Source organism: Protopterus annectens, chromosome 1.part1, assembly GCF_019279795.1.
Source record: "Protopterus annectens isolate FY-2018-M chromosome 1.part1, PAN1.0, whole genome shotgun sequence".
In the NCBI taxonomy this organism is placed as follows: Eukaryota; Metazoa; Chordata; order Ceratodontiformes; family Protopteridae; genus Protopterus; species Protopterus annectens.
Window position 1 is genome coordinate 1,349,111,892 of NC_056726.1, and position 72,089 is coordinate 1,349,183,980.

The following is a 72,089-nucleotide window of genomic DNA, read 5'->3' on the forward strand; positions in this document are numbered from 1 at the left end:
CCAGAAGCTTAAAAAAGGTTTAGGTAGACCCCCTGTGTTAGCCAGTCCAGATTACAGCAAAGAATTTGTTGTGCAGGTGGATTCTTCAATCCATGGAGTGGGGGCTGTACTTAGCCAGATTTCTTCAGAGGGAGAAGAGCACCCAGTGGTTTATCTCAGTCGTAGGCTACAAACCAGGAAGGAATGCTATGCAGCTGTAGAAAAGGAATGTCTAGCCATAGTGTGGGCACTGCAGAAACTTCAGCCTTATCTGTATGGCAGAAAATTCACTGTAGTGACAGATCACAACCATCTACATGGTTACACAGAGCCAGCCAGCAAAATGCCAAGTTGCTAAGATGGAACCTAGGCTTGCAAGCATATGATATGTCAGTGCAGCACTGCAGTGGTATTAGCAATGCCAATACAGATGGGCTCTCAAGACAGGGAATGGGGTAAGGTATACGTAGATAGACCTAACCCTCTCAAGCAATGTTTCTCAAAAGTCACTTGAAAAACTAGCTTGAGTTCTCCAGGGGGGAGATGTGTGAAGATAGGTAAAGGCTGCCAGCCTAGCCAGATAGAATTTTGTAGATAATTCTGTCATTTGTAAATATTAATGTAAGCCACAGGCTTTTTCTCTTAAATGTGAAAAGACTGCATTGGATATTGAACTGCAAAAATGTAACAACAGTGCAATCTGCTGTAAGAAAGCTAAGTCAAGCATTTTATGACTGTCTTTGATGTCAAAATTTGGAGCCGATATGTCTGGATGAAAGAATTCTGTCTATTGCTTTAAGACCAGCATTAATGGCTAGAATTTGTATGTATAAATGTCCTTTATTGCTCTGGTTTCTGACCAGGTGTAAAGAATGTAAATGTAGTTTCTGATAGCCTGGGAACATCAGAGTAGTGTGAAGCATGATGTCATGTGAAGCATCTCTGTGTTATCAATTTAAAGAGACAGAATCAGAGAGCGCTGAGCATTTGTCTTGAGAACATCTAACTCAGCACTGCCTGTTCTAGATGTAAGTTATTTAGAACTGTGTTTTCCCCTAGAAAAAGCTAGGAATTAGGAAGATTAGACTAAGTGTTTTTCTGTGTTGATGTCAGAACTTTTCTACAGTATTATTTTAAGTATTTCTCTGTGATCTCTGAACTTTTGACTAGCACTGTGTAGTAAGAAGTATTGCCTTGTGTTTTTATTATTTAATAAAAAAATTGTAAACCTTTCAACTGTGGCTGTTTTGTGTAGAGATAATTTAAGATCTAAGAGTAAATTGCATGTATATAGTGATACTGTACCACGTCACTCCAAATAAGTCTTGATTGTTTGGTTACACTTAACATTTGGATAATAATATTGCACAGTAATAACTGGACACCATTCATAAGGGCCTTTGAGTAGCTGATAAGTATTAGCTGGGTGGTGGCAGTGATTTCCACCGTATAGTCTGGCTAAAAGGGGCACAACTGGAGAACCCTTGCCAGCCTTCCCCAGGAGTGTCTGTGTGGTTGTATATAACTCTTATCTCAAAGTGTGTGTGTGTCAGCTACTCGGGCAAGGACACTAAGCACTGGTTGGACAGAGAGGGTACTGGAGGTTTTAGCTTGCCCACTAGGCTGAGATCTGGACCCTATAGCTGTGCCAGTGGGGAGTCTTATTAGGGACCTGGACAGAAAGGGAGAAACCAGCCCGTGACTGACTGTGATCTCTGTGTGCTCTTGAGGGAAATTGTACTTTACTGTGTGTGTATTTATTATACTTTCCCTTATATGGACACCCTCAGTGGTGTTAGTGATGAGAATTGAGGCTCCTTGATTGCTGAGCCAGTGCCTGGATGTCACAAGGGCATTTCTTAAGCGGTGTTTTTTTTTTCTCTCCATGGCAACAGTGAGATTGGACCCCTACCTGTTTCTCATCTTTCTAAAGGGAAAAGCAGACTACTGAGAAGAGAGATACAAAAAGAGACATTACATATAGTAAAGCTGTAGTAGTGGGGGCAGAACACAACTTTGCTAGATACTTCACCTCTGTGAGAAAACCTCATATCTCTGTAGAAGTCATACAGACAAATGACTGCAATAACACATATCCCTGTAAATGTGAAATTAGATATGACCAGAGCCGGGGGCATAAAAAGTCCTCAGGCTCTACCCATGGCTCCAGATAAGGCTTGGACCATAGTGAATTCAGAGGCCTACCTGCACAGTGTTCATGTGCCTGAATCTGAGCCAGGGGCATCAAAAGATAATGAGCATCCATCTCAAAGAAAGCAAGAAGAGTCGGCAATGAACAACTTAGGCAGACATATCTCTAAAGGAGCTAAATAATACGTGTACCAGGAAAAAAGGTTGTTGCACCAAGAATGAACTCTTATCAATGTTAAATTGCATCCAGCAAATGATAATCTGAATGCCTTACTATAAAGCATATAAAGCACAACAGGAAGTGGTGCATGCAGAATTAGTATTAGCCTCACTTGCAAAGGATATAGCAAAGTACTATAAAACCTGTAAAAAGTGCAAACAGGTAGGCAAGGCAGGAAATAAAGCTTACAGCCAATTTGATGCCTTTTACTGCCACTGAGAAACCATTTCAAAAGGTGGCCATAGACACAGTAGTGGCCACTCAGCACCCCATGGACCACAGGTAAGAAACATATATTGGTAGTGGAGAAGTATGCCATTAGGCATTCCAAGGTGGTTGCTATGTCCTCCACTTAAGCAGGGAGGATAGCAAAAGCTTTGCTGGTGATTTTCAGCAGTTGTATTTTACCCATGAATTTCTCACAGACTGAAATGAACATTTCTTGTCAGAAATAATGAACTGTCTGTGGAAGCACTGGGGAGTTAAACAAATGAGAATAATTCCATGCCATCCATAATTATCCATACAAGTAGCTCACCCAGACAAACAGTAGGTGAGGATTAAGCAAATGAGCATTATAATCCCATTATGTCCCAGGAAACCCATACTTCCTAACTCAATGTACTAGAGTCCCTCACCATTCAACCCAATATGATATTCATAGGGGACCTCAACTACCCCTCTATAGATTGGGAATCCTACACCACTTCTAATGCACAAGCCCACCGATTCCTAAAGTTTAATACCAACACCCTGGAACAGGTGGTCTATTCTCCTACCAAGGGTAAAAATATCCTTGACCTTGTACTCATTGTGAGATCCCCACTCTAGGCAAGTAATGAAGTAGCCTGAATCCTGACCACTGGCACTGGAGAGGGGCATTCACTTGGAACAAAAAGGGATACAACCAGTATTTCTAGATGCAACTCTCTGCAACAAGCATACAGGGAACACACTCAGCCCAGAGTCTGGGTTTCTCTCTCTCTTTCTCTCCCTGTCTCTCCCCAGGTCCCCAGTAAGGCTCCCCACTGGTATAGCTGTTGATTTAAGTCCTCAGCCGAGTGTCTAAGCCAAGTCCTCCAGCACCCTCCCTCTGTGAAACCAGTGTTTCATGCCGCTGCCCCAAGCAAACACACTCTTTGAGATTTGATTGTACATACACACACACACACACACACACACACACACACACACACACACACACACACACACACACACACATGCACACACACACACCTGGGAAAGGCTGGCACAGGTTTTAATAGTTATGCCCCCTTCTGCCCAGACTATAAGGTAGTTACTGCCGCCAGACACTCCCAAGCCAGCTATTCTAAGCCTTTTACAGGGGTACCATATTATACTGAGGGAAATTAATATTATATGAATGGTAGTTTGATCAATGCAGTAAGGCTTTCAGGAGTGGCCTCAGAGTCACCAAACAGATATGAATACTCTCAAAGTCTAAAATATTCTCTAAAGGACCAGCCACAATGAAAAGTTTAAATATATTTAAACTTAAATATAAAAAAAAAACATGAAAATACTAAATATCTATTTACAATAAACACAGGAGTTTCAACCACAGGAAATATTAAAATAACACAGATGAATAGATTCATACAGAATCTATAGATATAGAAAAACAATACTTAACTAATCTCACTATATTTTCCTGACTAATCTAAAGAGTTACTATTCCCTGGTCACTTACTAGCACAAGGCAAGATGAAGTAGGTGAGTGATCCTTCTATGTCAGGTTTCCAAAACAGAGTGCCATGAGACTTCAGTCTCAACTAGTATTAAACATTATTTTAGTGATGGATTCCAGAATCACATACATCTGGTCATCTGACTCCTGGTTCCCATGCAACTCCCCATTGCTAGAAACTGCCAGGATTTAGCACCTATGTATCAATAATACACACACACAGAGTCTTGCTAAGATCTGCTGCAGCTCCTGGAAGTCATAAAACCATAAAACACTCCAACTCTTCCTACAGAAGATAATAAACCATGCTTCTTACAGACATTGTGTCTCTGGCTTCATTCAAAACTGTGAGATAATATTTTATGGCCTAAGTTCAGTAATTTAATTTTTTACTATTTTTAAAGTTTGAAATTTACCGTTTCTCTTCCAGTATCCTCTGTTAAAATATATCCATTTAAACACTTACAATAATACATGTATATTTCTTCTTCTGAACAACAGGGCATGCTGTTAGTACATTTTAATACAAGCAGCTTTGCAAATACATTTTTCAACACAAGCATCTGTACAAATCAGTTTGATATACAAATGACATATAATTCTTTACAAAATTCCAGCTAGCTGTACTGGCATATGTTACACATCCACTGCCCTACTTCTCTTGGCATAGCTGGCAATACCTCACATCATCACATTCATGAACATGGGGGGGGGGCAATGTTCCTCACCCAATGTAATATCTTCGCTCATCAGATCTGACCATAAGGCAGTATTACTTGAAATAAAAATTAAATCTGGGGATCAAGCGCAACCAAAAACCTTTAGGATCTATTCCAAAGCTAACCTCTCTCTACTAAGCAACACCTTGGCTAAATTCCAAGCACCCTCAAACCCAGTAAACACCATAGAATACACTGAGCTATTTACAAAATCTCTGTAAAGCCATATTGATAGCTATATAGAGGGAGCTGTGCCACTCATATTAAGAATAAGACAAACTCAAAAGACAAGACACCCTGGTGGAATCACAATATCAACTGGTTGTACAACTAAAGAAAAAAGTCTTGGCCAAGCATAGGAGGAACAAAGTCATACATACTAAAAGGCCACTGACCAATCTAAACAGGCAGCTAAGAGGGTTAATTAATACTTCAAAGGCTAACTTTGAAGAAAAAAATAGCTTCTCAGGTAAAACACAACCACAAAGCATCCTACAGCTATGTCCAAAATACACAACAATGTGCAGAACTTATTGTAAATGGCATCACCAACACTGAACCAGAGGCCATTGCCAACCTTTTGTCTGATAGGTTCAGCTCAAATTTCTCAACACAATCCCCCCAACCATTACTAGGGAACAAGTCATCAATGCAGTTTCCAATGCAAAAAACACTGCATCAATGGGCCCACATAACATCCTGGGATATTTAATAAATATCATGAAACATGACCTTTCTGGTTTGTGCCCAAGGAATGGGAAATGGCTACAGTCATACCCCTGCACAAAGGAGGTCCAACCACTGATCCAGGTAACTATAGGTCCATAAGTCTTAACAGCCTCATATGTAAGGCCATGCTAAGAATCATCATGGACATGATAAATGAGGAAATAGGTAACCTGCAAATACTGGATCCATCATGGTTCAGTTTTGTTGAAGGAAGATCTTGCCTATTTAATCTGGCAGACTTTTTTGAGAGGGTCACCAAATCATTGGATGAAGGTAAGACTGTGCACACAGCTTGCCTCAACATGGCCAAAGCTTTTGATAAATACCCCACTCAGGCATTATACACAAACTCATTAATTTGGTATAAATCCTTTTATCACACACTGGATAGCCAACTGGCCCACTGATAGGACCTAGAAGGTCAAAATAGGTAAGGCCACCTCCACCAAGAGGCCAGTCACTAGCAGAGTCTCCCAGGGCTCTGTACTGGGTCTGCTCCTTTTTGGCATCTATTTTTCTGAAATGGAAGCAAATGTTAAAGGTTTATGGCTGACTAAATTTGGAGATGATTGCAGGCTGGGGGTTATCATCAACTCCTCTGCAGACACTAGCATTCTTCAAGAAGGTATATCTCTGACTAACAAATGGTGCCAAAGCCATGGTCTTAAACTCAATGCTAAGAAATGTATAATTGCACCTTGTGAGAAGTCAACCATCCCATTTAATTACCGTGATGATAATGCACCCCTAAGAGTAGACCCAGTGGTCTAGGATCTGGGTAGGCACATAGGCAGTAGCCTTACCTTCAACTCATCTTATAAGTAAAGGCATGGCATCTAGGTTCACTGTACAACACCCTTATCAGGCCAATGCTCCCTTTGGTATGTACCTGGCCAGGCATTTGCAGCAACTAGAGTGACCCCAAAGGTTCCTTACAAAAAGAATAGAAGGCGTAACAAACCCGCCTTATGCAGAGCTCTTTAAAGCCCTTTCTCTCTACTCAGTCTCCTATAGATTTCTGAGGGGTGATCTTTGCCTGGCTTACAAGGCATCCACAAACCTGACACTTAAGAATCCCCTACATATGCATAAGTCAAAGAGTACCAGAAATACAAGGTCTAGGGACCTGAATTTTGTCTGTGACTTAAACAGAAGATGTTGGAGAGACAGATATGTGTCCCAGAGACTGCCACTCCTATGGAACAGGCTTTTCACCCATGTGAAGGTGAGTTTGTCTATTACCCAGCTTAAGTACAACCTAGACAAGTGAATGGGGAATAAGAAATTTACACCGGGCCTGGCACATATGTCCTTTATAGAGAGAGGTAGCTTATGAATGCCTGGCCCTCAATGTCCTATTTGGATACAGGACATCATTATTCTTTCTGGAAAATTTGGCTAGGCGTAGAAAGGCACTCGGGTTGTTAGCCTAGTAACAATCTATGAATCTATGAATCTATAAATCTTGTTTTATAGAAACAAGTTCTCAAATCAGCATCTTATAATCCAAAATGCATTCAGCCCTGTTACAAGTAAACAAACAAAATGGCATTCAATTGGCTACATCAGAAGAAAACTGTAGTGTAATGATGCTACTGTGAAATTATGATGTTTAAGGAGAAAGAATACTGGGATCCTCACTGTTCTGCAGTATAACCAGCTTACAGAAAAGTGTTCTGTACATGCCATTTAACCTAAACAGCATACAGATACTAACAATCTGCACAGCAGGTTAGCTAAGATGAAGATGGCTAAACAGCAACACAATGGATCAATCAAGCCACTGATCTAGGATGACAAATGATGATAGACTGCAGCACAAATTCCAGTTTATTTTTGTCAAACAGATTAGTTCCACTAGGCACTTGCCTATTTGGGGGGAGATCCAAGAGAGCATTTATACAGAAAAGAGAAATTTGTCCCCTAATATTTTCAGTAATCACAATGGGATATTTTACACCTACCTGAGCAATCCCCCTTCATAGGCAGATGGTACCTCACTTTAACATTTGATGTGACAGATAGAGCCTTTCTCCGAATCTATTCAGTGCTGGAACAAACTTCTGAGAATTTGATTAAGGGCAAGAACCCACAGCCTTATCATCATTTCATTAGAAACACTAAGTGGCCTAACTGCTGAATGACTGACACTACAGATTCACACTCCTACAGGAAAGGCCCAAAAAAACAGTAACAAGGGAGTAACATAAGACTAACATAACACTGCAGAGTCTAAGGGAAGTCAAGGAAGTACATAAGGTGTAGCAACACACACTCAGTGCAGAGGCTAGCAAGAAGGGAGCTATATAAGTGAAGCTGACCCATTTTTTAAAATGAGCACTAAAGTATTGGAATGCAATTTAAATCTCTAGGTATGTGTATCAACAGCTAGAAAATAAACATTGATGGTGAAATCTAGTAACAATCATACACAACAAGTTGGGTAAGTATGAGTATTAACAACTGGAAACATTGATTGTGAAATTTAGCAACAATCATATTATTTTTGTAACAAGTTAAGAAAGTATGTGTACTAACAGCTAGAAACACTGATGGTGAAATCTAGTAACAATCATACACAACAAGTTGGATAAGTATGAATATGTGATGGGGAAAAAAGAAAGAAAAGGGGCACGTGGTTTTCTCTTGTAAGTCACTGTTACAGGTATTACCAGTAGAATCAAAGGAACCATTTGGGAGTGGCTATGAATAATACTAACTTGTAAAATCCAGTCTTAACAGAAGCATATAAAATCACCCATGGCCATACCTCTCAACCTGGAAACATCAAAAATCTGGACAAGGCCCGTGAAAAATAGGTACAAATCTGTAGGCTGATTAACATAAAATTTGCATACATAATTACACAGCCCTGCCCACTCCAATGGAATTGTGGGATACCAACTTTTAAACGCAAACTGAAGAACAGAACCAAAATATAGTACTAGAGTCCCCCTGCAGCCATTCCAATGTTCCATTACCTGGCTATTTCACCCCATTTACCATAGACACTAATGTGTGCATACTGCTTTACTTCTACAATGATTATTTGGATTTTATTTTTTTACATTTTATAGCACAATGCAGAAACACTAATAGATATCTGCTAAAACAAAGCAATACTGTCTCACAATGAAAATAGACTTGGCATTAAAACTTCTCTGCCCTTGAAACTCATTCATTGAAACAGCACTGAAACCGACACTACATCCAAAGAAAATGCATCTGGCCAGTGGTGGATAAAGATTACCTTTGGGCTGTTTTCAAATCAGAGGCCCCTTGCACACAAAACAAGAAACATACTTGCGTTCTCTCATACACCTTCCTAACTTTATTAAATTATATTCCTTGTATAACACAGCACACTTGTTAGACTTAAGTTAGCCATGGCTGATAAACGAGTCATTAATAAACTGGTCCCAAAAAGACTAATTAAAAGGGGGTAACATCATAGACAATCTAAGAATTGCAATGTGTAAGTTACACATACAGGCTATTTGCAGAAATGAAACAGACATTTTTAATTCTTTCCTGTGTGACTAGAGGCAGTCAGGCAGGCCACAGTGGCTGCAGGTATAACATAGATAGAATCCCTTCTGTATTTCGCCCTGCAATAACAGGCTGATGAGTACAATTGCCAACACACAGCAAAACTAGCAGAAACAACAGATGGCAGAAGGAAATATTTATGGGATACAGAAAACAAGGAAAACAAGTTATAGTAAAGAGGCTTAAATATGTAGAGCATGGGTATTTGGTTGCTAACACAAAAGCTGTTACACCTTGTGATATTATATGTAAAATAAATAAATAATGTTTTAGAGACAGATATTGTGTCTCAGAGGATCCCCATGTTTTTGAGCAGGTTCCCCATCCACATAAAGCAGAGTCCATCCCTAAAAGGAATTTAAGTGTAACCTTGTCTAATGGATGGGAAACCAGAAATTCACCCTGGGTCTAGCCCCCATGTTTCTGATAGGCAGAAGCAGACAGTAATGCCCAAATTAACATAACACCCCACATAACATTTAGTAACTTCCAAAATGACGTACCCCCTCATAATAAACACCAATGATACATAAGGAAACAATTGGTGGATTGCACAACTAGGCTTATAAAAACCCTGGTGGCCGTTAGTCTAGTAACTATGGACCTATGAACCTAAGAGGAATTAAACAAAAACTGAGATTGCTCCTTATCAGTGTACTCAAACTCTCCTATGATAAACAGGCCTCAATTCTGAGCATTTGCAAACCCAGAGCAGGCAGCAGAAGGTAACACTGTTACATCTCTAGGTGAGGCTCAGGATGATAATACTCTAGGTTCTGTAATAGTTTCACACCACTTATCACCCACTAACATACAGGAAATTATTTCACCAAATACCATGTGAATTAAAGAATCAAGATCTTCACATGCTCCCTGAAAAGGTAAAGCTGAGTGTGAAGCATGTGCTACAGGAGATGATGAATATGTGAATTATTCAGGAATCTCTCAGCCCCTGGTCCTAAGCAGTGATATTAATTTCTAAGAGATGCCAGTCTCATGTCTGGCATAGACTACAGAAAGCTCATTTAATGCACAGTCAAGATGCTTTCCCTATGATAAATGTAAATGAGTTTCTAGATTGCCTTGAAGGAGTATAATACCTGTTAACTACTTACCTAACTAAATGTTAACAGCAGGATCCTTTGACCCCTATATGCAAATAAAATGTCAGCCTTTTTTTACTAAATATGGTTTGTGCTGAGTTTACTGTGACGCCGTTTGTAATGAGAAATGCTACAACACCCTTTTAAAGATGGTTGATAACACTGTATGAGGGGTAATAGACTCTCCTCTTGTCTACATGAATGGTATCACCACCTGTAACCAGATATAGTACCAGGCGGACAGTGGCAGCATATGGCCAGAACCAGCCAAGGTAGATGCTATCCAGACTTGACCTACTCATAAAACAAAATAGCATGTGACAGCATTTCTGAGAATAATAGTGCACTACAAAACATTTGTTCCTCATTACAGCTTAGTAACCACTTTTCTCACAGACCTAACATGAAACAGCTAGCCGTACAAAATTGTTTGGACTCCAGCTGATTAGCAGGCTTTTCAGAAAATGTAAGTTATGGTAGTGGAGTTTAAGACTCCGGACCTATTTAAAACAATGTAGCAAAGAAGAAGTGTGAAAGAGAATGGCTAGGATTGTACGCTACACTTACCAGCTTGCCTACATAGGCCTGGCTTAGTTTCTTGGTGAGGGTGCAAAGAAATGTGGAGCAGTCTAAGTGAAATTGTAAAATGTAAGTGCACTGAGATCATGCCTCTGCCATTTCCCTCCTTGTAAATATATTTCCTCCTATATTTAATCACAATAGTGCAAACTTGGGAAAGCAATATTTGCTATATCATTAACTAGAAAAAAGGACGGTATTAACAACATTGCAAAAGTAATTGAATGGGGATATATTCAATTAGATCACTGCTGCAGTATTCCTAACTACTGGGACTTCAGCCACAAAAGCCTGGGCAATACGCCTAATTCCAGAGCTTAGCACCTCTCCCTTCCAGGCAGGGCAGATTCCCACCACTATGAGATAACATAGCATCTTCTGCATAAAAGTGATGTCAGCTCTTGCTGTGTTGATCTTTATTTCTGCAGTTCACAGTGTATTAATCACAGTCTTGACATCCATAGTCCGACATGATTTGGCTCACTCTAGAACTCACGACAGCTAAGTACTGTGCTGGGGATTCTCCTTACCTTTTCGACTCTTTGTATTTTAGTGTCACACCTCTGTTTAGAGTATAAGTTTTGCCCAGCTAGTTTGGTGTCAGACATGTGTTAGGGTACATCATGACCTAAGAAAAATAGATGCTCTTGCAGTAAGTGGATTTCCCACAAAGACATATACAATGGCTATGTTTTCTGTTTAGGCCCAGAGCATGACATTGAAGACTGTATGGTCTGCTAGGGATTTACCACAAAAACTTTTCAGAAGTAGGCAGCTTTCCTTACAGAACTGCTCGTACAGAAAGAGGCTGGAGGCCTTCATCCAGTCCTCAGTGACATCTACAAACTCAACTTCAGTCTCTGTAGACTCCCAAAAGAAGCATTTTGAAGAGAGGAATACAGATACAAAAGTGATGTGACTTCAGCCTCTGAGATCTTTGAAAAAAAAGCATTTCAAGGAGAGGCAGAGAGAAATGCAAATGATGTGACTTCAACATCAGAGGTTATTCACAGCTTGAAGGTACACGTAGGATCCAGTGAGGTACTTTTGTGGCCATTGGCCCACACATCTGATATTCCTTAAACCTCTGACAAAGCCATTTTCAAGGCCATCTTGCTAAAAGATCAAAGCATGTTCCAACAAGATTATGGCCAGAGTTTAGCTTCTGTTTCAAATATCATATCCCAGGCATCCATTGCCAAACCATGCTTTATTATTTTGGAAGGGGAGGAAAGTCCCTGTACTACTCTCATAGGTTCATAAGTTCATAGGTGTTTACTAGGCTAATGATCACAATGGTCTTTTTAAGCCTAGCCATGCATCTCAAATCTCTGACAAGTTCTAATGCCCTTGATAAGTGTAAGCAGGGGCCTGGGAGCTGAACCATTTACAGGTTACATGTGTCCATTAGAGACATAGATGCCAAACCAGGGATAAATTTCCAGTTTTCCATCCAATTGTCCAAGTTGCACTTGAATTGGGTTAGGGAGGAACTCTGCTTCACATGGATGGGGAGCCTGTCCCATAGATGGGGTAGTCTCTGGGATACATACCTATCTCTCCAGCAGTTCCTATTTATATCACAGGCAATGTTTAAGTCTTTAGAATGGGTAATTGTGGTAATGTTTGTTTTGTGGATATGCAGGGGGTCCATCAGAGTGGGGTCTGACAATGCTCTGTATGCCAGGCATAGATCTACACCCTCAAAAGCCTGTAGGAGAAAGAATACAGGGATATGGCCTTGAGATGGTATGCATAGGACATATTACTTATGCCCTGTATTCATTTAGTGAGGAACCTCTGTGGACATTCCAGTTGTTGGATATGCCTGGTTAGGTACATACCAAAGGGGACATTGTACTCAATGATAGGTCTGATGAATACCAAATACAGTGAAACAATAACTTCCTTGGACTTAGATGCCATACCTTTCTTTATAAGTTGCGCAACATAGAATGACTTCCTCACCACTGTAGAATCGTGATGATCAAAGGCTAGATTACTATCTATATGTGTCCCTAAGTCCCTGACTACTGGGTCAACTCTAAGGGGTGCATTGTAAATATATTTACCAGGGATGGATGACTTCCCAAAGGATACTATTATGCATTTCTTGGCATTTAGTTTTAGTCAATGGCTCTGTCACCAGTTGTTTGTCTGTGTCAGCCCCTTCTGGAGAACATTTGTGTCAGTGTAGGATTCAGTGACAGCTCCTAATTTGCAATCATCAACAAATTTAGTCAACCAGAGACCACTGACATTTGCCTTGACTTCTGAGAAGTAAATGCCAAAAAGAAGCGGTATAAGTACTAATCCCTGAAGGACTCCACTTGTGACTGGCCTCTTTGTAGAGGTGGACTCCCCAATTCTAACTTACTGGGACCTGTCTGTGAGCCAGTTGGCTATCCACTGGATGACATACAGGTTTGTACCTAACCTACTGAGTTTGTCAACAATGCTCGAGTGGGGTATTGTGTCAAATGCCTTGGCCAGGTCAAGGTAGGCAGTGTGAATGATTATGCCCTCATCCATTGCTTTGGTAACCTTCTCAAAGAAGTCCACCAGTTTGAGTAGGCATGATCTACCCTTGACGAAACAAACTGGATTGGGTCTAGTATATCTCTATTGATCATCTCCATGATAATTCTTTCCATAGCTTTAAATAGTCTTAAGTCCAAGAAGCCAGCAAGTGTGTGTGATGGGGGTGGTAAGTTTGGGGGGGGCTCAGTTGAGGAGCCCCACCAAAATGGTCCCATCAAAATGGTCCAAACGGGGCCTCACAGTTTCAAACACTGGCCCTGCTTGTGGCCTAACAGACATATGTTACTTTGTGTCCCATCCAAACTTCAGACATGCAACCCTTAATCAGAATCTCTTATCTGGTCTGGTATCTATCTCCTTGATCACTTGTTTATGGTCTCTATCCACCTTATTTTCTCTGTCTCAACTGCTGTCTGTTCTTGTGTTTCTCAGTACTCAGAGCTAGTTCCTGTTCTCTTTTTTCTTTATTAACTAACTCCAGACCACCTTGTCTTTTCACCATTTCTGTTACACAAATGAGTCTGTGACCTATAGATTAACTCCTCAGACACTGCTATTTTGCTGCTAACTTTTGACACTAAAGTTGCCTTCATCTGGTTAAACAAAATGAATCTGTACTTCAGCTATTGGAAAACAAAGGCCATGAGCTTTGGCACAACTCTCATAATTACACCAATTGGCATGTCACAACTTCAGTACTCTACTCCACTGCAGTGTTCCCACTCTCGGATTATGTAGCCCACGTGGGTACGACCCTAGCCCTGTGCAGCATCCTACCATCACCCAGAATGATACCACAGTACAAGCAGAAAATGATTGATTTCAACACCTGGCTAAGTTTCTGGTGTCATTCGAAGGGGATCCAGTATCTGTCTGCCTGGGATGACATGATAGACCTCAATGCTTTGCCAGAGATGGCCTGCATCTATCACCCCTGGGCTTCCGGATACTGGCCAAGGCTCTTGCCACCCCTATAGTGCCTTTTTTTAGCTAGTGTTCCAAAGACCAAATTACCACCATAACAGATAAAAACAAATGCAATCTGAGGGTCACGCTGCTCAAAGCTAGAAGTCTAAATCTCAAAATACAATTGCTCGAAGCAGTCCATTTGTGCTGTAACAGAGACCTGGTTCAAGGCAGCAGAAAGCACCCCTGCACTACCAGGCTATAACTCATTCCACACCTTTCGGCCCCAGAACTTGTACTGAAACTCCAAAGGTGGTGGTGTTTCCATATTCATAAAGGATACGCACACCTCCAGACTGGTAGCCCAACATAATGCATCAGAGATACTTCAGCTGCAGCTAACACTGGGTAAGACAGCAATTCAGGTCATAGCCTGTTATAGGTCCCCAACCATGTCCCAAGATACTCACTCCACATTTCTAAGCACCCTGGAGAATGTTAGGGTTCAAGCTAACACACTCAAACTGGGCAACTTCAACTACCCCTCCAATAACTGGAAAAACTACTCATGTACCAATACAGTTGCCCAACGTTTCCTGAAATTCATTAATTCCAATGCCCTGGACCAGCTCATTCTTGCCCCCACTAGAGGTAGCAACATCCTTGTCCTGGTCATTATTAACATAGGAGACTGTTGCTCTACACCAATAGTCAACTACTCCCTGGTTAGATCCGACCACAAACTAATCACCTTGGAAATCCACATCCCTCCCACCCCCACCCCCCACAAAGGTAACCACCACGAAAAACTTCTCCAAAGCCAACTTTGGGCTCCTAAGAACAGAGGTGGCTAACTTCACCGCACCCATGCAAATGGAGAATAGTTGCATGACCGCCGAATCATACACCAATGCACTGTACAAACACGTACATAAAATGCATGGATCTCGCCATACCCAATAGAACCAAGACGCTGTCCTCCAAAAAAACAGAAGCCAATCTGGTGGTCCCCTACCATAAACAAATTCTACAACAGAAGGATGAAACTGATGCGGAATAAGGTGAAGCCCCAAGAGTGGAAAAACTCCCTTATCAACCTCAACAAAAATTTGAGATCCCTCATCAAATCCTCTAAAGCTAGCTATGAAAACAGAATTGCAGCAGATAGTAAAGACAACCACAAGGCCTTCTATAGTTATGTAAAGAACCTCCACGGCAATAACCAGATTTGCTACTGCACAATGGTACCTTCTATACCAAGCCAACAGATATTGCCAATATACTGGGCAACAGATTCAGTGCCAACTTTTCCCCTCTCACTCCCTCCAAGGACCAATCACAATACCAGTAGATTTCCAGGCACCCAGTATTAAAACAGCACTGTCCAAGGCCAATAATACAGCTTCTATGGCACCTGACAATATCCCTGGCTGTGTTCTACATGAACTACAGAGTGAACTGGCACCTCATCTGTGTGCCCTGTTCAATCACAGCCTCATCTCAGGCTTTGTCCCTACCAAATGGCTTACTGCTATAGTCATCCCTCTCCACAAAGGAGGAGCAACTACAGACTCTGGGAACTATTGCCCAATTAGCCTGACAAGTCTGATATGCAAAGCTATGGAACGCATCATCATGGACCAAATAAACAAGGATATAGGGAATCTCCAAACTCTGAATCCCACACAGTTTGGTTTTGTGAAGGGTAAATCATGCCTGCTCAACTTCGTCAACTTCTTTGAGTCAGTCACCAGAGCTGTGGATGAAGGCAAGGTGGTTCATACAGCTAACCTTGATCTGGCCAAGGCCTTTGATACCATTTCCCACTCAGGAATCATAGAAAAACTCACTGAACTAGGCATCAACCCCTATATCACTAGGTGGGTTGCAAACTGGTTCACAGATAGAACCCACAATGTGAAAGTAGCTGACTCCAAGTCAGACTGCCAACCAGTCATAAGTGGAGTCCCACAGGGATCAGTCCTGGGTCTTCTCCTGTTTGGTATCTACTTCTCAGAAGTCCAGTCCAACACAAAGGGACTCTGGCTGACAAAGTTTGCAGACAACTGCAAGTTGGGAGCCATTATTAACTCCCCAAGTGATGCTGACATCCTACAGAAAGGGCTCAGTGAGACCAATGACCGGTGTCAGAACAATGGCCTTAAGCTCAATGCCAAAAAAAATGTCTCATCATCCCCCTTTGGGAAAACCCAGTTCCCATGAACTACCACATCAATGGTAATCCACTGAACACAGAAGGCAAGCATTATAAGAGATTTGGGAACACAGGTTGACAGCAGCCTCTCTTTTAACCATCACACTGCCACTGCGGTCAGAAAATCCTTTTATGTGGCACATCTCATTACTAAGGGTTTTGCATCAAGGAAGAAAGAGGTCATTGTCTCCCTCTGGATTTGGATGGGAAATAGAAAATTCACCCCGCTGGGGATCACTCCAGTGGCTCCACTCAACAAAGGCACTGAAAACTAAGGTCGGGTGGCACGATGCCAGGGTAATCCTATGAACTAGGCTTGTAAAGGCTCCAGGGCCATTAGTCTAGTACACACCTATGAATCTATGAATCTATGAACTTCAAATATCTGGGCTTTCATTGCATACTTTCCCTAATTTGATTAGTATAATGTTTCTGTACATATCAAAGTCACTTCTCGGACTATAGCAGCTTATATTCTCTGTAACATGTACTGTCTACCCTGGTAGGTACTTTTATCCTTAATGCAGAATATGCCAAAACCAGCAGAGTAATTGCTTCTGAATCCACTTGAATGAAATTACAAATGTTATTAATAAGTCATGTAGTTTTTACAGTAATCACAGCACACAGCATAGGCACACCACTACAGTATACTGAAGGACACAAAATTGCATCGCTGTTTCTAAGCTCCATGCCCTATATGTTCACCTGTAAAGTATATATATATATATATATATATATATATATATATATATATATATATATATATATATATATATATATATATATATATATATATATATATATATATATATATGGGTTCACTACATAATCTCTAAAATTTTGAAATATCAAATTTCAAAATATTGAGACTATGTAGTCAAAACCCCTAAATACCAAAAGACTAGAAGCGCAAAATTTAAAATACTGAATGTACGACACACATACAGCACACACATATGCACAACTTCCCCCCCACAATCAAACATATCATCCTACACTACAGATAAGCAGGGGGGCAAGAACACCTGCAACCCCCACACCACCCCTACTTAAATATACTAACTCCGAGATCGCACAAGCAGACACACAAGGGAAACTCATACCCACACATTATACCGTCCCTCTCTCACACACACACACACACACACACACACACACACACACACACACACACACACACACATCACAGTCACAGCACACACTGACACACACTAAAGCCCCTAATCAACACACTTACACATATATATTTACCTGAACTTCCACCTATCCATCAACAAACAGCAACACCAAAAGCGCTACTTCAATATCTCCAAAACATCAGGATTTTGAATTTCGCTCTTTTTGGTCTTTCGGTATTTAGGGGTTTCAGCTACATAGTCTCAAGATTTTGAAATTCGATATTTCAAAATTTCGAGATTATGTAGTGAACCCATACATATATATATATATATATATATATATATATATATATATATGTGTGTGTGTGTGTGTGTGTGTGTGTGTGTGTGTCTGTGTGTATATAAAAACCATGAAAAAGAAAGAAAGTACCCAACTCACCACAGCAGTAAACATAATCAAAATACTTTATTAAAATAATACGCTGTAGATATGAGACAAGTGCTTTGTGGTAGAACCCTTCTTCAGATCTAAAAGTTTAAAATTCCATAATTACTTAAAAACTGTCTTCCAACCAATCACACAAAGCATGTAAATCAGTTGCATCATTCATTAAAACAATATTTGTCAAGATAAAAGATCTGTATCCAATCAAAGCATCTTCATATTCATATATAATTCTACCCCTATTGGTCGAAATGAAACATCAGCTAACCAATAACCAACATACACAAATTCAAAGAGCTCCGTGCTACATAAAAGCATGAACCAATCTAAGGTCAAAGTATACCAAATGTATAGCCAACATAGACTACCCATCCATTTGGCACATCAGACATTCGAGGCAATTTACTATTGAAATTTCAAATCAGCTGCAGTCGACTGTTTAAAATGTCGACCCAAAATGCTGAATTCAAAATTCTGAATAGTAAACCAAAGCAAAAATGAATACATCAACCACCGTGGTTCAATGTATTCGACATAGCAGGAGGTGACGTCACTCACCTCCTGCTATGCACATTAATGTACCGTTGAACTCTACAGTCAACGGTACCTTAATTTTACTATTTTGCTGTGCTGCCCACACCCCCTGCACATTAAATATACCAACTCCAAGATTGCACTACAGTGAAGAAAAGGGCTAATTCCCTGTTCCTCACTGAAGGGCGGCCTCCGTGCACGTCAAACCCCAATTATCAACCTACACTACCTGTTCACTGTAGTGTAGTTGATTGATTTTGGATCGACATTCTGCCAGCTTGGAAACTGCAAGTCGACTACGCCAGTCAACCGATGCAATTTCCAGGATTTGATAGTAAACCCATTGAGGCAGCATTGCTCAGGCCAAAAACCCATGAACAATTAAATCTGCTTCCTGAACATATATACCTCTCTTCTTATTGGTCAAAATGAAACATCTAATGGCCAGCTGGTAAAACACAAAAGCTGAGAGATAATTGGTGTTTCACAAAAACACAGACCACACATGGATCTGAGCATATTCTGAATTCGTTAAACATGGAATGCATATTCACTGAACGTACCAGCCAAGCTTATAGTGATGACATTTCAAATCATTGCACATAAACCACTACAAGCATCAAACGATTAAATATAATCATGCAACATCTATCAATAGCAAAAACATTTCAATCATATATCATAGGGGTTGGATAACGGTCCATAATGGTACAGGACTGATCATTTAAAAAATGTATATATTATAAAGGACTTCATACAATATTTCATTAAAGCCATATATGAGGTCAATTAATAGCAAGGCAGCTATACATATGCAACTATAGTGAGCAATAAATATCACCAGATGGCTGATAGCACATGGGAAAAACTACTCATGCTCCCATTAGCTGCAGAATATTATTCCATCCAATCACCTTTCAACATACGGCTTTGCTGCTCTTTAATCATGGATAACAAAACAAATCACATCAATCGGTTCCCATGAGCCAAAAAATGTATCAATAAACATACCGTGAGGCTTTAAGTATTAGTCCCAAATACATTAACATATAGATATTAAGAATCACACAAATTATTTGCCAATAAAGGGTTTATGAGTAAGACAGTGTTTGACTCATAAGACCTAAGAATGTCATACTTTAGCGGTCAGTCCCTTCAAGCCATAAACCATACTGTGGATATCTCCTACTTGCTTATCTCACAACAAAAGATAAAATACTGGTGCCAATCCACACCAGCATACACTAACAATCAAACCTAAAGTTCAAGTTTGCTAGGGGATAGTACATTAAATGGGACCCATTCCACCTACTCCAGCGGGAAGAGGAAAGGCACATTTATTACTTCTAAATATAGGACCATATCAAGCTACCATGCAAAACTAGATTTAAACACACTTATATAAAGTCAGCAATACTATGAGTGAGATCATTCCTCATATTAGCATTAAAAGAGCACATTTAAGTTATCACTAAGGGAGAACAATCATATCGCCATCTGCTGGAGTGGTTCAAATTCCAGGACTTATGCAGCATATCCTATTGAACATAATAACAAAAGAATCAAACAGTAAATAAGTAATAAACGTATGAACTAATAACAAATGCATGGATCATAAATAAACTATTCCACCAATCAAAGTGGCACTGAGGTCAAGATTCCAGGGCACAGTCTTTCCATACAGGTCACATAATGGATGAAAGTATATAATATAATGTATCAGGATAAACCTGACCATAAATGAGACTAAGAGGACTGGCCCAAGTTCCTGTTGTCAGATAAAACAAAAATGTAGCGTATGTATGAAAAGCATGTTTATAAATATACATGCCCAAATCATCATCTTCTTTCGGCTGTTCCCGTTAGGGGTCGCCACAGCGGATCATATGTTTCCATTTCTTCCTGTCCTCTGCATCTTGCTCTGTCACACCTACCACCTGCATGTCATCTCTCACTACACCAATAAACCTTATCTTAGGCCTTCCTCTTTTCCTTTTACCTGGTAGCTTCATCCTTAGTATCTTTTTCCCAATATACTCAGCATCTCTTTTCAGCACATGTCCAAACCAACGTAATCTTGCCTCTCTGGCTTTGTCTCCAAACCTTCCAACTTGGGCTGACCCTCTAATACACTTGTTCCTAATCCTGTCCACCCTCATCACACCCAGTGCAAATCTTAACATCTTTAACTCTGCCACATCCAACTCAAACTCCTGCCTTTTTGTTAATGCCACTGTCTCCAAACCATATAACATAGCTGGTCTCACTACCCTGTTGTAGACCTTCCCTTTCACTCTTACTTGTACTCGTCTGTCACAAATCACTCCTGACACACTTCTCCACCCACTCCATCCTGCCTGTACTCTCTTCTTCACCTCTCTTCCACACTCACCATTACTCTGAACTATTGACCCCAAGTATTTAAACTCATCCACCTTCGCCACCTCTACTCTTTGCATCCTCACCATTCCTCTATCCTCCCTCTCATTCACACACACATATATTCTGTCTTAGTCCTGCTGACCTTCATTCCTCTTCTGTCTAGAGCATATCTCCATCTCTCCAGGGTCTCCTCCACCTGTTCCCTACTCTCACTACAGATCACAATGTCATCTGCAAACATCATAGTCCACGGGGACTCCTGTCTGATCTCGTCTGTCAAACTGTCCATCACCACATGCCCAAATAATGAATCAAAATCCAACCACTAAGGCCCAACATGCCCTTTTCAACACTGCAGTGTGATCCCAGAGTTGATATAGACTTTGGGGTGTGATTGGCATAGCCCCCCACCTAGGTGGGTTTTATTTACTACGGTGTGAGTTTTGTTTAAGTTTGGGCAAGTGTTTACTTACCCTGGGAAAAATTTGTCATTTAAGTATTCAAGGTTTCGCGATGTTCGTCTGATGAAAATGAAATTCAATTATACGGGATTTCGAGGTTTACAAGTATATATATATATATACATATATATATATAAATATATATATATATATACATATATATATGTGTGTGTATGTATATATATATATATATATATATATATATATATACATATATATATATATATATATATATATATATATATATACATATATATATATATATATATATATATATATGTATATATATATATATATATATATATATATATATATATATATATATATATATATATATATATATATATATATATATATATATACATATATATATATAAATATATGTGTGTGTGTGTGTGTGTAGTCCGATTTGACCATAAGCTTATCACCCTTGATAATCACATCCCGCCCCTACCCCCCATTAAGGAAGCCACAGTAAAAAATCTCTCCAAAGCCAACTTCATGGTTCTTAAGAAAGAAGTGGTGAACTTCATGACACCCATGCAGATGGACAATACAGTTACAACTGCTGAATCCTACACAAATGCACTCTATAAGCACTTACACAAGTGCATGGATCATGCTATCCCAAACAGAACCAAGATGCTACCTCCAAAAAAAGGAAGCCAATCTGGTGGTCCCCTGCCATAAACAAACTGTACAACAGAAGGAAGAAACTGATGTAAAAGAGAGTAAAATCCCATGAGTGGAGGAGCTCCCTGGTCAGCCTCAGTAAGAAGCTGAGATCCCTTATAAGATCCTCCAAAGCTAGCTACAAAAACAAAATCATCACGAAATCTAAGGACAACCACAAAGCATTCTATAGCTATGTCAAGAATCTAGATGGCAACACCCAGATCTGCTCTGAGTTACAGCACAAAGGCACGAAAATTACAGAACCAATTGATATTGCCAACATCCTGGCAGATTGGTTCAGTGCTAACTTTACCCCCACTCACCCCCTAAAGGGCCCATATCTATACAGGAAGAATGCAGAGTCCCTGTAATCAAAACTACGCAGGTAAAAGCTGCACTCTCTAAAGCCAAAAACACAGCATCCATGAGACCGGACAACATCCCAGGCTGCATTTTACGTGAACTTCAGAATGAACTGGCTCCCATCTTAAGCACCATGTTCAATAATAGCCTTGCAACAGGCTTTGTGCCCACTGAATGGCACACAGCAACAGTTATCCCACTCCACAAAGGGGAGCCACCACTGAGCCTGGGAACTATCGACCTATTAGCCTGACGAGCCTGGTCTGCAAGGCCATGGAACGTATTATCATGGAACTCATAAACAAAGATATTGGTATCCTCCAAACTCTGGATCCCACCCAGTTCGGGTTTGTGAAAGGCAGATCATGCCTCTTGAACCTGATCGACTTCTTTGAGGCAGTCACCAAAGCCGTGGATGAGGGTAAGGTGGTTCACACAGCCTATCTTGACCTCGCCAAGGCTTGCGACACCATCCCCCATTCTGGAATTATAGCTAAACTCACTAAACTAGGTATGAATCCCTACGTCACAAGATGGGTTGAAAACTGGCTCACTGACTCCACACTGTAAAAGTTGCAGACTCCAAATCTGACCTCAAGGCAGTGACAAGTGAAGTGCCACAGGGTTCCATCCTGGGACCTCTCCTGTTTGGTATCTACTTCTCTGAAGTACAGGCTAACACAGAAGGCCTCTGGCTGACGAAGTTCACAGATAAATGCAAACTGGGAGCCATAGTCAAGTCCCCAAATGATGTGGACATCCTACAGAAGGGCCTCACTGAGACAGATGCCTGGTGTCAGAGCCATGGCCTCAAGCTCAATGCCAAAAAGTGCAGTGTCATCCCCTTTGGTAAAAACTCTGTACTCATGAACTACCACATAGGCAGCAATCTACTTAACAGCAAATGCATGATAAGAGACTTTGGGACCCAGGTGGACAGTAGTCTCTCCTTTGATAGTCACATCACCACAGTAGTCAGGAAGTCCTTCTACGTGGCACACCTCATCATAAAAGAGTTCTCATCCAGGAAAAAAGAGGTCATTGTTCCCCTCTACTCGTCACTCATTAGACCCATTATAGTGTACAACGCCCCTTTTGGAATGTACCTCACAAGTCATCTGCAGCAGCTGGAAAGGCCACATAAGTACCTCACAAAGAAGATTACTGGCCTCAAACAAATGCCCTACATTGACCGCCTCAAAAAACTCCAGCTTTACTCTGTAGCATATCGCCTACTCCGAGGTGATCTCTACCTAACATATAAAGCTATGTCAAACCCAGAGCTGTTAGACATGCTACACCTAAAGAAATCCCAATCCCTCCAAGCTACACACTCTAGGGACCTAAACCTTGTCACCACAATAAACAGGACACGCTGGAGGGATAGATTCCTGTCCCAGAGACTTCCTATACTCTGGAACAAGCTACCTATCTATGTCAAGCAAAGTTCTTCATTAGCACTCTTCAAGAAAAATCTTGATGAGTGGATGGGAAATAGGAAATACACCCCAGGGATCACTTCTGTGTCTCTGCTGGACAGTGGCACAGGAAAATAACTTTCTTGGGTGGCATAAGCTATGGTACCTTGCTGGCTAGGCTTACGTAGGCCCTTGGGCCGATAGCCTAGTACCTACCTATGAACCTATGAACCTGTGTGTGTGTGTGTGTGTGTGTGTGTGTGTGTGTGTGTGTGTGTGTGTGTGTGTGTGTGTGTGTATATATATATATATATATATATATATACATAGATACATATATGTATATATATATATATATATATATATATATATAGATAGATATATATAAGCAAAGCTCTCTCAAGTCAAGACTGTGCTAGACAGTCAAGAGGAGAAGGCTAACACCTGCATTACACCTCTAGCAACTCATATCCCTTCAAAACCCACACCATCAACTCCCACACATAGCAACATTAAACCCACATATGCGGAGGCCCTTAACATTAACCTGCCCAAGCAACAAGGACCTCCGAAGCCGAAACGCAAACAAACACCAGTCACAACCAAAGTGACACATAGCTCACAACACCAGTGTGCCACCCAACAACAGCCCCTAAGGCAAGACAATGTACCCAACAACAGTCAGGCACACTGATGTCCCACTCACCGGGCTGAACAAGGAGAAAATTACAGACAGCTGCCTGTCGGGTGCCAGGATCCACCACATAACGCATGCACTCAAGCCACTCCACAACAAGTACAAATACCACTCTGTCATTGTCCATGCTGGAGTAAATGACTTGAGACATACCTCCCTGGACTACATGAAAAGAGACATGGAAGATGCCCTTGGATCATGTGACCCAAGCAGGTATGACCCTAGCCCTGAGTAGCATCCTGCCTTCGCCCAGAATGATACCACAGTATAAGGACAAAATGATTGACTTCAACAATTGGCTAAGCTTCTGGTGTCATTCAAAGGAGATCCAGTATTTGTCTGCCTGGGAAGACATGATCAACAAACAATGATGCTTTGCCAGAGATGGTCTGCACCTATCACCCCTGGGATTCAGGTTACTGGCTAAAGCTCTTGCCACCCCTATAGTGCCTTTTTTAGGCAAGGTTCAAAGGATAAAACCACCACCGTAACAGATACAAGCATGCAAAATATGAAGGCAATGCTACTCAATGCTAGAAGTCTAAACCTCAAAATGCACTATCTCGAGGCACTCCTAAAAATGGAGAACATTGATATCTGTGCAGTGACTGAGACCTGGTTTAAGGCTCCAGAGAGCACCCCTGCAATACCAGACTACAATTCTTACTTTTCAGCCACAAAACCAAGACCGAAACACTAAAGGTAGAGGAGTGTCCATATTCACCAAGGATATTCACACCTCCAGGCTAGTTGCCCAACACAATGCATTTGAAATTCTCCAGGTGCAACTAACACTAGGTAAGACTGCAATCCAAATTGTAGCTTGCTACAGATCCCCCACCATACCCCAAGATTCTCACTACACCTTCCTAAACATACTGGAAAATATTAAGATACAACCAAACACCCTAATACTAGGTGATTTCAACTACCCTGCCATTAATTGAGAAAACTACTCGGGTACCAACTCCTTTTCCCAATGGTTCTTGGAATTCATAAATTCCAATGCCCTGGATCAACTAATCCATTGTCCCAGCAGGGGCTCCAATATTCTAGACCTGGTCATTACCAATATGGGAGATAGATGCTCCACACCAGTGGTCACCCCCTCATTGGTCAGGTCTGACCATAAGCAAATCACCCTTTACATCAACATCCCGCCCCCACCCCCCAGTAAGGAAACCTCCTTAAAAAACTTCTCCAAAGCCAGCTTCATGCTACTGAAGTCAGAAGTGACAAACTTCACAACACCCACACAGACGGGATCTGGAAGTTCGACTGCAGAATCCTACACTAAGGCACTGTATGAGCACATCCACTCGTGCATGAATCGTGCCATCCCAAATAGGACCAAGATGCTCTTCTCAAAAAAAAGGAAGCCAATCTGGTGGCCCCCTGCTATAAACAAACTATACAACAGAAGGAAGAAACTGTTGCAAAAAAGAGGAAAATCCCAGGATGCAAAAAACTTCCTCACCAGCCTCAGTAAGAAGCTGAGATCCCTCATAAAATCCTCAAAAGCTAGTTACGAAAATAAAATTGCCAAAAATTCCAAAGACAACCACAACGTCTTCTATAGTTATGTCAAGAATCTAAATGGCAATGCTCAGATCTGCTCTGAGCTACAACAGAATGCCATTAAATATACTGATTGCCAATATCCTGGCAGATCGATTTAGTGCCAACTTCACTCCCCTCTCACCCCCTAAAGGGCCCATCCCAATACCAAAATATTGCCAAATTCCAATAATCACAGCCACACAGGTAGAAACAGCACTCTCCAAAGCTAAGAATACAGCATCCATGGGACCAGATGACATCCCAGGCTGTGTACTACATGAACTACAAAATGAACTGGCACCCCACCTAAGTGTCATGTTTAATCATAGCCTCACCTCAGGCTTCGTGCCCACTGAGTGGTGCACAGCTACAGTTATCCCGCTCCACAAGGGAGGATCCGCCTTGGATCCCGGGAACTACCGTCCCATCAGTCTGACAAGCCTGATCTGCAAGGGCATGGAACGCATTATCATGGAACTTATAAACAAAGACATTGGCAACCTCCAGACACTGGACCCCACCCAGTTTGGGTTTGTGAAGGGACGATCTTGTCTCCTGAATCTGATTGACTTCTTTGAATCAGTCTCCAGAGCTGTGGACGAGGGTAAGGAGGTCCACACAGCCTATCTGGACCTCACAAAGGCCTTCAACACCATCCCCCACTCTGGAATCATAGATAAACTTACTAAGCTGGGCATAAATCCCTACGTCACTCGATGGGTTGCCAATTGGCTTACTGATAGAACCCAGACTGTAAAAGTAGCTGACTCCAAATCCAGCTCCAGACAAGTGACAAGTGGAGTACCTCAACGTTCAGTCCTGGGACCACTCTTGTTTGGCATCTACGTCTCTGAAGTACAGGCCAACACTAAGGGACTCTGACTAACAAAGTTTGCAGATGACTGCAAACTGGGAGCCATTATTGAATGCCCAAATGATGTGGATATTCTACAAAAGGGCCTTACAGAAACAGATGCCTGGTGCCAGAGCCATGGGCTCAAGCTTAATGCCAAGAAATGTATAGTCATCCTCTTTGGAAAAAAACATGTACCCATGAACTACCACATAGGTGGCAGGACACTAAACATCGAAAGTGTGATGAGATACTTAGGGACACAAGTGGACAGTGGTTTCACTTTCGATAACCACATCACCACAACAGTCAGGAAATCCTTCTACGTGGCACACCTCATCACTAAGAGCTTTTCATCCAGAAAAAAGGAGGTCATTGTCCCACTGTACTCATCCCTCATTAGACCCATTATAGAGTATAATGCCCCATTTGGTATGTACCTCACAAGACATCTGCAACAGCTGGAAAGGCCACAGAAATACCTCACTAAAAGAATCACAGGCCTAAAGCAGATGCCATATGCTGACCGTCTAAAAAACTCCAGCTATACTCTGTGGCATATCATCTACTCAGAGGCAATCTCTGCTTAACATACAAGGCCATGACAAACCCTGAGCTGTTGGACATGCTCCACTTAAAGAAATCCCAATCCCTCAGAGCCACACGCTCCAGGGATCTAAACCTTATCATCACAATGAACAAAACATGCTGGAGGGATAGGTTCCTAACCCAGAGACTCCCCATACTCTGGAATAGATTGCCCGTACATGTCAAGCAGAGCACCTCATTGGCCCTCTTCAAAAGGAACCTTGGTGACTGGATGGGAGATAGGAAAATCACTCCGGCGATCATGTCAGTCGCCCTGCTAGACAGGGGCCCAGAGAAGTAAATATTGTGGGAAAAAATTTCCAGGGAATTGTTATGGCTAGGCTTGCATAGGCCTTAGGGCCGATAGCCTAGTACCAACCTATGAACCTATATATATATATATATATATATATATATATATATATATATATATATATATATATATATATATATATATATATATATATATATAGCTCTTAAACCACTGTCCCATTCTACTCCATGCCTTCTTATTCTAGCAGTTCCATCCTGCCTCCCAAAACACATTGTACCTTTATGGTATTTGCAGTCTGCTGAGATTCCTGTCCTTAATTACCTCTCAGAGTGACTGAACTATTTATCAGGTTATCGGACAATGTGGAGCATTTTATGTTGGCCAGACCTTCCACCCCTGGAAATTTAGAATTGCTTTACATATCAGTGCTTTGACTTGAAGAAGTGACAGCACTGCTTTATTATGACATTTGCCTATACATCCCTGTAAAGAAACTGAAAACACGGTCATCTGACAGGAGATGTGTGCATATTCTCAGATTAACTTATATTGCATGCCAGTATGCCTAATTGTAAAAATGTAAATAAGTTTTAAAATGTTGAGTATCTCCCTGTATAAACAGAATGTTTAAAGAATCTGTTGGTGTTTTAATACATTTCTTATTGTGCATGTTTGAGAGGGAGATTCTAAAGTACTGTGGAGAATCAGCTGAACAGTAGGTGATGTCATTAGAATGTTCTTCGTTGCTAGCTGATTATTTGAACAGCTGATTGGCAGGAAAAATAACTTTTTCAAACAATTGACTTATTTTTAAAACAAGACAGTTGAGACTTTTAAGTGGTGCAGTTTGTCAGCTGCTGAGCAGTTTGTGAAGAGCAGTTTTAGTGAAGAGTTGCAGTCAGTGGACACCCATGAAAGGGAGCTCATCAAAAACTGTAAGCCTGCCTCTGCCTTGCTGTTATGCTTTAGACTAGATCAGGGACAGTATTCTCTAGTTAGATTAGGAATGTTTAGTTATTCAGATAGAGTTATTCTAAAATGATGAACTTCTGTCCTACAGTTTAATTTTACATTTCTGGTGTCTGAAGTCTGGTGTTTATGTGGGTGATGTTACATACACCTTGAACGATTATGCATATTCTTGCAACTTGTAAATGTATGTATATGTTTTTACTAAGAGGTTAACAAAAGGTTGGAAGGTCTAAGTGAAACATCAATATGGCTATATAAATGAATAATTGGATAATTGAAGTATTACATGGCCAACCAATGACAGTGAATGGAAAGATATAAAATATTTTTAGAACGGTTACTAGATGATTCTGATGAAGTCTCCGTGGAGAGATGAAAGCGCTTAATCTGTGTTAACTTTTGTTTATTTATTTGAAATTAAAGTGGTTTATTACAACATTTTGGATTCAATTCTTGTAACAGTAGTGGAACGGATTCAATATTACGAAACATTTGTGGAAGGAAGTCCTTTTACTTGTGGAAGACAGCCTTTATTGTCCTGGAACTACACCTTGTGTTTATTATTTTTTGGAGGTGAAAACCCTTTTTTGGTTAGAAGTCTGGTGTTTATTGAAAGTTATTGATTTACATTCTTGTAAATATTTTGCTTATTATTATTAAATGTTTTTTCATTACTTCACATTGTGGTGGGAAATCGTTGTTTTTCTTTAGAAATTAAAGAGTGTTTATACCTGTTTGATACTCCCCAGGTCCCCACGAAGGCCTGGCTGCTCTGGTCATAGCTATAATTTATTTTGATATTTAATTTTCATAATTGGGCACCCCTTTAGAAGGGCATGAAGACACTCTGATTGGTGGCAGTATTACCATATTATTTTACGGAAGGGAAACAACTGGAAATCTGTGTCAAGCTTTTCCAGAACTGTTTGGACGTGTGAGATTTAAATTTACTTTGAGTGTGAGTGTATCAGAGGTCTTCAACTGGGACACATTGCTATGAAGTGTGTAGTAAGGAGTTACATGAGGGGTGGGCATACTATACAGTCCAGTCCCAGATTATAGAGCATGTTGCTGTTGTGTTCTTAGGGGAAAATTGTGAAATATTGCTCCTATTTAAGTGACAGTCTCACACTGGAGCCAGTAGTGAAGATTGAAGCCACTTAGTTACTGACCCAGGATAATAAGGGACAACACATTTTATTGTTGGCAGTCTGGTGGGGTATTGACCGAACATCACATTTAATTGGTGGCAATCCAGTGAGATATTGGCCATACATCACATTTATTGGTACCAACAGTGTGGGATTTTTAACTGGATTCCAGCAGCCTGTGGGTAGTTGTCATTAAGGTGTGCACCCTTGACAGCCGCAAGGTAAACATTCAGAATTTCAATCCACCACAGTTCTATTTATTTTTTTTAGTTAGATAGTCAAGGAAAGCAGGCAAGGATGTCAGCAGAAGATTTTAGCAAGCTGACAAAGATCCAGTTGGCTAAACAGTGTGAAGCCAGAGGACTGGTACATGCCAGCCTGACCAAGGAAGCAATGATTTCAGCCTTGGTTGCAGTCACAGCTCAGACTAGCCATTCAGAGGATATCCAGTCTTCCGAGATGGGACAGTCCACCTTTTCTTCAGAGGACCTGAGAATCTGTGTGGAGTTTGAGAAACTGTTCCTGGAAGCCAAATATCTAGAGACTGAGGAGATACTGCACCTGGAGTCCCAAAAACTAGAGGCTGAGGAGAAGTGGTGCCAATATGAACTGGAGGCCAAGGAGTGAATGTGATGTCTAGAGGCTGAGGAGAAGTAGCACCAATATGACCTGGATACCAAACGGCTGAAGAGCAAAGACAGACTGAGGCATTTAGAAGCTAAGGGTAATGAGAGACAGTCTGAGGAGAAAGAGTGACAGTGCTGGCATGAAGTGCTCAGTTGCAGTACCATAGCTGCACCACTTATGAGCCTAACTAGGAAGAATAAACCGGACAAGGTAATGTTGACCACTGACTGTGAACAGGCATTCCAAAAAACTAAAAGAGATTTTGGGAGTACCCCCTGTGTTTGCCAGCCTAGACTACAATAAAGAATTTATTGTATAGGTAGATGCTTCAAATTATGGGGTGGGAGCTATGTCCAGGTTTCCACAAAGGGAGAAGAGCATCCAGTGGTTTATCTGAGTCATAGACTTCAACCTAGAGAAGAGTGTTATGCAGGTGTGAAGAAAGAGTGATTGGCCACAGTGTGGGCACTGCAAAAGCTGCAGCCGTATCTTTATGGGAGAAAATTCACTGTACTCACAGATCATAACCCGCTAACATGGCTTAATGGGGTCAGTAGCAAAATGCCAAGTTACTGAGGTTGAGTGTATGATTGCAAGGATATGAACATTGCAGAGGGGTTAATAACACCAATGCAGATGGATTGTCCAGGAGAGGAGTGGGTTAATATTCCCAGGTAGACCCATTTTTCTCAACTGTTGGTTTTCAAGGGTCACTTGAAAATCGTGCTTGAGTCACAAGGAGGCAGAAATGGAAAGAAACTGAAAACACTGTCATTTGTTTTAGCATGTCTGGCAGGAGATTTGTGCATATTTTCAGGCTGACTTGTATGCCATCATGCCTAATTGTGAAAATGTAAATAAGATTTAAAATGTTGAGTATCTCCCTGTTTAAATAGAATGTTTAAAGAATCTGTCAGTGTTGACATACATTTCTAATTGCACATGTTTGAGAGGGAGATTCTAAAGTACTGTGGAGAATCATAATTCATAATGATCATAAATCATAAAAAATTAAAAAATAAATAAAATCAGCTGAACAGTAGGTGATATAATTAGAATGTTCCTGGTTGCTAGCTGATTATTTGAACAGCTGATTGACAGGAAAAATAACTTTTTCAAACAACTGACTTATTTTTAAAATAAGACAGTTGAGACTGTTAAGCTGTGTAGTTTGTCAACTACTGAGCAGTTTGTGAAGAGCAGCTTTAGTGAAGAGTTGCAGTCAGTGGACATCCATGACAGAAAACGCACCAAAAACTGTAAGCCTGCTTTTGCCTTGCTGCTATGCTTTAGATTAGATCAGGGAAAGTATTCTCTAATTAGATTAGGAAGGTTTAGTTATTCAGATAGAGTGTTTCTAAAAATATGGAATTCTATCCTACAGTTTAATTTTACATTTCTGGTGATTGAATTCTGGTGTTTATTGAAAGTTATTGATTTACATTCTTGTAAACATTTTGCTTATTACTAAATGTTTTTTCATTACTTCACATTGTGGCTGGAAATCAGTGTTTTTCTTTAGAGATTAGAGAGTGTTTATACCTGCTTGATACTCCCCAGGTCCCCTCAAAGACCTGGCTGATCTGGTCATGGTTATTATTTGTTTTGATATTTGATGTTCATATTTGGACACCCCTTTAGAAAGGAGTGAAAACACTCTGATTGGTGAAAGCATTGCAGTATTATTTTGGGGAAGGGACACAGCTGGAAATCTGTGTCAGAATTGCTTGGATGTGTGAGATTTAAATTTACTTTGAGTGTTTGTGCATCAGATATCTTAAACTTGGACATATTGCTCTGAAGTTTGTAATAAGGATTACATTAGGGGTGGACAGAAGTATACAATCCAGACCCAGACTATAGAGCATGTTCCTGTTGTGCTCTGAGGGAAAAATTGTGAAATATTATTCCTGTTTAAGTGAGAGTCTTACATTGAAGTCAGTAATGAGGACTGAAGCTCCCTACTTACTGACCCAGGATAGTAAAGGATGACACATTTTATTGTTGGCAGTCTGGTGGGGTATTGGCCAGATGTCACATTTAATTGGTAGCAGTCCAGTGGGATATTGGCTGAACATCACAATCCCCAATCACATTTTACGTTCATGGGCATTGACATGGAGTTTGGCACTACAACAACCTCAACAGAGAAACAAAGTGTCTAGATTATAAAGAAAGGCAATGGAGTTTTTTTTTTCTGTAGGCATATTGAAACCACCTGGTGTGAATGATTATTTAGGCTGACAATTTCAGTATGTCCCATGAATTTCAAGAGACATATTGATTTTTAATTTCTCCATAAGTTCTTCTTGGTAGGGCTAAGCACCACTGTCAGATTGGTTCAACAGTTTACATTATCCTCTTCTGACATTAAATAAAAATATAATTCTTATATATAATATTTAATTTAATCAGATGTTTTAACATTGGTTGAATTATTAAGATATGATATTATTACTGGAATATCAGGATTTATGTTTGTCCTCTAAATGATACTTGAAAAAGTCAGTTTATTTAAGCAATGCGTTTTCCAGCATAATTATTTTACACTGTATTGTTTTATCTCTTGTAAATTATTTTTAGCATAATAATCTGGCCCATTTCTGGTTTTTCACACTGACAGTGTATTTATTTACATCATGGGCCGAATTCCATAAAGTTCATGGAATCTGGCACATTACACTGATATCACAGTGAACTCAGAATATCTTGGTGCACAATAATAAGTTTACAGACAACCACAGATAGAATGAAAGATAATGATAGGGAAAGAGGAGATGAAGGCCATCACAGCAGGTATACCCAGAGAATGAATACCACAACACATGACAGACAAACTTTAGAAAAGAACAGCAAGGACAGGTAAATTACACAGACATCACACTGTACAACAGGGGCAATGCAGCCATGGTGAAAAGCAGAAATACATCTACCTATGAAGCATCGCATTATGATATGTTGCAAACTGTGTGGCAGTCATACCTGGATGTGTATGATTAATGGTAGATGTGTGCTGTAGATAATAAAGAGGGATCATATTACACATTGGATAAATAAACACATATCCAATTAGTCTGTCAGCAGTGCAACTGCAGGCTATGCAGCATCACAGATAAACAAATGCAGATCTTGGAATGCTAGATAATTCAAAATGAGGACATAACAGAACCTCAGAACCTCTGACCATATGTGAGAAAGGCAACCAACCAAGTACATTGCCAAACAGCAGTACTGCAGGAAAAGCAGCAAACTGGCTGCTACATGCACAAGTAGGTGTACACAACCTAAAAAACATGTAATGGAATGCATATATGTGACACACATATGCCATGTCAAAGGCAACACACTTGTAGGTGTATATGTATGACTGCCAAGGGCCTAAACGGAATGTACATGAAAGCAATGTCAATATACATACACACACCAATGACATGTAAAAATAATATATGGTTACAAATCTAACAGTACAACTAAAAACAAAATATCAGGTTGTACACATCGATTTCAACAATGTACACTGGTAACACACAAGTATAATGCGAACAAGGGTGTACTGCAAGCGGTAAACAGCTACTTCTGTGCATATGACTTGTATTTGTATAATGGCCATTGATTTGGCATGTGTTGGCCTTGTGAACAAATTAATACATGACAGTGGACAATAATTGCAACAAAGGCAAACATATCTGCAAAATGTAACTACAAAGGTGGAAGGGAGGTGGAAAACCTGGGGCACATCAAGGAAGACAACAATAAAGCAGGACAACAAGATAAGGTTACACATTGCAAATGCATGTCTACACCACATAAGGTGCTGTTAAAGCCAACCCAAAATACATTAAACAAATGGCAAATGTATGTCTCATGGGCAGACTGCAATGCTGACATCAACAAAAAAAGGTCATGTAAAAATCACACATACACAGTATTATGCAATCATGTAACATCAACAGACATTGGTAAGCAAGTTAAGAATTTCAAACACATACACATATACTGTTATGCCGATGTGGAATAAACAACTTCAGTTATATGTCACAGACTCTGCTCATTAATGAACAGAGGACAGTCCTGTGAGCATCATTACAGCACATCAGTGATAAGTCAGTAATGCTCACATGTCAAAGGTACAATGGTGTTTCAGTATGGATCAGACTATTAGCAGAGACATGTGCCTAAATCACATAATGTGTATGCCATTTGCCAAAAGGTATGACCCTATACAAATAGCAATTGGATGTGGAAATGTAACATAGACCAAACAGTGTACTGTTGCTGAATAAATTGTCATTACCACTGTATATACATGAAGGTTAAATTGAAATGCTATGCAGTCTACCAATGCATGTTTCTATCCTAAAATTATAATGTTTGATTTTTGCTTCTACTGTACTGAACTTTTTATTGCTACCTTCATTATTTTTTAATTTGTTTGTTTCATTGTATATGATTTTTTTTATTTTGTGTTTAACTTTACTTATGTAATGTAACTTGGAGCTTTTCTCCCCGGGCCTCCACTGAAAAGGGACCTGTGTCCAGTCGGACTTTACCGGTTAACAAATGTAAAATAAATAAATAAAGGAGGACTGCCCAGTTTGTATGACATACCTTTGTATGACCAAACATGGCATCAGCACTGCCAACACATGCCACTCAACATGATATCATGCCATTGGACAGCATGACAACTGTCATCCAAAACATATGGGCAAGGACATGTCCTTCTGTTGCACATAAGTGATATGGCAATACACAAACCTTAATCATACTACTGTAGGTAGTACTGGACTATAGCCAGCATGTGTTGCCTACAACTTTCTGTCACTAAAACATATTTATACTGTAATTTTTGCAGAAGTAGCTGCATGTAAACTGCCACAATGCACGGACAGCTGAATGTGGAAGGAAAGTGTAATATGTTAATGTGTGTCATGCACACATAGAAACATAATTAAATGTCACACAATGATATCTGCATTGTATGGTTGCACCTGTAACACATATGCATGGCAACTACATTGTATGTATGCACAAGAGATTACATACAGTCCAAGCACTGATATGGCAAACAGCATGGTGGCAGCAATACACAATTGGAGCACACAGACAATAGCTATGAACATGAGGGAATGCCCTGATGGGGATGAGCATCATTATCTCTCAGGCTGTCTTCCTGAATGAGTCATGCATAGCCCATAAGATATCCTGAAAAAAATCCCCCATCATGTCCTTCATCTGTGTACAAAACACATTGGTTATCACCTCCCAGATTTGTTCCTGATAATTATCTTGCTGTGTTCCTGGCATCATCTCCTCCAGGGTGCAGCAGGGATGATGGCACATGCAGGTCCAGCTTTCACATCATCATCATCAAGCTCGTCATCATCTGAGGACTCCACCAGTGGCCTGGCATGAGCTCATCATCTGCATCTGATTGGTGCCTGTCCATGGGTCCCATGCTCTGTCCAGATGAATCACAACACAGGACAGAAATTACATGTGCATACCTGATACTACTTGTTTGCATAACATAACATTGTCACAATGAAGTGGCATAAAATAATCTTCAAGAAATGTTAAAATACATTATGCCCATAGTGTACTGTACCACCATATGAAATGTATGTCAGCAATCAAAAACAGATGAAAAGCAAATGTTTACCAGGCCACACATTCCAATGAAGATCATAGCTGACATTAAATGGAAACTGATGCTCACATCTGTAATCTAAGATGCATTAACATCCTGTCAACATGTGATTTCTACATATCAGAATTGGAGACTGAAAGTGTATTAACATACAGTGAAGGTCTCATTTAAAACACAGTGCAAGAATAAATAGTGCTAACATAGCACAATTATAATAAACAGATTTGCTGCTAGTGGATGGCTCATCATGCACACAACACCTTCCTTCTGTCACATTATCTATACTTATAGATATGCCCAATAACAGAACATGTCAAGGACACCGTTTCCATCACACAATGTGAGCAGCTTAATTAAGTCCGTGCAATGGCATGCATAATGCAGCTTACCAGTGGAAATCATGACATTACCAGAACAATTGTTTATTGGCCAGCATTAAGCATGACAGGCATATAGGTTCATAGGTTGGTACTGAGCTATCTGCCCGAAGGCATATATTACCCAGCCATGTTGTGCGGTATTCACCGCCCCTTTAGTAGTTTCCTAAACCCTTGTACTAGCATCTAGCACCCTTGGCCCCTATCTAGTAGTGCTGTTGGTGTGATCCCTGGTGTGAACTTTCTGTTACCCATCCACTCATGAAGGTTCCTCTTGAAGAGTGATAGTGAGGGGCTCTGTCTTATGTAGATCGGGACCCTGTTCCATAGTAAGGGAAGTCTCTGTGAAGGGAATCTATCCCTCCAGCATGTTCTATTCATTGTTGTGTTGAGGTTTATATCCCTAGAGCGTGTAGCTCGAGTAGATTTGGTTTTGCTAAGATGGAGCATGTTCAACAATTCTGGGTTGGACATGGCTCTGTACATTAGACAGAGATCGCCTCTGAGAAAGCGGTATGCAACAGAGAACAGTCTTAGCTTTTTCAGTTGTGCTGCATAGGGCAACTGTTTGAGGCCAGTAATTCTCTTGGTTAGGTACCTCTGTGGTCTCTACAGCTGCTGGAGATGTCTAGCCGGGTACATTCCAATTGGTGCATTGTACTCAATAATGGGTCTGATGAGGGATGAGTAGAAGGGCACCATTACATCCTTAGATCTTGATGCGAACCCTTTCATGATCAGATGGGTCACATAGAAGGATTTTCTAACCACTTTGGCAACATGGTTATCAAAGGAAGGCTGGCTATCTACTTGGGTCCCTAGATCACTTATTTCTTCTTCAGATTTCAGGAGATTACCTCCTATGTTGTAGTTTGCAGGTACTCTGTTTTTTCCAAAGGGGATTACTACGCATTTTTTTGCATTTAGCTTGAGACCATGGCTTTGACACCATGCATCAGTCTCATTTAGGCCCTTCTGGAGGATCTCCATGTCAGCCGGAGACTCTATTATAGCACCCAGTTTGCAGTCGTCCGCAAACTTAGTCAGCCACAGCCCTTCCGTGCTTGCCTGTACTTCTGAGAAGTATATGCCAAACAGGAGGGGCCCCAGGACAGAGCCCTGAGGCACACCACTCATTACTGGTCTGGATTCGGACATAGATCCTGCTACTCTACTTTATGGGATCTGTCTGAGAGCCAGTTTGTGATCCATCTTGTGATGTAAGGGTTTATGCCCAGGATGGTGAGCTTATCAATAACACCCGAATGGGGAATGGTGTCAAATGCTTTAGCAAGGTCAAGGTAAGCCGTGTGTACCGCCTTTCCCTTATCTATAGCCTGAGTAACTGTCTCAAAGAAATCCACCAGGTTCAGGAGGCATGATCTGCCCTTGATGAAGCCGAACTGTGTGGGCTCCAGCGACTGGAGGTTCCCAATCTCTCCATTTATGAATTCCATAATGATTCGCTCCATAGCCTTACAGATCAGACTGGTCAGGCTTATTGGTCGGTAGTTCCCAGGGTCAGTTGTGGCCCCACCCTTGTGTAGCGGGACCACCGTTGCCATGTGCCATTCTCTGGGCATATATCCTGTCGAGAGGCTGAGACTGAACAGGGTATTAGGATGCAGGGTAATTCCTTTTGGAGTTCGCGTATGACACAGCCTGGGACACCATCTGGTCCCATGGAGGCAGTGTTTTTAGCTTTAGATAGAGCCTTGTTAACCAACGTATCAGTAATAATTGGACTTACACAATCCCCTGGAATGGTAATAGGCCCTGTAGGTGGTGAGGGGGGGGAGAAATTTGCACTGAACCTGTCAGCCAAGATGTTGGCAATGTCAGAAGGGTCAGTGTATTTTGTTCCATTTTGTACTAGCTCAGAACAGACCTGAGCATTGCCATTTAGGTTTTGATGTAGCCATAGAAGGCCTTATGGTTATCCTTGGCATCCTTGGCAACTTTCTTTTCAAAATTAGCTTTAGTTGACTTGATGAGGGCCCTCAATTTCTTACTAATGCTGATCAGGGATGATTTTTCTACTTGAGATTTGGCCTTTTTTGTATAAGTCTCCTCCTTTTATTGTAAAGTTTGCTTATGACCGGGGTCCACCAGACTGGTTACTTCTTGCTTGAGGAAGGAGTCTTGGTTTTATTTGGGATTGCATGGTCCATGGAATCCTGAAGATGCATATAGAGTGCCTTGGTGTAGGATTCCGCATCCTGGATATCATTATCCTTCTGCAAGGGAATAGTGAAGCTTTCCACTTCTGACGCAAGTAGTTTGAAGTTTGCTTTGGAAAGGTTTTTGACTATGGTTTTGACTATATGCAAAGCAAGCACATGTAAAGTATCTATCCTGATATTTCAAGGGAAGCATATGCTAACACACTGACTCATGCAACATTTCCATAACTAATTTGACAAAAGAAATTTTTGAAAATGAGAATATAACATTAGTACTAGGAGCTGCATGGTTTAATAATGATGTCTGCCTCAGTAAACTGTACAGCTGAGTGTCTGACAGGATAGCAATATTTCCATTATTTTCCCTTGCATGTGTTCCCTGTGCAGTTATGTCTGTGTGTGAATGTAAAATCTAGTCCATGTGTCTGTGCATGTAGTGAGTTAAACAGCCACTAATTAACATTGTTATAATGAAGACAAAGTGAAATGACAATAATGGGAAAAATATGCAACCCATATGACATACAGGTGAGCCACACAGCATGGTCATTGGCTGACTCCACATAACCATAAGGAATACAACAGTACCAAATAGTCATAATGTTCAGTCATAAACACAGTCACAGCCTGCGACACAGGAGAATCTAGTATATGTTGTACAAACATTATTGTTTGTCTACAACTATATGTCTGACCTAATTACATTTATTAGCAATCACTACCCTACAAAAAGCAAACATCCTGATACTTGCTGATTATGAAATGGTGCAACGAAATGCTTATGTACACAAGTATCCCCCAAAACAGAATACAAGTATGTTTTAACAAAACCATCAAAGGTGTTGTAGAATATAGACAGCTGCAATACCAATGATGAACAGAAGAGCATCGCACACAGTCTGCCAATAACAGTGTGAACACTGACGCAACATACACCCATTCACTATGTGAATAGGTAGGCTATGCACAACAGATCAGTCTCTGGTAACCACATCCTCATATACATGTGCACCAACACATGCATTAGAAACAGCAGGAAAAGCACTATAGACTTGTATGTGAAGCAGTCACCTCAAATTCTGTGCAACAGTTCCACATACCAGACTGTCATTTAGGTTGTGGTATACATTTCAAAAACTATCTTCAGAAAACATGGCTTGCTGCTAAATGATATTTCAACATAATTGTATTTCAGTCAGACTTGTAAGCACATGTATAGTGTGATTATTGCATTTACCTTACTGACACATGACAGGTATCCCTGCATTATAAGCAATATACAGGATAATGTCAAAAATACAAACCTGTAACAAGGATCAGATACATTTTATTTAACAAAACCGACAAAGTAAGCAACATATCTCTTTCCCTGCATTGCTCCTCCAGCCTGTGCATCTGCTCGATGCACAGGGGATGGTTGCGGGCCCTGTCCTCATTACCTGCAAAAAGAAAATAGCAACTATGAATTATGTAGTCCTCAAATAACAGTGATATACATTGCTCAGCTCAGGTTCTAAAAATGTTTCTTTTGAAGAACATCACAGAATCAAAATATGCATTTTGCAATGTTGCCCACACAGTCATTTGCTTCTTGGAACATAATTAAAAACAGGGTGGAGTACCTGAGATTCAAACCTGCAACTATAAGCTACACCCACACTCCAACCCTGACACCTACCTGCCTAACTAATCCATCTTGCCTAAAAGAGTGTATGGAGTGAATGCAATGAAAAGACTTGGGGCTGTGAATGTGCAGGGATGGGTTACTAATCTAGATCAAGGCTTAGGATTTAAGAAAGGACAAAGTGCTGGGCATTTAAGTAAACAATTTGCAAGAATGAGCTCATGTCAGCACAGTGGGACAGTATCATGTATCACATAGCTTCTGTTAACAGACAAATATAAGGTGCTGCACATTAGGGACAGAGTAATGCATGTGGGAGGACTACATGTAAAGAGCACATCACAGATCAAATGCATACATCACTGTATCTCCCTGTTCTGCATTCCAGCTGTATATCTGACCTCTGACTCCCTCCAAAGATAAGGATGAGAAGATTGTTGAAGTGAATTTAATAATGAATGAAAAAATTACACATCAAAGCAGTTTTGCAAATGATAGCATATTCCATAAAGCTTTATGGCAGAAATATAACAGTCTGTTCCAAACTTTACACATAATGCTACATGCTGATAGAACATTAATGATTACGGAGATATTCAAAGATATCCGGTGAAGAATTGAGTTATTCATAAGCATGCACAAAATAACTGTTAATGTAAATAAGCAGGTATGTAGAGCAGAATTTTTGACAATGTGGGAAAGACACAATGATAAGAATATAATTATATGTTTGCTCTATGTGGAGTTGAACCAACAGCACGCCAGCATACATTCATGGTGGCCTGTTTCTTTACAGGCCAAGCTACCAACCAGCACACATTTCTTTGTAACAAACAGTTACTGTGTGTGCATTTCTGTATTCCTGCGAATATCAGACAAATATGGAAACGTGACATATAACCACTTTAGGCCAGCATGATCTTACACAAATAACCGCTACCGACATATTTTACAAATGAAAAGATATGTGTAGGCAATTAGACAGGCATTCCTCTTGGGTTAAACAAGCAGGACTGTAATACGAATGCTCATTTTGTTAAGAGGAATGGAGTAAATAAATTATTTATGAATTACCATTCACACATAGACAGGCAGCTTGGGTGATACTGTCATAGTATTACGAATAACTAAACTAAACAAAGTCATCAGCAGCCTGGGCACTATAGCCGCTACTGATACACGACTATAGTGGATGTGTGAAATTATGTCATTATATGCTGGAAAACAGGCGTACATCTACAATATTCCATATTATGTACATTACTAACATTAGTAAATTAATAAATCCCAGGGCAATAGAAACCATGCTTATATGGAGGACACCACATATTCTTAATTATATAGATGAGATAATTGTCAGAACAGCATCAATATAAAGAGATACCTTTGATAATGAGTAACGTTAACATAGGTGCATAACACGCTAATATTCCCCAAAACAGCAATGCTAGCAGATCACAAATGACCTTAGCAACTACCTATGACTCAGGTAAAACTGAAAATAAGAGCAGCTAAGTGCATATCTCATTTAAGTAGCAGGCAAGTAAAAGACATGCATCTGATATATTTGGGATACAGCTACATCTCTGAATTCCATAGGAATGTTCAGGTATGCATAGTATTATGGCACTTACTGTAGGCACCCACCAGCTTTCGATGCACCTCACCAACCCTCTGATGAAGCTCCTCTGTGTCCCTTTGATGCAGGTCATCATAGAGATGGTGAACCTGCACTCCAGTCCAGTTGATCCCCATATGCCATCCATGCTCCCAAACAATCTAATTCCAAATGTCAATCCTTGTGAAGTTCCATGGTTAGGATCTCATGAAATGCTCTGCTCCAGCATGCACAATCAATATCAAGGTGATGTCCTCCACTGTCCAAGTGGAAGCTCGGATATGTCAAAGCCTCCTGGAAGTAACCATCTTGATAATGTTGATAGTCCAATGAAGAAATATACAAATCTTGTTCACTGAAGTGCCACTCAGTTTGCAGGTAGCAATGGTCTGATCTGTAAACGTATCAAACTCAAATTTAAAGTGGTGCTTATGTCATGTTTTCAGATCATTAGAAAGATAAAGGCATGTGCTACACACGGTCCCATTTAACAATACCTACTGGGTACTTGCATGCAGCACCTTCCTGTTACAATGAGCTATTGGTTAATGCGCTGAATTTTGAGAAATTAAGGGGGTGTGAACAAACGGTATTCCATAAACTTGAATTTTAATGAACCTCATTAATTATACATTGCACAAATGGTACTTACGCCTTACAGCAAGACTTTGTCCCGTTTGATTCTCAGCTAGAGCGTCTTCTGCGTGGAGACATGCGTGAATGGGCGTACCTTCGTTGAAGGTTGTGCGTCAGGGCTGGCAAACTTGGCATGTAAAAAATCTACTGCCAATCATTAACAGACCAGAGTTCCGCTGTGGCGACCCCTAACCGGGAAAAGCCGAAAGACACAAAACAAATGGTACTTAAATTATGTATGCACTTAGCTGCTCTTATTTTCAGTTATACCTGAGTCATAAGTAGCTGCTAAGGTCATTTGTGATCTGCTAGCATTGCTGTTTTGGGGAATATTAGCTCATTATGCACCTATGTTAATGTTACTCATTATCAAAGGTATCTCTTTATATCGATGCATTTATGGAAAATGTGTGCATTATGAAAAATGTTTGTAACTTACTGGAGTGGTATGTGATTTAACTATATGCATACAGGTGTTGACATCTGCATCAAGGACATCCAGTAAGCTATCACATGCAGTTGTACAGACTGATTTACATAGCAAAACTGAACAGTACATAAAAACAGATTTATGGCTTTTCCTATAAATATATATATATATTTCATTTGACTGACTTTCATTTGACCGAGACCAGAATACCTAATTTTCAAAATACTGAAAACTCACTTGACTGAAACTCATAATACTGAAACCTTACAATGCAAAAGTTCAAAATACTAACTTGCAAACCGCAGACATGCACACTTGCAACACCAATGACTAACTCTTTCTAGAATTTAAAAACTACTTAGTACCCTCTTAACAGAAACCGGACAATATAAAACCAAACTAGGTGGTGAGCTACACCCCCCCAACTAAATAAACTAACTCCAGGATCACACTACAGTGGGGAAAAGGGCATATACCTTTTACTTACCTTACAGTAGTCTACACGCTGCCACTACTGCTAGGAATGCACAAACATCTGCCATATTACTTGAGATACTTCCCATAAAAATGGAAACAGACATGCCCACATTTAGAAAGAGTACAACACTACTTTCTACATGACTACTGGTATTCTGACAATCAGCACTATAAGTTACAATAATTCTTTTTATCACAAGCAAGTCACAGGAGAAGGGAAATCCACATCATGTCTATGGCTTACAATTCAGTATAATGAGATTCAGTCAAATGAGTTTTCAGTATTCTGGTCACGGTCAAATGAAATTCAGTCAAATGACATTTCAGTCATATGCAGTATGTCTCCATACGCTCTGTGATGTATGCCTGGAAAACTATGGATTCCGACATTATCCATATGTTGTTATGTACTATGTATTCCTGTTGTTATGGATATTTATTCACTGATGATTCTTAAAACAAGTACTAGAATGACTGGGTCAGTACAGCAAGGATCCATATTGTCTGTGGCCTGATTACAGATCCTGAAGTTTTCTGACGCTTCGATAAGGTGTTCAATTGATAATTTACAGATACTCTCTGCTGATGCGCATGGCATTCACTGCTCAGTTATGATTGTGTTGATATAAAGTCATAATGTATAACATGCCACATGACAGATTGTTTTTGAATACTTGTCTGGTTTGGCTGCAATTGCATTACAGCTACAGCCAACATGCATTTCTATTGTTCAGATATGTTTGTGAAGTATGTTAAAGTGAAATCCATGAAGGTTGTAGCTCCTGTGGCTGATGTTATTGTGACTGGACTTCCATTCTGAGGATGTGTACTGTAGAGGATTCGAATCCCACAGACAGCCTCTACAGATATCACAAGTTAAGTTGTTTTTACAAGTATTATGTATGCAGGCATTTTTGCATGTTTTTATATGTCATATTACTATTTCATAGAATTTTCCATTGCACAAGAATGCATGTTTACAGTGACATAAGGCATCTACGTAACCATCTCCATAACTGTGCAATCACGTGGATCTGAACATGTGTATATCACTGAATTTCAGATGACAAACTGACCTACAATTTCTCCCCACAGGATACTCTACAACAGCATGGATGGAGACTCCTTTGGTGGGCAGGGAATACAGTATGAAGGAATGAAGTTTGAGCTGACCTCACCAACATGATTAATGCAGTGGGAGATCACAACAGATCTCATGAAGCCTGTTGCTGATGCTGCTCTGACAAGATCCTTTGTGCAGCCACAGGTTGTGATGGTATGAGAGAGCAAGGGATGCCACCAGTGGAATGAACACCACTCCACCCTCCAGTGAGATCACAATATTTCTTGCATCCCTGCATACTGTGAACGGCAAGTACAGCATCATACCTCTCAACCTGGAAAAATCAAAAATCTGGACAAAGCCCATGAAAAATAGGTACAAATCTGTACGCTGATTAACATAACATTTACATGCATTATTAAGTAATCCCGCCCACTCCAATGGAATTGTGGGATATCAACTTTCAAATGCAAACTGAAGAACAGACAACCAAAATATGGCACTAGAGTCCCCCTGTAGCCATTCATTTCCAATGTCACATTACCTGGCTATTTCGCCCCATTTACCATAAACACTAATGTGTGCATAGTGCTTTACTTATACAATGATTATTTTGATTTTTACATTTTGTAGCACAACCACACACACACTAATAGATATCTGCTAAACAAAGCAACACTGTCTTACAATGACAATAGACTTGGCAATAAAACTTCTCCACCCTTGAAACTCACATTCATTGAAACAGCATTGAAACCCATACCAAATCCAAAGATTTGCATCTGGCCAGTGGTAGATAAAGATTACCTTTGATCTGTTTTCAAATCATAGCTCCAGGCTTGCACACAAAACAAGAAACATACATGCATTCTATGATACACCTTCCTGACTTTATTAAATTATATTCCTTGTATAATTAGCAGACTTGTTAGATTGTTAAATTTACTGTTTGAACATTTTTCCAGTAGACAATGAAACAAAATGCATGAACTAATAATGACAAAACTGCCCAATTCGGAACATTTCCATCATAAAAGTCTACTATTTATATATATATATATATATATATATATTTATTTATTTATATTAATGGTCAGTAGTGTAAGCCACACAGGCATCTTGCACAGCTTCTAGCACTTATTTTCAATTTAGTGTTTTTGGTTTTTTTTGGGGGGGGGCAAAAGGCCAAAAACCAGACAGGGACACATTTTAAACACTGCTTGTATAATTTTGGAAAGTTGCTGGAATAAAATGTTGCATTACCACCATGTATTTCATTGTCAAGTCTTGACCACAGTACCCTATACACTACAATCAGAGCAACATACCACTATGCCAAATCAGCAGTTCCCGTAAAGAAAGATTGAAACTTAAATAGCCATCATTTAGTGAATTCAGTTCTCACTTATCACCATAGCTCTCAACGTCTTAGCACAAAAAACCTGGACAAAGCCAATAATGGGGGAATACAGCCCAAAAATAAGGACAACTTTTCAAATACTGATCTTATAAACTTAGAAAATTGCTAGAATGAAAATGTTTGTGTTACCATTTATTGTCTGAAGAATATGAAGTCAAATTCAAATGACTGTCATTATTTAGTTAATTCAAGTCCTTCAGTGATGTGCCACAAAAATCATGAGTACTACAGATTTAATGAAGAATAGAACAAAAATGAGACATAGATTCACAAGTGGTGGTGGCTAGAGGCTTTAGGCTCTTTTTTACCTGTACCCAAGGTACAGGGTTTGAACCAGAGTACCTCTAGCCACCAGGTGCATTCAGTTGTAGTCATTTTCACACACACAGAGTAAATAGTCATCTGCATATAATATATTCACTTTTCTTACATTATGTGAAGATTTCAGCAGCTCTAGCATAGCATCCATATAGATAAAATGCCAGCAGCATACTTCTCAACCTCGTAGAGCAAGAACTCTGGACAAAGCCTAAACTAATGGGTGAATAAAGGCTCACCAATAGGGACAGATTTTAAATACTGCTCTTAAGAAACTTAAAAAGCTGCTAGAATAACAGCATTTTGTTAGCATGCATTTTACAAAAGATACCAAGAGTCTGAAATTCAGATGTATGTTATTACTTAGTGACTTCAGTCCTTAGTAATTTGCAAGAAAAACACAAATTCTATGAGGAAATGGCCAAGAATATGATGAAATATCTGGACAGCCTACAAAAATCTGGACAGCTAAGAGGTATGAAGTCATATCTTTTTTAATGCTTGTAAAAAGATACTAAAATAAGGTAGAAATGAATAACTGATGGAATTAGTATTCTTGGAAAGGAAAATTGAGTTCTGTAAGATGGGTTTGCCTTGCTCAACTGTAGTGTAATCTGTCTCTTGTGCAGAAAATCTGGCACTGGAAAATTATGTAAAGTACTCATATTCGTTTCTCTGCAGTGAGAGCCAAATTCCAGCACATGAACACTAACATAACATCACAGCGAGTCCGAGCCCATGTGGTTTTTAGATGGTTTATATGACCAGCAGTCGACAAGTAATTTGACTACTAATTCTCCTAACCAGTTTCAACCCTATTATAGCAAACTCTTCTCTCCTTTCCCAAATAAGGCGCTGCATTTATTTGCTTATCTACATTTGTTTTTGCATAACAATTTCTTTTCTCCTTTCCCAAATATGGCACTGTACTAGGTATCCATAGGCATTTTCCCCTAAGTGCTGGAAGGATTGTAGCTGTAGTTTGGTCCGACTGCATGGAATAACTGCTGGCAAAAAAATATATACATCCCTATCTTGAACTTGCCAGGCCTTTTTCCACACACACACACACACACACACACACACACACACACACACACACACACACACACACACACACACACACACACTATAACATCATTCACCTCCAGCTCTAATTGAAGATCAGTGCAGTGTGCTAATGCTTGTATCCAGACCAGTATATTAGCTGATGCTCATTCAGCCTATTACTGTCCAATAGAGACCTGCCATTTCACATTTGTGGTCTGCCTTTCAAGTTAAACCCTGAGCAACACTCCTGTCATACTTTTGAAACAAGCCATAAATCTGCATAATAAACACTAGAGCCTTCTTCAAAGAAGAGCAACTTTACAATGTACACACTTGAGCAGCGAGAAAAAACAGCTGTTTAGCAGTACCTAGAAAGAGAAACACCCCCCCCTTACAACATGCCCATAGCAGTGAAAATCAAAGCAGCGAGAAACTTCACTTAACAATGTACTTCAGCTAACAACATTGTGAAATATGGCCAAAACAAAGCAGCGAGAAACTAATGTACCTGCAACCCCCCCCCCCCGCATATGACCAAAAAAAGTAGGCTAAGCAGCGAGCTATTTATCAGCAGAGAACCTTCAGCTAACAATGTACTTAGCGAATGTACCTGATTCTTAAGTCTAAACTCGACTCCTCCATGCTCAAGCAGTAGTACCAGTCTACCAGAGGCCAAGAAAAAAAAAAGTACAGTTATCAGTTATTTCCGCGCTCGACTCCTCTATGCTCAAGCAGTAGAAGAACCAAAAGCCGATAAACAGAAACAGTTATTATCAGTTATATTCCCACGCTTGCAGCCAGCCAGAAATGTATGCCCTTGAGCTCAATGAGCTAAATTTCGACAGGCTAATGCAGCTGACATCATCGCGCACGTGATGACGTCAGCTCCAAAAGCGTGAAAAGAAGAATTTAAAAAAAAATTGGGAATGAAGGGGTGCTACCCCATTATTTGGGCCCCAAAACTCAGTAAAAACCGAGTAATTCTGTGCAGTTGAGAGGTATGTACAGCATATCCAGGAGTGGAATAGAACCAGGTGTTCCAGGCCTCACGTGTCTGTGTTACTTTTTATAACAATGATGACTATATAGGAAATCATTACATATTGCTGTTGCGTGCATATTCATGTATTGTCATTTTTTTGTTGCAACAGCAGAATTGCATCATGTACAAGGATCCACACAAGGTGATGATGATCGATGTAAGTGTAATGACATGTAGCCATACCACTGCAGTACAGACAAAATGGTGCAACCAACAAGGGTAATGTCATCTGCATTAATGTTCACAGGTCCATCCACTTTTGCACAACAGCAGGAAATGGCAGGTGAGTCTCTCCATACAGTGTTACTGCACCACTACCTGTAATTGCCTCAGCCTCATGTCACGCCACTGCTGTTTACTGTCATATTGATATTTTCCTAACACTGAAACTACAGGTACATCTGCTGGGGGCACAAGCTGTGCATGTGCAAATACAAACAGACCAGGTAAGTTACCTCAACAGGTTCATAGGTTGCAGCTGTGTGTAGTAGACCTGTGCTGCATGACATTAATGTTGCTGTTTTTCTACAGTGGGTCAGCTACCCAACAGGTGCACCATACATCAAGCAAATATCAGCAGCCCCTGTTACTGTGTCATACCTGCCATTGTGTCACTATTCCGTTGCCTGCATACATGGCTGTATTGTCTTCCTCTTTACTATACCACAGCAGTATCCATAGTACAACACACAGACTCACAACATCGGAAGGCTGTCAGTGGTATGCTATTACCTATCTTTCACACATGTCATTGTTGTTATTCCTGTTGTCTTCCACTAATAATCTGTCTTTTTACCCATTCATAGGACAGACTACATCAGCATCTAGTGCACAAAGTGGTATGTTTATATAATACCTACTGTGTCTTTTAATGCACCTGGAATGGTCCATGCTGGCAATGATGTGATTAAAAATTCTAAGACTTTGTTTTCCTAGAATAGTTACATTTCCTCCCTCTCCTATAGCACTCTCTTCCCATAAAGACTTCTCAGGTGTGTGTTATGGTTCCATTCATCACATATGTCAAGTATATTGGATATGTAATATAATTGTCAACTCCCTATTATATACATTCCATGACCCATACATAAACAAGACCTCATGGTAAGTTACATTTAACATTGCAATGTGATATATGTGTCAAATATCTTTAATGATATACAGCATATAATTCTAAGCACATTGTCCTGAACTATGTCTTCTGCCTCTTCTTTTGGCACAGCTACCTTTATCCTCCATTAGTCCATCCACTGATTCCATTGTGGAATCTGACATGTCTTAGTATGGTAGCATGGCCCCTGGCACACATGACACTGGCATGGTGATGCAGTCTGACCCAGGTGTTGACAGACACATATATGTGGTTGTAGCTCAGATGTGGAGGAAAACTTGTCCAACCATTCTGACAATGAGGGGACATCAGATGGTGGGCAGGATGAGGCCTGTGGACAACAGTCCCATGTTGAGAATACTGGTTATGTTGACAGTTCCCCACAACAAATTGATACTGCCCATCGCAGAAGACGTAGGTGTGCAGCTGGAGTTCATGGACATTTGTCAGTGGGTGCCCCCTATTCCTACATGCAAATGAAAATTCCCAGTGGGATCATAAAACTGACATCCCTACATTTGCCTGTGCCACAGATCATGCTGCATGCTGCATGAAGGACAACAGTACACACACAGTGAGAGAATGGTGTCATTGTCTGCACAGAATGAAAGTGCATTATCACAGATACACTAATATAAGTGTGTTTACATACCTGTGTCAGTTGTGCTGAGTTGATGATCCCTGTTGTGACAGATTTGTATATATTCATACTGTTATATATTATCATTATCTTGTTATGACTGATGTTCAGTGAGCATATCTACTGGGTAATTGCGATTGGATGTGATTTGTGCTGCTGTGGTGGAACAACACCTGAATGGATATCATTGTTTAATCTGTGTACTTCTGTACATGTGGCTTGTCATGACTCAAAGTTGTGTGTTAAATGCTGCTGTGTTTCCACAGCCTGCACTTAAGGTGACACCCTCCGTCATCCATGCCTGTGTCTTCTGCCCCGTGTGTCCTGCTCCTCCTCTGATAGCTGTGGGATGTCATCTTCAAACATCTGGAGTTCTTGGGATAGTTCACCCACAGCTGCAGCTGGAAGACTGCCATGTGCTGTTGTTAACATGATGTATAGCACGGAGCACACAGTTATTATCTACACTACCTTCTTAGGTGTGTATTGATGTGCAAACTCCCCCACCCCGGAGGTGTCCAGATATCTGAACCTAGCCTTCAGTACCTTGAACACACATCCAATGGTATTATATCTTGTTGTGTGCACTCTATTGTAGACCTCCAATGTAGGAGTTGATGGGCCTCTGTAAAGAGTTATTAGCGACTGATTAACTGGCTAGCCACAGTCACCTCTTGTGGGCAGTAAACACATATGTTGTCAGCATGGATATTGTTGGGTGGGATGTCCTTAGCGTACAAACTATCTATGTGGGAAGTTTGTAGGGTTATAGAACTGATGTACAGCAGTTCTCCACTCCACTCCATGGAGGTAGATGGAATGTGTATTCAGTCATCTACCTTGCTGTACATTGTTGCTAGAATCTGTGACACTCTTACAGCAGCATCTCCCATGTGTTTTTGGACTGTCTTAAATGCAAGTATACCCAGGCAGATACACATTGTTTCAAGAGGGATGAGGTTGCCTCACAATGTCCACACTGTCATTTGTGGGGCACACATGTAGCACACAGCCTGCAACAGCTGTCTGTACACATGGTACCTGTCAATTATTTGTTGATCTGACAGTTGGTTTAGTTGCAGCCTTGCTCTCCCTCTAGCTGGCTGCCTTCTAGGGTGCACAGCCACATCCTCCTCCATGGCTTGTGCTACTACATCTTGTTGCAGTTCATTCACTGCATGTAGCAGTATTATTATGGATTCCATTATATTCTGTAGTAATAGCTTCCATTCCTTGTGATGTGGTATAGCATATGCCAAGGAGTTTGGAAACAGAGTTGGCATTGCAGTTTGTCCCATTTAAGTTGCGTTGCGTACACAGAATGTGTTTTGGAATCCAATGGTTGTATGTGGAACTTCTAATTATCCTATGCAGAATAGTTAAGTATGTGGACTGCTTGCAGTGTATCTTCTGCAATTTGGTCTGCAGCTGGTGCACTAAATTCTTCCTACGGCATTCTGCACTGTCCGCAAATAGCTTTTGCTATCGGGACCCATTTTTTTTCTCTATTTTTATTTTCATTTGTATGTTTTTCTTAGTGGTCTGACATCTTAGACAATTTATTTTGCTTTCAACTTCTTTTATATATTCATTCAGACAGTAGTACCTTCATCCCTAGAAGTCAGCACAGCCATGTAATAGGGATACTTACTGACTTAGTTTCATGCTTTTCAAAGACTCCATCTGGATATGTTTGGTGTCGTAATAACATTTATTTGAACTTTGGGAAAGTCACTGATTTATATGAGCTATTTTGATATTCAGACATTTTGTTTTTTCATTTATTTTTAAATTTTAACCTGGTGGCAGATTTTTTGGCTTAATTTACCTGCAGAAATATCAGGTAAATATTTGTGTAAGTTATGTTTGAGAACAGTTAGTTTAATGACATCACTTGGTTTTGTCTAGCATGGTAACAACTAACTCTTGCATTTTGGGCAAACTACTGTCTCCGTTACTGGCTTGGTGGATATGGGCATCCTGAGGCAATGTAGAAATTGGAAAGATGCCAGCACTATAGAACACAGTTTATTTTTAAACCATAAAGTGTGAAGACAAAATTATACCGGTTTCAGCATATAGCCTTCTTCAGTGATACCAAACCATGTTATTCAGTGACTATACATAGTTAAAAAACGAATTAGTTCACACGTTTGACTATATATAGTTAAAAAACTAATTAGTTCACAAGTTGACTATATATAGTTAAAAAACTAATTAGTTCACAACTTTGTGGTTTAAAAACAAACTGTGTTCTATAGTGCTGGTGTCTTTTTGAAGCATATTGAAGTTGTTCTTTGCCATTGCACTAGTCCTGCGTGCAAGGTTTTTTGTGACGTTTCCTGTTCCTGTTTCTCGCTGGGGGCTCCTGAATGAACACATGGATTTATGTTTAAGTTTCAAGTGTGTGGAATTTTCTGTTGGTGAGAGGTTTCCAATGGCCTATGTATGCTCTTATTTTTTCATTTTTTGAATTATACAACAATGGGACTAAAATCCTTCTTATATTTTTGGAACGGATTGTTTCTGTTGGTGTAAGTGGACAAGATACAGAGCAGCCGCCATTGTTCAAGTGGAACGTATTATTTTTTTGGTCTCGTGGATAAACCAGTGCTTTTGCTATTTATTAGATAAAGAATCTTTTTTACATAATAACAGTTTATCATTAATCCTGTCTTTGGACATCACTTTTTGATAGTTGCACTTGTTTCGTGCGACATTTTTGGTGGTGCTCGCAGTTTCTTTATTTTTACTAAAGACGTTAAAAAGTAAATTTGGATTCATGTTGGGGCAAACAAAGTGAACTGTTTTGTGTTTTGGAGAGACATCACTTTTCAATAGTTGCACTAGTTTTGGGTGCGACATTTTTTGGTGGTGTTCGCAGTCTTCATATTTTTTTCTGAAGGCATTAAAAAGTAAATTTGGATTTAAGTTGGGGCAAATAAGGTGAACTGTTTTGTGTTTTGGAGAGACTATGAATCAATGAACCGCTATAACAACATTGGCGACAGGGTCTACATTTGCAACGATACATCCAGTTTTTCCGTCTTCACTGAGGGGCTGAATTATATGAATCCATTTTTTTGGACATAATTTTTGTGACTGCACTGGTTTGAGGTGCCATATTTATGATGATGTGTTTTGCTTTTTCGCTTTATAACCAGAACGTTAAAAAGAACAATTGAACTTTCATTTGGACAAGTAATGTAAATTGTTTGGTGTTTGATGCTAATAGGTTTATTTTGACAGTGAAATTCATGCCTATTGGATATTTTTGATTAGATATATTTTTGTCCAAAAGGTTGGAGTTCAAGGTTATTATTTAGTGTATTATATAAAACTGAATATTTTTAACAAATACTTTTTGTATTATGTTAGTTTTTGTTAGTTTATAATAGTGTATTATATCAAACTTTTTATTAGAACAAAGGATACCCTTAATAATATGGGAATACTATTATCTCTTTGAGGGGACTTGGAACACATGGTTTGAAGCTAAATTAGCTGTGTATGGTATTATATCTAAACATGGATACCATTCTATGCTTTGAAAGATATTATTGAGTTTTCAATTAATATTTTTTAGATGATTGTTTGGGGCTATAATATTTTCCCTTCTAGCAGTATATTGGTATATATTTGTCTGATATTCAGGTTTATATGGCACCATGGCCATAATTGTCACTTATATATATCTCCATTTAAAGAATTGATTTAATTTTTGGGGTTATCCGTGGTTGAGACAGCTAAACACTTTAGTGATATCTGGGCCCACAAGGAACCGGCAGCCAAGTTTCTTAATGATATCTGACGACGCTGGGGCATTTATGGTCAGTTATCTAAGTGTTTACAGTTGGTTTTCTTGGGAACACTATATATTGTTTATCTTTTAACTATATTGGAAGGTATATGGACATACATTGCTGAGTTCGCTGGTGTGATACTAGGCGTTTATTGCATATGTCCAATTATTTTGGTTTGCTTGTGGATGGGGCCTGTATTTTTTGGTCTATCAACATTAGGTAATTAATGTTGTAGCTCTACCAACCATTGGATATTTAACCCATTATATTTACATACTGATGGAGATGTATATATATTGATTTTATGGAGTTATTCTTCATGTATTGACATTTGGCTTACTGGTGCAGATAGACTTGTTTTGATACAGATATATAATAAAATACTGCATGGAAATTGATCTAACAGCTATTCTGAAGGGTTTGTCCCAAGACAAGGATTATGTCCAAATTTTTGGTATCCAGGGGGAAGGTTTTTCTCTTGATAAGGATAGGGTAAAGGACCCGGAGGATCATTGTAAAGAATTGTTTTCTAAAATAACCAAAAGTATGATACTACTTAGAAGCAATGTGTGGCACCTTAAATTATTTAAGGCTTATAAAGCTAAAAACATTACTCCCAGGGGACTTAGAGTTAAACTTCAACCATTTGTAAATGGACCGGATGAACGGTTAAATGATGAATGGGTTAAAGCTCAACATACAGCAACTATGTTATTTGTGGACATTCTTATTTCTTTTTATGAAAGAAGTATTGATGTTAATACTGTGGAGGTTAACACTTTGTGTGATAATATTAAGCCCTTTGAGGGACAGGCTATATATAAATCTGGTTTAACTAAACTGTCTAAGGATTTATTGGCCTTAGAACAAAATTTAAAGGATAAAAAGATACATAAGTTTCAAAGGGATGTCACAGATTATGCTGAGGGTAAGCACTTTGCATTAAGAAATATGTCAGATTTAGGGAAGGTGAATCTTTACCCACAAAATTTAGAAAAAAGAGACCCAGGTCCATATTAAAAAGATCAAAAACGGATTTTAGTAGCACCTCAGGGGAAGAATCTTCCACTACAGAACATGAACATGTCTCCAGTCAGGAGTCCCCAGCACATAAGAGAACTAAAAATATGGACTGCCCTTTAGGATTAAGAGACACAGGGGGTAGGAAACACAAACATAGACACGGTAAAGAACTTGGAAATGTTACTGGATGTTTTAACTCAAAAATAGATGTGTTTGCTAATGTTCATAACATCTCATCAGTGTCTTTGAATGAAACACAATTAAAAATTCTTAATAAGGGGTTATCTTTTGTTCCGGGTTTTTTTGTTAGTGAATACAGTTTTGTACAGGATGTTTTGATATTCTGTAGATCACTTAATCTGAAATTGTTGTTTGGACATACAGATAACCCACAAAGTTCCACTAGTTTTCGGTTTCATAAATCTTCATTTCAGCCACCGATGGATAAATATGTAGCTATTTTTCAGGAAAAGGTGATCAAAGATCTACATTTCAAACAGGAAGAAACATCTATGTTAATTAATAATTTATCAGAACTAGAAATGCAATCCATTGAGAGTTTAAGGACTAACCCAAACATTGTCATTACTTCAACAGACAAAGGGGGTGCTGTGGTTATAATGGATTCAGAACAATATATGATTGAGGCATATACTCAAGTTAATAATAGAAAACACTACATGTTGATGCATCTAGACCCTACTGATATGTTTAAAAAACAGATTGATGAATTTTTGGAGGAAGCGGTCGAGGTAGGGATTATTGATAACAACACCAAGATGCATTTAACAGTGGTGAATCCAACCAAACAAATCTTCTACTTATTACCAAAAATTCATAAATATTTATTAAAACCTTCAGGTAGACCTATAGTTTCAGGTCGAGGATCACTAACAGAACCACTCTCAGAATTTTTGACTTTACATCTTAAACCACTATTGACATTAGTTAGATATAGATTAAAAGATACTACAGAGTTTTTACAAATAATAACGGACTCCCAAATGGAGCCAGGCTGGCTGATGTGTACACTTGATGTTAAGTCATTATATACTAATATTCCCAATTGGGCCGAGCTGCAGGCAATAGAATATTGGTTGAGAAGAAGTGATCTCTATCCACCTGGTTTAAATACCTTAATTATTTGCATGGTGGAGCATGTATTAACAAAAAATGTGTTTTATTTTCACCAACAATGTTATCTACAGGTCCAAGGTACAGCTATGGGGGCTTCCTTTGCCCCCATATATGCCGAACTCTTTATGGGATATTTAGAAGAATGTCTTATTTATGACAAATCTCATAATATATATAGAGGAATTAGACATATGGCGAAGATACCTAGATGATTGTTGGTTTATTTGGAGATGTGATCAAGAATATTTGTTAGAATTTGTACAGTATCTCAATGACAATGTTTGGGGGATTGAATTTACTCTCAATGTACAATATCAGCAAATTCAATACTTGGATGTTTGTGTGAACAGAAACAATGATCACACTTTAGATTCAAAAATTTATAGAAATCATCCACAATATAATATGTTATCGGAGGCTAGTAGTTTACATCCCCAACATATTTTTAAAAATATCCCTAAGTCTCAATTCCTAAGAATTAAAATAATTTGTTCTAATAAGGCCAACTATGAATTCTTCCAGGAGGACCTCAGGAAGAGATTTTTGGCAAGGGGATATAAGTATGGGGATATAATAACAGCCTCTAAGTGGGTGCAACAATTTAGTCGTGAAGATTTATTGAAATATAAAGAGAAAAACACCTCCACAGTGACTCCTATTAGATTCATCACAACATTTGGTAGAAATATCAATACTATAAAAAGGGTGATAAATAATAATTGGAATATTTTAATGACTAACCCTAGATTAGTTGATATGCTACCTCAAGAATGTTTATTTTCTTACAGATGAGGCCATACATTGGGTTCCTACTTTAATTGGTATAAGAAAGGTAGAGATCCTAATGTTGGTAAAATACAACGTACATTGTCAGATGTGGAACTGAGGGGTTGTTTCCCTTGTAGTCATTGTTCATTTTGTGCTCATATCAAGAAGTCCAAGGAATTTTCAACTAAAAATGTTACCAAAAATTTTGACATTAGATGTTTTGCTACCTGTGGCACCAACTGGGTTATCTATTTGGTTACCTATTCTTGTTTGGCTTTTTACATAGGCCAAACATCCAGACCATTCAGAATTAGGATATCAGAACATTTAAGTAATGTTAGAAATAAACATTGTACTAGCACCTTATATAAACATATGTTGACCCACACAAATGCCAAATTTCAATTCCAAGTCATTGATGTCATCAAGGGGGATTATGCTAATAAATATGTTTGCCATAATTTATTGAACCAGAAAGAAAAAGCATGGATTATTAGATTAGGTGGATTGTTCTATCCAGGTTTAAATGAACATTTATGAATTTTTGTATAATTATTACAATAACAATATATAATTATATATATTGGTTAAATGGGCAGTTCTATAATGGTTTCATACATAGGCATTAATGGGTGAATATATATTAATCTATTTTAAATTTGTACTCTGTCACTTTAAATGGATTCTCACCAGCTTGTGAACTAATTAGTTTTTTAACTATATATAGTCACTGAATAACATGATTTGGTATCACTGAAGAAGGCTATATGCCAAAACCGGTATGATTTTGTCTTTACACTTTATGTTTTAAAAATAAACTGTGTTCTATAGTGCTGGCGTCTTTTTGAAGCAATGTAGAAATTGCCTCATGTTTACTGACAATCAGTTAATTCTCAAACAAACTGATATGGTATGTGAGTGATGTATTTATACAATGCCACTAGAGGAAAAGCTCTCACATAAAAGTACTCCTAATGTCAATAAGGTTGTCAGTAGTACACATGCTGCACCCATCACTCAAAATTCAAAGCAGACATATAGACCCACATAGGCTAAGACACTTAAATGTAACTTTCCTAAACCACAAAGACCTCCTAGATGAAGTGCACATAACAAATACCCTCAGCAGCCCCAAATGCGCTCCTTTAAAACAACCCCCACATCAACACATAGAGTTACATCACATGGACCCTCTACCTCTAAGCCCATAAGGCAAGCCCCCACACAATCCAACATTCTAGTCATTGGAGACTCCATCAGGAGACACACTGATGTCCCTCTTACCAGGCTGAGTAAGGAGAAAGTTACGGTCAGTTGCTTATCAGGGGCTGGGATCCACCACATTACACATGTACTCGGGTCATTGGACCACAATTACCAATATGGAATGGAAGAGAAGCGAAGACTGGAATCCATCGAGCAAGTGTCAACAACTTTTGTTCACTCGAGTGAAAAAGTGGAAGAGAGGCGAAGGCTGGAGTCCACCGAGGAAGTGCAACAAAAGAAAGCCACATCAGGAATACAAAATGATGGACAAGAAGGTACATCAAAACAGGTTTTTCACACGTTTCCAATAAAACTGAATACTTCAGAGAGACAATTACAGAGAGGCAGGTCATACAGCATGAACCGCAACAAAAGGAAAATACCTACAAGCCCTCCAGCCCTGGGTGTATCCAAGAAGGCATGAAGAAAGGAAGTATAGTTTTAAATATTTCCTCAAGGAATCTGACTGAACATGAAAGAAATGGATTGGAAAGGGGACTTTCTTTTATTCCATCACAACGGACTGAGGTAACTGATACCATTTTAGATTTGCACATGTTTGGTAGGAATGTTTTGCTAAAAATGCTTTTTAAAAATCAGGGTGGTGAGCCTAAAGATGTTAATGTATATAAGAAACCTAGTTTATTTATTCCACCCAGCCATCGAGTTACTGATGTTTTTATTAACATTTGTGAAAATGAAATATTTGAAAATGTGAATGGTAAGAACAGAACTAAAACTTTCTCCAATTTTAGCAGGGATGAATGGAATGCTTTAAAACAATTACAGTCTGACAAAAATGTTATCATTAAGCAAGCAGATAAAGGTGGCCCTGTAGTTTTAATGGATAAAATGTATTATGACACAGCAATGTATGAAATGCTACAGGATACCTCTGTATATGAAAATATCAGCCAAGCTGATATGGAGGGGATGTTATCACGATTGGATGGGATACTATATGATTGTTTATTAGATAACACCATCTCAAATGAGCTATACAATTACTTTAAGGTAAAAGAACCTCTAGTGCCTAGCATACATGGTCTGCCGAAAATCCATAAGGATGTATATCAACCTCCTTTAAGACCTATAGTGTCAGGACGTAACTGGTCTACAGAGTCTATCTCCATATATGTTGAGAAGAATTTAATAATGTTAGTAAACAAGAACAGGAATATTCTAAGAGACTCTAAGCAATTCTTGCAGGACCTATATGTGTTTAATAATGCATATGAAAGACAAGATGGAGATCTTCTATTAGTGACACTAGATGTATGCTCATTGTTTACTTGTATTCCGAATACAACCGGATTAGAATTGTTAAGACAATATTTGCTGGAAGAAGGGACATGTGATGGAAAGAAAATAGATCTAATATTCTTATTAATGGAGTTAGTTTTAACCAATAATGTGTTGAGTTTTGATGGTAAGTTATATAAGCAGAAAGATGGTGTGGCCATGGGGATGGCAAGCGCAAATAGCTATGCCAATCTCGTCATGGCCACATGGGAAAACAGGAATGTGCTTACTAATGAAAGATGGTCCCAGATCCAATTTTATAAACGGTTTGTTGATGACCTCTTCCTGTTATGGAGTGGTGATGATGCAACGTTAAAAGAATTTACTACAGAAATTAATAACAGCACTGACTTTCTAAAATTTGAGATGAAATACTCTAGACAGGAAATGGAATTTCTTGATGTAATGATTAGTATGGATGATGTGAATGGGATAACCACCAAGTTGTTTAGGAAGAAATGCCATAGAAATACTTTACTCCATAGAAGCAGTATGCATCCAGAACATATCTTTAAGAATGTAGTAAAAGGGCAAACCCTTAGGACTTCAAGGCTAACAGCCAGGGATGATGAATTTAAGGAAGAACTAACTAGTCTGAAACGCAGGTTTAATGAAAGGGGTTACACTGATAGTATGACCTCAGGTATCCTGGATGCATCTACTTCATGGAGAGATAGTACAGGTAAGCCATATTTTTCAATGCCCAATAATGATAGAACAGGTTATGTTCAACATAAAAATAAATCTGTTGGATTCTCTACTTATTTTACCAGTGATGTGAATATAGTAACCAATGTGATAAAAAGAACTGGAATATATTAACACAGAATCCAGAAATCAAACAAGTTGTAGGGGAAAATCCAAGTTTTATGTTTAAGAACAGGAAATCTTTGAAAAGGATGTTATGCTATCCACATTATAATAAGGGACAAGATATGGCAGGAGTAAAAGGGACGGTTCCTTGTGGTGGATGCAATCAATGTATATACATAAATCATGAGAATGTATTTACACATCCAGACACTAAACGAATATATAATTTTAGTGTAGCAGCCAACTGTAACACAAACCATGTGGTCTACTTTGCTGTCTATCAGAAATGTTCTGCATTTTATGTGGGCAAGACTGACAGACAGCTAAGATTTAGAATCAGGGAACACTTATTAAATATTAGGAATGGTGTTGCTACTAATGCGTTAGCCAAACATGTGTCCTCTGAAGGCAATGACCATAATTTTATGTTCTCAGTTATTGAGAGAATTATTCCTAATGAGAGAGGTGGTGATATAAGGAACCATACAGAGACCTCTGAAACTAGGTGGATTATCAGATTAAGAGCTAATAAAGGAAAGGGCCTTAATGATAGAATACCCTTGAAACCAGTTTTGAAGAATAGGAGGTTGTTCAAATGAAATTAAATTATTTTAATGAAAGACAGATAAACATATTAAATATATATTTTAATCATTTTTAACGAATTCATTTTTAACTAATGCATTTTATGTTACAATATTTATTACGTATCTATACTTGAAATGTTTTCCAGTATGACTTTGTACATATTGTAGAATGACTGGTTTTACTTTAAGTGCTAATTACTTCAAGCATTAATTGGTTTTATTTGATTGGTTTGAATACTGTTTAAATATAGTTGAGTAGGAAGTGTTTGTTTGAAGGTCTGAAGAAGTGATATGTGTATCATGAAAGCGCTTACCTGAGTGAATAAATTTACCTTGGATTTTACCTACCTTTTATTTATCCTTGGACTGTGTTTAAACAAGGACATTCTGTGTCTTGGTTGCTTCACCATTTCTTTGTGGATTTTTATGACTTTATTGTACCTTGGTGGAGTACTTATCCTAGCTGTTTCATGTCTAGCATTTTCCACAATTACCAATATGATTCAGTCATAGTCCATGTGGGAGTAAATGACCTGAGATATATCTCCCTAGACTATATGAAGAGAAACATCATGGAGCTCTCGGAATATGTGTATCAGACTGGTATGAGCCTAGCACTGAGCAGCATTTTACCTTCTCCAAGGATGATGCCACAATACAAACAAAAGATGATTGACTTTAATAATTGACTTAGTTTCTGTTGTCATTCTAATGATGTACAGTATTTGCCTGCATGGAAGGAGATGGTCAACAGACAATGCTGCTTTGCTAGGGATGGTCTGCACCTCTCCCCTCTAGGCTTTTGAATATTAGCCAAAACATTGTCTTCCCCCATAGAGCCTTTTTTAGGTAATGCCATACTGAAAGTTCTTCCGACATAGCAAATCAAAACCAAGAAAAAATAAAAAAGGTATTACTGCTCAATGCTAAGAGTCTAAACAAAAAAAACACCACTCTTAGAAGCTCTCTTTACCCTAGACAATGCTGACATCTGTGCGGTCAATGAGACATGGTTTAAAACTGTGGAGAACACACCCACAGTGCAAGGTTATAATGCCTTCCACACATTTAGGCCAGCTACTTCACAGGCAGGGACTAAAGGTGGAGGTGTCTCTACTTACATCAAAAATAAATATATTTCAAGGCTGGCCAAACAGGACAATGCACTTGAGCTACTCCATGTTCAAATCACCATAGGCAAAATCCAATACCACTTCTTTGCAAGCTATAGGTCCCCCTCCATGACCCAGGAAACCCATACCATGTATTTAAACTTATTAAAAACACTAACCATCCATCCCAATACCATATTCATGGGTGACTTTAATTACCCCACTATTAACTGGGAATCGTATACAACACCAAACGTACATGCACAGAGATTTCTGGATTTTGTAAACACAAACTCCCTGACCCAGATAGTCAATACACCAACCAGGGGTGCAACCATACTGGATCTGATCCTCACTAACATGGGAGAGTGCTGCACACTCCTTACTGTAATGCTTTCCCTGGTAAGGTCAGACCAAAAAATGGTCTCCTTTGAAGGAAAAATAAAACCTGTACCCTCCAGCTAAACCTGGAATATTCAGGAACTACTCTAAGGCTAATCTCTTGCTATTAAGTGAGAACATGGCAAAATGTCAAGGCCTCAAAAACCCTGAGAACACTGCTGCCTATGCAAAGCTGTTCACAGAACACCTGTACAAGCATGTTAATAGCTGCATAGAGGCAGGAAGAAGTACAGAACTAACTAAAAAAACAAGCCACCCTGGTGGAATCACAAAATCAATAGGCTGTATGACAGGAGGAAGAAAATCATGGCAAAAATTAGGAGGTATAGCACGCAGCAGGATAAAAGTACTTTCATCAAACTAAACAAACAACTCAGAGGACAAGTAAAGTCTTCCAAAGCTAAATGTGAGGTAATTTTGGCCTCACAGGTCAAGGACAACCACAAAGCATTGTTTAGCTATGTCTGCAACCTCAAAGGCAATACATAGTTGTGTGCAGAGCTCTTTGTAAATGGAGCCACCTATACTGTACTGTAAAACATAAATCCACAAAGTGACACCAACGAAGAATAAAACCAGAAGAAACCTTAATATCAAGTTAAGTGCTTTTGTTCCAAAATAATTGACAGGAACTTCTTCAGAACTGAACTATACACCCCAACTACAAGTATAAATAGGTTAAAAAAATGTAACCTAATTAATTCAATAATCACATTAAACCATTTCACTTAAACTCACAATGTCACTTAAAACTATATTATTCTAAACAAAATAAAATATGCATATGCAAACAATGACTAGTCTATTGCATAAAAATGCAGTGACAATATATACCTCAAAATTTCAAAAACTTTTCTTTAACAAATCTAAGCTTCAAAGTGTTTTAACTTTAAAACAGAGTTTACAGATACTGTTTCATTTAACCCTGGATAACAAATGGCATTCAAAAAAAGTTGCCATTTTAATTCACACTTATTGAGGTCTTCATCCATGATGGCACCTCTTTCATCAACTGAAATTTTCTCTAAGACCCCAGATTTAAACCAGTGGTCTTCTGCTTCCTTTATATGTCTTAATAAAGCATTTGTGGTCTTCCTTCTCTTAATATCAAAGTTGTGTTTGTAAATTCTATCTTTTAGTCTTCTTGAAGTCTTACCAACATTATATGCCAAACACAACTTACAAATGGCAACATATACCACATTTTTGAATCACATGTGTAATGACCCTTAACTGAAAACCTTTTACCATTATTTCAAAAGTATCAGTCCACTTGATAAAAGTACACTGAGTACACCGTTCATACTTAAACATACTGGACATTCAATTACAAGTGACTCTATAAGAATTATTACCCTTCTCCAATAACTCTTTCATTGACCTGTTCTTTCTATACACATTGTTAGGTTTTGTACCCACTCTCCTCACAATAGCATGATCTAATGAAATAAAACTCAAATTGTATTAATGGCTGCTGTGTTAATGGTGAAAGTAGAAATAAAGGCTTTGCTCCTATTAACAATTTCAATGTTTGAACCAACAGGAACATCAAACTTTTCCAACCCTCCATAAGTCCCTTTTAACAAAGGGGCATAAACCCCAGATTGTCTTTTCCTCAAAACCTCATTCTCAATCTCTTCCACAAAAGGTTTAGGATACCCTCTATTCAAAAACATGTTAGACAAAAACTCACGAATGAAAGTGCCACCCTCTGTTATCATTTGTCCTAGTCTTGCCATCTGACCTTTTACAACCGACTTTTTTTGAAAAGTGGGAAGACAACTGTCATAATGCAAATATTTGTTAGAAAAAGTATTTTTTCTATATATGTTGGAAATAAATCTATTTTCCCTATCTTTTGTAACTTCTACATCCAAACAAATTCTTTTGTCCCCACTATAATTACAACTGAACTTTAAAAATTCAACTGTATTATTGATATAGTCTATAAATCTTACTAAATTGTCCACTGTGTCATTCCACAAAACAAATATATCATCCAAAAAATGGGTGTACATCATAAAGGAATTTTTATACATACTATTCCTTTCCCAACATGACACTACCAAATTGGCCAACTTGGGGCACATCCAGCCCCCACTGTGACACCCGTTTCCTGTTTGCAAACATGCCCACTGAAAAATTTTCATTATTCAACAAAACAATCTCCATAAGTGACACTACAGCTTTAACTTTCTTACTGGCCAAAGGACCAATGAAAAATAACTGTTCCTCTAACCAACTTAACCCCAATTGATTGGGAATAACTGAATATAAATTTACCACGTCTAGGGTTACTAATAAACAGCTATCATTATAATCAACTTCATTTAATGAATTTAAAAAAATGCCATGAGTCCCTACTTGTGGCAATTTGGCTAAATTATCTTTTAACCAATAGTCCAATATTTTAGTTATGAAGAAAGTTTTGGACCTTGTTGCATCTATAATTAGACATAAAGGAGGGTTTTGCAAACATTTATGTAATTTCAGGATTCCAAATGCCCCTGCAATTACTGGTCTGTCATTGTGCATATAATCAAATTCATCTTTACTAATTTGACCCTGCATTAACATGTCGTACAAACTTACATCGATATTGTGCATAGCAATATTAAATTCATTTCTAGACACATCAGTGTAAGTAACATCATTCAATAACTCAAACATTTTGTTATCAAATGTACTTTTCTCCATGATGACAACACATCCCCCTTGCCTGGTGGCATAACTCTAATAGTGTTGTCAAAATAAATATCTTTCAACAAATTCTGTTCATAAGTAGATAAATTAATTATCTTGTGTCTCACTGATGCTGACAAAATCACTCTCAAATCCACCTCACACACTTTCTCAAACATTAATATACAATTACTGAGAGGAGGATTAAAAACACTTGAGGGTTTCAAAATCTGCATTTCGTCCTTAACAATGGAGTCAGCAAACCACACAGATAAATTCAGCATTCTGGTGAAAAGCTTTAAGTCTATCAATAATTTCACCAGATTTGCACTCCTAGAAGGTACAAAAGGGAGCCCTTTCACTAATACATTAATATGGTCAACAGACAAATGATTAGTAGAAAAGTTAAAAACTTTAAACTCACCTTCGGTATTGTAAATGATTCTCAAAGCTTCAGTTCCAAGATTTTCATAAAAAACAGTAGTGTCTAATGCTTCTTGGAGTTGTTGCACTTTGGATATGTCTTTTTTGGTTTCACCCCTTGTTAAACAAATAAATTTTCCTAGACTCTCTGTAACTTTTCTGCTCATTGTTCTTGCGGACTCCCTCTCCGGTATCTGACCCCCCCCCCCCCCGAGGGTGATGTAACCTCCCGTTCGTTTCTTGAAACCTCTACTATGCAGGCTTCCTGGTCTCTCATAATTGAATTTTTAATGTGGGTGTTATCTGTGTCTCTGTCACTATTGGTTGGTTTAGGATAAGCCTTCCCCTTACTATATGCTTCCATGTCCCTTTTCATTTTCCCCATTTTACACTGAAAGTTCTTATTGCAAACTTTATCCACTGAGGAAAAACTGTTAATATAATCGGTCTCATAGTGGGTGAATAATAAACCACTTTTAATACTACTGTTCAACTCATCAAGTTCTTTATAGGTTCATAGGTAGGTACTAGGCTCTAGGCCCTAGGGCCTATACAAGCCCAGCCAAAAAGGTACCCTGGCTTTTGCCACCCAAGAAAATTATTTTCTAGAGCCACAGAAGTGATCCCGGGTGAATTTCCTATTTCCCATCCAATCATCAAGATTTTTCTTGAAGAGTACTAATAAGGAGCTTTGTTTGATATAGTTAGGTAGTTTATTCCAGAGTATGGAAAGTCTCTGGGGCAGGAATCTATCTCTCTGGCATGTTCTGTTTATTGTGGTGACAAGGTTTAGGTCCTTAGAGAGTATAGCTTGGAGGGATTGGGATTTCTTTAAGTGCAGCATGTCCAACAGCTCTGGGTTTGACATAGCTTTGTATGTTAGGCAGAGATCACCTCTGAGTAGGTGATATGAGACGGAGTAAAGCTGGAGTTTTTTGAGATGGTCTGCATAGGGCATCTGCTTGAGGACGGCAATACTCTTTGTGAGATATTTCTGCAGCCTTTCCAGTTGTTGTGGATGTCTTGTGAGGTACATGCCAAAAGTGGCGTTGTACTCTATAATGGGTCTGATGAGTGATGAGTAGAGGGGAACAATGACATCTTTTTTTCTGGATGAGAAACCTTTTGTGATGAGGTGTGCCACGTAGAAGGATTTCCTGACTACTGTGGCAATGTGATTATCAAAGGAGAGACTACTCTCCACCTATGTCCCAAGGTCTCTTATCACTCTTTTGGTGTTAAGTATACTACCGCCAATGTTGTAGTTTATGGGTACAGAGTTTTTACCAAAGGGGATGACAATGCTTTTTGGCATTGAGCTTGAGGCCATGACTTTGACACCAGGCATCTGTCTCAGTGAGGCCATTTTGTAGGATGTCCACATCATTAGGAGTTTTGATTATGGCTCCTAGTTTGCAGTCACCTGTGAACTTCGTTAGCCAAAGACTTTCTGTGTTAGCTTGTACTTCAGAAAAGTGGATACCAAACAGGAGAGGACCTGGGACTGAACCCTGTGGTACTCCACATGTCACTGGTCTGAAGTCGAATTTGGAGTCTGCAACTTAAACAGTGTGGGTTCTGTCAGTGAGCCAGTTGGCAAACCATCTTGTGACATAGGGATTTATACCTAGTTTAGTGAGTTTATCTATAATTCCAGAGTGGGGGATGATGACAAAAGCCTTGGCAAGATCTAGATAGGCTGTGTTAACCAACTTACCCTCGTCTACTGCTTTGGTGACAGCTTCAAAGAAGTCTATCGGGTTTAGGAGACATGATCTGCCTTTTACAAACCTGAACTGGGTGAGGTCCAGAGTTTGGAGATTACCAATGTCTTTGTTTATAAGTTCCATGATGATGCATTCCATGGCCTTGCAGACCAGGCTCGTCAGGCTAATGGGGCGGTAGTTCCCGGGGTCCGTGGTGGCTCCCCCCTTGTGGAGTGGGATAACCATCGCTGTGCACCATTCAACAAGCACAAAGCCTGAGGTGAGGCTATGATTGAACATGGTACTTAGGTGGGGTGCCAGTTCATTCTGTAGTTTGTGTAGAACGCAGCCTGGGATGTTGTCTGGTCCCATGGATGCTGTGTTCTTGGCTTTGGAGAGTGTGTTTTTTATCTGTGCAGCCATGATTACAGGAACATTGCATTCTTCTGGTATAAAGATGGGCACTTTAGGGGGTAAGAGTAGGGTAAAGTTAGCACTGAACCTATCTGCCAGGATGTTGGTAATATCTGTTGGGTCTGTATATTTAGTGCCATTGTGCTGTAAATCAGAGCAGATCTGAGTGTTGCCATTGAGATTCTTGACATAGCTATAGAATTCTTTGTGGTTGTCTTTAGAATCAGTGGCGATTTTGTTTTCGTAACTAGCTATGGAGGATTTTATCAAGGATCGCAGCTTCTTACTGAGGCTGACCAGGGAGCTCCTCCACTCATGGGATTTTACTCTCTTTTGCAACAGTTTCTTCCTTCTGTTGTACAGTTTGTTTATGGCAGGGGACCAATAGATTGGCTTCCTTTTTTTGGAGGATAGCGTCTTGGTTCTGTTTGGGATAGCACAATCCATGCACTCGTATAAGTGCTTATAAAGTGCAATCGCGTAGGATTCAGTAGGTCACTTGCACATGTGGCACACATGCATTTCCATCAAAACAGATGACTTGTTCTGCTGCCTCAGCAAATGCATGACTTGCATTTTACCTAGATATAAGAGTTTTGTAGGCCATAGCTGACAGAGACCTTCATCCCTGACTTTAAACAATTCACAAATCTAGCCTGATTTCTTCTTCTTCTTCTTTCAGCTTTTCCCAGTTAGGGGTCGCCACAGCAGATCACCCGTCCGCTCATGATTGGCAGTGGAGTTTTACAGTGTCAAGTTGCCAGCCCAGTGCCCAACCTTCCAGAGAAGGCACACACATGCACATATTCACACCTAGGGCTGAAAACAAAATCCTAACAGCCTACTCAATGTACCTACACTATGCAAAGCAAACTTTAAAATTCACCAAAGTATTAGTCTCATTAGAAAAAAATAATTACACAATATTCCCATTATAAATTAAATGATAAATCTGTAATTTTTATTTTTACCTTGCAAAGAAAATTGTTGTATCCCATCTAGTGTACTCCCTCCCATTACAAATAGGGATACATGGGTTTAATCACAGTAGATAGCACAGAAAAAGAATTAGCTAATTGCACTACCCTAGTAGTTTAAATTAAATAAAATACTTTTAATAGTAAAATGTGAAACTGTAGGTTTGCAGAAAGTGCCACCTATGGCTGCATAATATCTGAGTCATTGTATTAACAGATGTGGTGTGCTGAGGAACTGCCCCCACCTCCATACATACACATACAATTTTTTTTTATTGTTAAAGTCAGGGTTGTGCGTTGCCAATCTTTCTCTTTTTCCACTGATCTGCTTTATCTCCATCCAGGCATACAATCCTATACTCCCAGTACTCTCTTTTATATCCAGCCAAAGACAAAGCTGCATAGCTCAGCACTGCAAAATAACAATCAATTTAATTACTGAACATTTCTGCAAACTGTTATAATTTCAACATTCCTTAACATACTGCCACTAAATTTTAACATCTCTTCTGTAGGTCCCCACTTCTTGAACTATACACATTCATTTTGCAATTTTGTCTAAAACTTCTATTCACAAGAAAAATGCAAAGCCAACTTAACTGTGAAACAGTTCAGATATCCTGAAAAACCCCAAGATAAATGTACTGAAAGTTTGGTCCCCAAATATAAGTAACAACATTTTAATCCACAGTTTAAATGCATATACATTTCTTCATAACAATGCATAGTATATAATTTGACACTTAAATGGATACATGTGTGCAGTAAATAGCAATACAATTTAATCCACATTAAGTACAAAGCACTTATGACAGGCTACTCTGTGAAATTCTAGCTCCATTGTAAAACTCACTTTTGCAAAATAACTATAGGTATCATGCAGTAACTATGAGAATACCCCTTGCCATGAAAATGCTTTGTAATAATATATAGTACAATAAGCATTGAAAATTTTGGAAATGCCCATTCATAAATTTTGCATTTCCTCATATTTTATGTAAAAACCTGCAAAATGATATTTCTGTAAAGAACTATTTTAGATTAGACACTACTTTAGAATAAAGTATCATATCAAATATATAACATTTTACTTTAGCTGCTTTACTTACAGTTTACTATTTTAAGAATACAGATGTTCATTTATTTATTTACATATAATAAATATTATAAAAGGTACAGCGGAAGTAGCAACAGAGAATTATATTAGTATTACATTATTGCAAAATATAAGCTACAAAAGAAAATTTACAAAACGTCACACCTTTGCTCCAGTTTAGAACATTAGTACAGAACATTAGTACAGCTACTACTATGAAGATATGCATAACTTACTTAGATGCTAAAGTCCACAGAAACAATCTGTCCAGCTGATGGGTAAGTTGGTTGCTAAAGCAATGTGTGATACAAACTTTAACATTGGAAACAAAATTGGAAAGAGGGACAGTATTCTATTAGCATCAAAAGATGCAATACTTTGGTAAAACACAATGCTTATAGCAATAAGGGAGTAAAACAGAGTGCTATTAATGTGTCCTTAAAACATTTGCATGTATTCTGTTTAAGTATATGGTCTATGAGTGAGCTTTTGAAAGACAGATACATATCTGTATCAAGTGCAGTAAGACAAACTGGGGTACGTACTGGGCAGATACTGCTACATACCCAGTCATGCAAGGTACGTCCTCATTTGTTGTGTACCTCACTACACCAAGGATTATGCAGCCATGCCTTTACCATCTACACCACAGCATGACGTACTGCTTCTAATGACACACACGCATGCACGCACATGCACACACATACACACACACAAACACACACACACAAACAAAGCTATAGCTGTACATTTGACACACACACAAACACACACACACATATACAAAGCTATAGCTCTACATTTTACACATACACACACATGCGCACACACATACAGATATACAAACCGAGGCATATACATACATATGTGAAACCACAAGTCTCAAAATTTGTTGCCAACTCTTAAATTTAAAGGCATTATATACGTCTAACACCATATTCTCACATACTCTACATACCTGACCTGTTTTAATTTAGGAAGATGGTATTTTATTAGTAATATTTTAATTGTCTGCAGTCAGTTGGTGGAATACTACAGCCAGTCTAAAAAAGGAAATATTTCAAATCAGCAGTTCTGCAGTAAATGTGGTCAAGGAAGCCAATCTGGTGGTCCCCTGCCATAAACAAACTTTACAACAAAAGGAAGAAACTTTTGCAGAAAAGAGGAAAATCCCAGGATGCAAAAAACTCCCTTACTAGCCTCAGTAAGAAACTGAGATGCCTCATAAAATCCTCCAAAGCTAGTTACGAAAATAAAATTGCCAAAGATTCCAAAGACAACCACAAAGCATTCTATAACTATGTCAAAAATCTAAATGGCAATGCTCAGATCTGCTCTGAGCTAAAACAGAATGGCATTAAATATACTGATCCAAAGGATATTGCCAATATCCTGGCAGATCGATTCAGTGCCAACTTCACCCCTCTCACCCCTAAATGGCCCATCTCAATACCGGAAGATTGCCAAATTCCAGTAATAACGGCCACACAGGTACAAAACGCACTCTCTAAAGCCAAGAATACAGCATCCATGGGACCAGATGACATCCCGGGCTGTGTACTACATGAACTACAATATGAACTGGCACCTCACCTAAGTGTCATGTTTAATCATAGCCTCACCTCAGGTTTCGTGCCCACTGAGTGGCAGAGCTACAGTTATCCCAATCCACAAGGGGATCCACCTTGGATCCCGGAAACTACCGTCCCATCAGTCTGACAAGCCTTATCTGCAAGGCCATGGAGCGTATTATCATGGAACTTATAAACAAAGACATTGGCAACCTTCAAACACTGGACCCCACCCAGTTTGGGTTTGTGAAGGGCCGATCTTGTCTCCTGAACCTGATTAACTTCTTTGAATCAGTCTCCAGAGCCATGGACAAGGGTAAGGTGGTCCACACAGCTTATCTAGACCTTGCCAAGGCCTTTGACACCATCCCCACTCTGGAATCATAGATAAACTTACTAAGTTGGGCATTAATCCCTATGTCACCCAATGGGTTGCTAAATGGCTTACTGATAGAACCCACACTATAAAAGTAGCTGACTCCAAATCCAGCTCCAGACAAGTGACAAGTGGAGTACCTCAGGGTTCAGTCCTGGGGCCGCTCTTGTTTGGCATCTACTTCTCTGAAGTACAGGTCAACACTAAGGGACTCTGGCTAACAAAGTTTGCAGATGACTGCAAACTGGGAGCCATTATTGAATCCCCAAATGATGTGGATACTCTACAAAAGGGCCTTACAGAAAGAGATGCTTGGTGCCAGAGCCATGGGCTCAAGCTCAATGCCAAGAAATGTATTGTTATCCCCTTTGGGAAAAAACATGTATCCATGAATTACCATATAGGTGGCAGTACACTAAACACAGAAAGTGTGATAAGAGACTTAGGGACACAGGTGGACAGTGGTCTCACC